Source organism: Oryctolagus cuniculus, chromosome 5 (genome assembly GCF_964237555.1).
Source record: "Oryctolagus cuniculus chromosome 5, mOryCun1.1, whole genome shotgun sequence".
Taxonomy (NCBI): Eukaryota; Metazoa; Chordata; class Mammalia; order Lagomorpha; family Leporidae; genus Oryctolagus; species Oryctolagus cuniculus.
Genome location: NC_091436.1, coordinates 54,050,983 through 54,123,071, shown reverse-complemented (window position 1 = coordinate 54,123,071; position 72,089 = coordinate 54,050,983). Strand labels below are relative to the sequence as shown.

Here is a 72,089-nt window from a genome sequence, read left to right as displayed (position 1 = left end):
TCATTTAGTGATCCAGGTAGTTAGACAATTAGCTATGGCCCACGAATCAGTAAAAAGGTGACACTCCCTTCCTTTCTCATGTTTTAGAGCCTGGTATATTGCTTGTAATTCAGCAAACTGACTGCTAAGGTTTTTTTTCCTTGGGACTCTAATACCACGGTGGTGTTTGCATTATATGGCACAGCTTTTTAATATTTTTGGTGCCCTATATATTTTATTGACCCATCTGTGAACCATGTATGCTCTTAATAAAAACTCAGCTGTTTTTAAACAATTAGAATTTAACGGAGACATCAAGAGAACATAATAGATTACTTTAACTCATTGCTTTAACAGAGGGTCAGATTTTGATTTTATGTTAAAGAAAATAGACCAATAGTTTTGTAACCAAAATTTTTTTCTTTCCATAATGTTTTGTGACTTTCTCACACGTTCTGTAACTTACTCAAACCTTTCTTTTTTTTTCATTCCAGTAAAGAGTAAACTAACCATTAAGATAAACAATTTTTACAAACTATGTCCTTCCTTTATTTAAAAACCTCTTTTCCTTTTAACTTTTCTTATCAAGAACCTGCTTTTATACTTGTGACCTTTTACCGTTTGTTGACTTTTTGATTTACAAGCTTATTAAGAATACATGGGCCTATGGTAAACTGGATGGTTTGAGAGGGCCTCTGTGTTTTTTTGTAAATTTACTTCCCATCCTTTAGACCTTAAAAAAAAAAGAAAGATCACTTCTAATTGTTGTACTTTTTCTTGGGTGGTTGCTTGTATTAAAATATCTATATAGTGAGTAATCAAAATGTCGGGGGAGACTTAAGTTCATCTAAATATTTAGCAAGTATTCTATGGCATATTGTGGGACTATGTTTGTATCCTTAAGGCAATCTTGTAAAGGTATATTGTCTCCCTTGCCAGGTAAAAGCAAATTGTTCCCACCTCTCCTCACATATAGGTATTGTGAAAAAAGTATTAGCCACATCAATAACTGCATACCAAGTACCAGAATGTTTTTGAATTTTTTTTATTAAAGTGATGGTATCTGGGACTGCAGTAGTCAATGGGGGAGTAACTTTGTTCAACTCCCTGTAATCCACAGTCATTCTCCATGTTTTATCTGATTTCTTAACATGCCAAATTGGATTATTCCTTTTAGTGATTATGGGGATCATCACTCCGGCATTAACATAATTTTTTACATGTCCACCTGAAATTCTGTATTGTTTACACTGAATAACCTTAGTTGGCTCTGGCAGCAGGTACAGGAGCTTGATACAATTTTCCTCCCCAAGAGTAGGGACTCAACCCGGGAATTTACCACTAGGCAATCTTCACACAGCACCGGAAAAGTATCCATACTGAGAACCAAACATCATCAGTAATCATCACAGGCAACAAACAGCACTAGAAAAGGATCCCTACTGAGAACTAAGCATCATCAGTAGTCATCACGGGCACATTCAATGTCCACCATGACTGCGTGTTCCCCCCGGGATGGAACAGCAGCAGCAGAGGCTTGCTGTGGCTCCCTCTTAAAGCCCCCAAGGACAAAGGGGGCTCATTGCCAAGATTTTAGGCAAGCATTGTGTCCTGTCTCAGATCTTGGCCAGAGAGCCTAGACAGGAAGCATGCCCACCTGTTTATCAGAAACATTCCTTTATCCTCCTCCCTGGGAACTGGCCAGGCTCCCAAGGAGCAGGAGAAAGTCATCTGGCAGATGAGTTACTTGTTTACCAGAGCCGAACCTAGATACAAACCTCTTTATCCTAAAAATTTGTCCTTACACCTAGCCCCAGCCTTGCCAGAACTTGTGTTTGAATCAGATGACAGTTCTCTTTCTTTTTCTCCATGTCCCAAATCCTCTCTTTTTCTGTCTGTCTTTCAAATGAAATAATAAGAATGAAATAACAAAGCACATCACATCACAAAATGTATAATTATACATCTGTTCTCTTATGATGAGTCTTTAGAATGAATAAATTAATCTTGCAACTGGTAAGTTTGATCATATTAAACTATTTAGTTATTTTGATAAAATTCTCTTATATTTTCTGATTTTATTTAGTGCCATAAAAGTAAAAAATGCAGAACTGTAGACACAATATGCAGTTAATTTTATTAGAGGATTAAATAAATACATCTATGTCAAATAGCAAAACTGGCTGTATATGCCTCAAAATTAGAATTTCCTTCCCTTCTCCTCTTAGACAGTTCTCCTCTCCTTCTTTTGAAACATCTGAGGCACTGGTCACACTAAGGCAACCTTAAGAAGGGACAGAATTCTTACCATTAGCTCCAGCTCACCCACTTGTCTTTCAGAAGCTGAGGGCCTTGTCAACTGCCATTACCTTTGCACCTGCCTTTTGTTTGTCTTATAAAAAAAATCACTTAATGTGTGCTGATAGCCCTTTAACAAAAAGTGGCTAATAAGAAAAATATGTATGATAAAACATAACCCAGGAAGTGAAGCACATTTCCTGGTGTTTGTTTTCCTGGTACATAAGCTCTTCTCTTGTTGATGCAACATATGGGAATGTCATTTGCATTGGCTTTACTGCCCCTACAATTGGTGTTTGTATTTCAGTTTGTTCAGGTTTGCTTTGGTGCTGAATGTGATACTAAAATCCTATTTTCTCTCTTGTGTCTTTCTATCAGGTGCTATTGCCAGTGACCAGTCATTTTTTTTTTCACTCCTGTAAGTTTTGTTTATGGCTGTTTCATCCCTTAGTAGGGAAAAGGTAGAGTAATTTCAGCTCTGTCATTATAAACTGCATGACTTTGGCCTTTTTAAAATATTTATTTATTTTTTATTTGAAAAGCAGAGTAACAGAGAGAGGAAGAAAAAGGTGAGATCATAATATGTGATCTATTTTTGAAGGCCCTTCTTATGCATGTATTTCAAAATATATTGCACCAAAAGAGACTTTTCTTTCACTTATGTTCTCCATGAATTTTTGAAGTAACCACACCTTTCAATAATTAATAAAATAGTTTTCTTTGAGTATAAGAATAACATCCAGATGAAATTAAGACATGATTTATATGCGAAGGGTATTCAAAAAGTTCTTGGAAAATGAAAGTTTGAAAATAATGCACAGATTGAGAATTTTTTAACCAAAATAAATTTATGTTTTTTAAAATATTTATTTATTTGAAAGCTAGAGTTACAGTGATTTTACATTTTAATTATATTTTCAGCCAGCTGAAGTGCCCTTATAGATAATAAATTGACCCAATATCCTTTATTCTAATAGTCCATCATTTTTCCATCTTATAATAGATATTATTGCAGTTCTAAGATGGTGGAGTAGGGACAGAGCTTACTGCTCTAGCCCATGAGAAGATAGTTTAAAAAAAGTGGAGAGAGTATAGTCTCAGGGAAGAGTTAGGGAGAAAATGGCAAAAGAAACTCTACTGAAACTAGAGGGTCATGGTGGACCTACATGGAGGGCATGGATGCCCACAACCCAGGACTCCAGCAACCTAGAGCTTATGCACCAGTGTTGGAAAGTGAGGTGCGACCAGACTGCAGCAGCGCAAGACACTGGTGATAGTTGCAGGAAGAGCCTAGAGGGAACCGGGCTTGGAGCCCCATGGGGGATAGTGTACCTGCCAAAGTAGAGGAGAAACAAACAAAAAGGATGGGTGGAATTTAAATAATGTTTTAGATATAAGAGTAATTTAACAACTGACATCATTTCAAGTTGACTTTTGCCATTCAGAAATACTTCTCTGGAATTCTTCCTATTTATTTCTGTTTTCATATATAGTCCTTATAAAACATTGCTTAATTCTTAAATTTGTTCCTAAGCATGTACAAAATTAGTAACTAATGTAAGAGGGTATTTTAAAATCTCTATTTATTTGAAAAGGAGAGAAAGTGAAAGAGAGAGAGGGAGAGAGAGAAAGAGAGACTAGATGCCTGCCAAAACAGGGACTGTGCTGGATCCAAAGTCAGGGACCAAACCTCAATCTAGATCTCCAAAGTGGGTGACAGAAACGTAGTAATTTGATCACCTTGATATCTCCCAAGATCTCAAGTGTAGGAATCTGGAATCAGGAGCTGGAGCAAACATGGAGTGCAGGGACTTGAATGAGGGACTTAGGTGTCTTAACCAGTAGGCCAAGTGCCTGACCTCAAGGAGGATTTCTTTTTTTTTTTTTTTTTTTTTTTTTTACTAACTGCTTACTGTTGTTGATTGTGCAGAACACCAGCTCATCAAAATCAGGCTTCTGGTACCAGGTCTAGTTGAGCGTGAAGCAATGCCCTAATTCTGAGGCCAGCAGTAGTGAAATGGTGATGCCAGCAGCCAGTGGACTCTGCGGTTTCACTGCTATGTCTGCTCATTTAGATCCAGCTAGGGCTGCTGCCTGCCAATCCTGCTTTTGCTCCAATGTGCACCACCATGCTATTCATTATTCTTCATAAATATACAGAATTTCTTCATAAGCTGCTTCTTTAAATAAGAATCTGGAGTGTCCTGAAACTTGCATTGTGAGAGGATTTCTCATTCCCACGTGCACTCCTTGGTAACCACCACCAGCACTTATGTGTGCCTTTGCTCCAGGGGCTCACACTTCCTCTTGTGTGAGATTGAAAGAGGACAACCATTTCCAGAGGGTTCTATTTCTCCTCCTAGATCACATTTTGTTACAAACAAGGGCTAAGTTGGGAGAGCAAAGGAAACCTTGTGCTTTACACAGTAAATATGAGCTCATTCTGAACCCTAAATATTGAGTTTAGAATTTTATCTGAGTTATCTGCTTTAATGTCAACAATAACATTATGAGGTAGGTGATATATTTTAGATGAGAAGACAGAGCGTTAGAAAAGTAAACTAAATTTCTCAAGGGTAAATATTTAATAAACATTAGTGGCATAATCAAAGTTTGCTCTGTTTAACTCTAGAACTAAAATATACTTTTCCTCTTCTCTTAGCTTTTAGTAACTGATTAGGGATTGTGTGGTTTGTGGTCCTCACGTTTGCCTTCTCCACATGGCTTTCCCTGAGCTGTGGCACAGGCTTCATTTTGACCAAGATGTACATTTACTGTGACTGCAATAACTTTTCTGTATATAAAAAACTTCTGCTATCTGTGTTAAAACTCAGATTTTAAGGCTTACTGGATGTGGATATGTGAATTTCACAAACTTTTAGTAAGGTTCACAAGTTTAAGATTTGCAATTATCCTTCAGACACTTTGAATGGTGTGAATCCTATTATAGCAGTTTTCTGAGATGTATGTGTATCAGTTTCTCTATCATGCTATAAAACCATTTTCAGAATTTCAGTTTTGAAATTTAATCTGTGATTTGAAAAAAGTTCTAAAATTAATTTTTTGAGAATTTTTGAGTAGTTTATAGCTATTGGAAACATTTTTTCAGGACTCCGGACAACAAATTTTAAATAATATCTTATTCACTTCATATGAAACTATTATGTATAAATACATGCTTCCCTTTTTAAAAGCTAGAGTGGATATATCAGTGTCACTCACAGCAAAGATTTTGAAATGAGGAAAGAAGTATATATTACTATGTAAGGTACAAAACTTGGTGAAGGCAGAATTTAAACATGCATGTAAAATAGTATGGCATACACACATATGCCATACATAAGAGATAAAACGTGGTATTTTTTCTCTGTCTGGCTTGTTTTACCTAGTGTAATGACTTCCAGTTCTATCCATTTCTTAAAAATTAATTTATTTTTAAGGAATACAAATTTCATATATACAACTTTAGGAATATAATTATTCTGCCCACCATACCCTCCCTCCCATCCACACTTCCACCCTTCTTCCTCCTCCCCCTCCCCTTCCCAGTACTATTCTCCATTAAGATTCATTTTCAATTAACTTTGTACAATTCCATCCATTTTGTTACCAATTTCAGGATTTCATTCATTTTTATGGCTGAATAATATTCCATCATGTATTTTCTTTATTCATTGATGGTCTTTTGGTTTATTCCATATCTTCAGTATTGTAAATAGTGCTGTAATAAACATGTGAGTGAAGGCACCCCTTTCATATACGGACTTTAGTTCCTGTGAATATATTCCCCGAAGTGGGATAGTTGGTTTTATTGTAACATACTTTTCTTTCTTTTTCTTTTTTTCTTTTTTCTTTTTTTATTTATTTATTTTTTTTTTTTGACAGGCAGAGTGGACAGTGAGAGAGAGAGACAGAGAGAAAGGTCTTCCTTTGCCATTGGTTCACCCTCCAATGGCTGGCACGGCCGGCTCGCTGTGGCCGGCACACCGCACTGATCCGAAGGCAGGAACCAGGTACTTCTCCTGGTCTCCCATGGGGTGCAGGGCCCAAGCACCTGGGCCATCCTCCACTGCACTCCCTGGCCACAGCAGAGAGCTGGCCTGGAAGAGGGGCAACCGGGACAGAATCCGGCACCCCGACTGGGACTAGAACCTGGGGTGCCGGCGCCGCAAGGCAGAGGATTAGCCTATTGAGCCACGGTGCCGGCCTGTAACATACTTTTGTTGAGGATCTTCATACTCTTTGGTAATGGCTGTACTAACTTTCAGTCCCATCAACAGTATTAATCTAATAGAGTTTCATGTGCTCTACAACTTCACCAGCTTTGTCCTTTTTTGACTTTTAGATAATGTCCATTCTAACTGGAATGTGATGGTACCTCCTTGTGTTTTTGAATTGTATTTCCCAGATGGCTAGTGATGCTGAGCATTTTTATGTGTTTCTTGGCCACTTCCATTTCTTATTTTATAAAAAATGGCTATTTTGATCCTTTGCCATTTCTAAACTGGATCATTGCTGTTGAATTTCTTGAGTTCCTTATATATATTTTGAATATGAATCCTTTATCAGATGTATAGCTTGAAAGTAATTTCTCCCACTCTGTCAGTTGTTGCTTTATTTGGCTGGTTGTTTCCCTTGCTGTGCTGAAGTTTCTAGTCTTATGTAGTCCCATTTGCCTGTTTTGTTTTTGTGGCATGTGCTTCAGAGGTCTTATCCAAAATATTGTTATATATGTCAAAGTCTTGGAGTATTTCCCTTGTATTTTTCCATGGTAGTTTAAAAGTGTCATGACTTACACTTAAATCTTTAATCAGTGTTGAGTTGTTTTGTATAGGATATAAGGTAAGGGTCTGGTTTCAAACGTCTAGATAATGGTGAGAGTGAAAATCCTTTCTGGTTCTACATGTTAGCGAAATGTTTCCAACATTTCCCCATTCACTTTGATGATGGCTTTGTGCTTGTTATAGATAGCCTTTTAGTTCTGAGTTATGTTCTTTCCATACCTAATTTGTTCACATGTTTTCCTAAGAAGGGTTGTTGCATTTTATCCAGCACATTCTCTGTATATATTGAGATGATCATGATTTCTATGCTTTGTTATGCTTGCGTTTTGTGTTTATTCATTGACTTACATATGTTAAATCATCCCTGAATGTCTCAGGTAACTCATATTTGATCATAGTGAATGATCTTTTAGATCTGCTGTTGGATTGGAATTGCTAGTATTTTGTTGAGAATTTTCGTACCCATGTTCATTAGTGATATTGGTTTATAGGGATTTTTTTTCTCCTTTTTTGGGTTTTGGAGTTAAAGCAATGATGACCCCCTAGAATAAGCTTGGAAGAGTTTTTCCATTTTTTTAAAGATTTATTTATTTTACTTATTCTGGATCTGCTACATGGGTGCAGGGGCCCAAGGGCTTGAGCAGCCTTCCACTGCTTTCCCAGGCCATAGCAGAGAGCTGGATCAGAAGTGGATCAACTGGAACTTGAACTGATGTCCATTTGGGATTCAAGCACTGCTGGTGGAGGCTTAACCCTCCATGCCAAAGCACTGGTTCCATATTTTTCATAATAAGAATTTGTCATGAATTATTTGAAGATACATATTCATGTATGTATGCATATATTAGGCAATGTTTGGGAACTACACAAGTATAACTGAGTTAAGTTACTTGGTGTTACATTGATTTAAAGGTAAGAAATTGAAAATTTTAATATTCATGAATAGGTGTTAGGGCTATACATATAAAGGAATATATGTAATATCAATCATGTTACATTGATTAAATGAAGATATATATGTGACATAGATATATGTAAAATTGAGAAAATGATGAATGGTTAAGCACAAAAAGAGTGAATTGTAGAGCAGTAAGTTGTAGTATGATACCATTTGTTTCATGAAATCTATATTCATATAACATACAATTCTTTCTGGATTAATGAAAAAGATATGAGTTAGGGAGAGGACTTGGTCTTGTTTGGATAATCTCTGAATATATATATATAGGTGGTTTTACGTAACTATTATCATACACAAACACATCAACTGTATAATATTTTATATGCATTACATAGTAAAAATTTGAGAGTTAGAAGCCTCTAAAACTGGGCAGGAGCCATGGTCTCATGACCGTCCCCCTTTATGTATTCCAGAATGGCTGTAGATAGTGGCTGGCCACACCTACTTTCCCCATCCAAGGTTGAAGGAATGATGTAGGGAGTAAATGTGGCTCATATCCTGAATGCTGAAGCCCAAACGGCACAGTTTAGTGAAATAGTGTAGGCAGTATTATTTTTTAAAAATTTTTATTCATTTACCTAGTGTGGGAGGTAGTGGTAATAATGAAAGTAGGAAACTGGAAGCAAAGGATTAAAAAATAAATAAGGAAGGGTGTCGAATAAGTATTATCCATTTGGAAGATCTTTACAGAAAAATTGACAACATAGCAGCATACCAGCCCCTTAATCAAAAAGAGATTAAAAAGTAGGCAAAGAAATGTGAGAATGGATATGGATAGGAGGGGAAAAAGAAGACAAAAAAAAAAAGAAGTGAAGAAGAAGAAGAAATATAGGCAATTTTGCATGGGGAAAGCACTTTTCCAGTTCTCATATTTTTTAATCTCTGAGGTCTCTTGATCTCTTGAAGTCATGAATGGTAACCTCTCAGGGACCAAAGTTGGTGGTTCTGAGTGTGCAGTAAATACCTCCTGTAGAAACAGTAAGTATTTGTTATCTGGAAAATAGGGTAAGTTATGAAAGAGCTTCCTAGAGTTTCATAACAATGAGCTTGACTGAAACTTTATCCCAGTTGTGATAACAGAAGCATGAAGTCAGTCTCCTCCAGGCAGTGCTAGAAAATTGTATCGACAAATTTTAATGTATTGAGTGGACCTGATCATGGTAAATCATTGTCAATTGTCACAAGGCATGTATGCTCAACAATGACCTTGCTCACCAGGTGGAACTGCCCAGCATGAGTGACTGGAAGAAATTTGGAACCTAGGCTAGGACTGGGGTTGATGAAGGACTTAGATTTGTTTCTTTCTAATGCAGTGGAGGCATCCATAAGGGAATTGGAAACCCTAACAAACACTCTACATCCATCTATGTACCTTTTACATTGAAGGTTTGCTCCAAGGAGGCTACAAGTGTGAAAAGGATTCTCTGCTGCACTTAACTTGGATGTTTCCCAAGGGAGTTAACCAGAGAAAAACACATCATTTCACAAGAAACATGCAGGAACTTGTATATTTTTAAAAGATAGCTTGACATTTTTTTCCATTTTTTTAAGAAAGATATTTAATTATTTGAAAGTCAAAGTTACCCAGAGAGAGGGAAAGACAAAGAGAAAGATCTTCCATCCACTGGTTCCCACTCCCCAGGTGCCCACAAATAGCCAGGCCAAAGCCAGGAGCCAGGACCTTCGTTTGGGTTTCCCACACAGATAGCAGGGCCCAAGTTCTTGGGTCATCTTTTGTTGCTTTCCCAAATTCTTACCAGAGAGCTTCATCAGAAGAGGAGCAGCTGGGATATGAACTGGTGTCCATATGGGATGCAGACATCTCAGGTGGTGGCCTTACTAGCTATGCCACAATACTGGCCCCCAGAAAATTGTATTTTATCCAGAGCTATTCAGCATCTGTGAAGACACTGAATGAATTACAAAAAAATGAATTGGGATGAGGCCTCCATTGTGTCATAATGGGTCAAATTGCTGCCTCCAGTTGCCAGCATCCCATATTGGTGCTGGTCTGAGTCTCAGGTACTCCACTTCTGATCCAGTTTCCTGCTAATGCACTTGGGAAATCAGCAGAAGATGGCCCAAGTCTTTGGGTCTCTTCACTCACAGGGCAAACCTGGAAGAAACTTCTGGCTCCAAACTCTGGCCTGAACAGGCTGGGTAGTTGCAATCATTTGGGGGTGAACCAGAGGATAGAAGATCTCTGTTTTTCTATTTCTCCCTTTCTCTATTCTCTCTCTCTCTGTACCTCTGTCTTTCAAATAAATAAAATACAGCTTTAAAAATGAGTTGGAATAAATATTGATCATCTTTTTTATTAAAAATTTACTTATATATTTTTAAAGATTTATTTATTTACTTAAAAGAGTTACACAGAGAGAGGAGGAGAGGCAGAGAGAGATGTCTTCCATTCACTGGTTCACTCCCCAACTGGCCACATAGGCTGGAGCTGTGCCAGTCTGAAGCCAGGAACTGGGAGCCTCCTCTGGGTCTCTAACATGGGTGCAGGGGCCCAAAGTCTGGACCATCAACCACTGCTCTCCCAGGCCACAGCAGAGAGATGGATCAGAAGTGGAGCAGCTGGGACTCAAACTGGCACCCACATGGGATGCTGCACTGCAGGCAGCAGCCTTACCCTTATGCCACAGCACTGATCCCTGATCATATTTTATATTCCAGTATGATTGGATTGTTTAATTGGTACTATTTAATTACTTATTTTGTTTGGCTCCAATAAAAAATTCTATATTTCTTGTTGACTTTAAAGCAGAAATACTGAAGACGTAACTTCTTTGTGTCAAGCCCTTGTGCTTTTCCAAATGCGAATATATAAAAAGAAAGAATATTTAGGGGCTGATGGTGTGGTGTAGCAGGTGAAGTTGCCATCTGCAATGCTGGCATCCCACATGGGTACCATTTTGCTCTCCAGCTGCTCTATTTCCGATAAAGCTCCCTGTAAATGTATCTGCGAAAGCAGTGGAGGATGGTGGTAGTGCTTGGTGGGAGTAATTTTTGCAATAGATAATTTATTCCTTGTGAAGTACTCTATTAGTTACCACATAAGGGAAAATATATAATATTTATATATTTTTAAAGATTTATTTTAATTATTGGAAATATAGTTACAGAGAGAGGAGGAGCCAAATAGAGAGAGGGAGAGAGAGAGAGATAGAGAGAGAGAGAAAGAGAGAGAGGTCTTCCATCTGATGTTTCACTCCCCAGATGACCGCAAGGGCCAGAGCTGAGCTGATTTGAAGCTAGGAACCAGGAGCTTCCTCCAGTTCTCCCACACAGGTGCAGGGGTCAAGGACTTGGGACATTTTCTACTGCTTTCCTAAGCCATAGCAGAGATCTGGATCAGAAGTGGAGCAGCCGGGACTAGAACCGGTGCCCATATGAGTGCTGAAGCTGCAGGCTAGGGCTTTAACACACTGTACCACAGCACACACCTCCAGTAATTATATTTTTGGGACTGGCTTATTCCACTAAGTATAACGGTATCCAGTTGCATCCATTTTGTTGCAAAAGACAGGATTTCCTTTTTTTAAAATGTTGAATAGTAGTCCATAATATCAATATACCATGATGTCTTTATCCTGTAGTCAGTTGATGGACACCTGGGTTGATTCTATATCTTAGTTATTATTAATTGAGCTGCTATAAACATGGGAGTTCAGGTTACTCTTTCATATGCAGATTTTATTACCTTTTTGATAAATTCCTAAGAGTGGGATGGCTGGGTCATATCATAGATCTATATTCAAGTTTCTTTTGTATCTCCATACATTCCCACCAGAGTGGATTAGGGTACCTTTGTCCCAACTTCCCCCCTAGAGTTTGTTGTTTATTGATTTCTGTATGAGAACAATTCTAACCCTAGTGAGGGGAAAGCCTCATTGTGGTTCTGATTTGCACTTCCCTGATGGGGAGTGATCCTGAGCATTTTTTCATGGGTCTATTTATCCTTTGAGTTTTCTCTCTTAAAGAAATGCCTATTCAAATCCTTTGCCCATTTTTTAACTGGATTATTTTGCTGTTGTGGAGTTTCTTGAGCTCTTTGTAGATTCTGGATGTTAAACCTTTATCAATTTCATAGTTTGAAAATATTTTCTACCATTCTGTTGGCTGCTTCTTCACTTTGCTGAGTGTTTCTTTTGCAGTGCAGAAGTTTTTCAACTTGCTGCAATCCCATTTGTTGATTTTGGCTTGGATTGCCTATGCTTCTGGGGTCTTCTTGAAGAGTCTTTGTGCATATGCAATGTCTTGCAGAGTTTCCCCAATGTTCTCTAGTGATTTGATGGTATCATATCCTAGATTTAGGTCCTTGATTCATTTTGTGTGAATTATTGTGTAATGTGTAAGGCGGGGTCTTGTAAAATACTTTTGCAGGAGCCAGTGCCATGGCTCACTTGCTCAATCCTCTGCCTGCGGAGCTGGCATCCCATATGGGCACCGGGTTCTAGTCCCAGTTGCTCCTCTTCAAGTCCAGCTCTCTGCTGTGGCCCGGGAGGGCAGTGGAGAATGACCCAAGTGCTTGGGCCCTGCACCCGCATGGGAGACCAGGAGGAAGCACCTGGCTCCTGACTTCAGACTGGTGCAGCGCCTGCTGTAGCTGCCATTTAGGGGGTGAACCAACGGAAGGAAGACCTTTCTCTCTGTCTCTCTCTCTCACTGTCTATAACTCTACCTATCAAATAAAAAAAATTAAAAAAATACTTTTGCATGCAGAGATCCAGTTTTCTTAGCACCGTTTGTTGAAGAAACTATCCTTGCAACAAGAATTGATTTTAGCTCCTTTGTCAACGATTAGTTGGCTTTAGATGCATGGAATATTTCTAGTTTCTATTCTGTTCCTTTGGTCTACATGGTTTTTTTTTTTTTTTTTTTTTTTTTTTTTTCCGGCATCAGACAGTTTTGACTATAACTGTCCTGTAGTATGTCTTCAAATCTGGTATTGTGATGGCTCTGTCTTTGTTTTTGTTGTATTATATTGCTTTAGCTATCTGGAGGTCTATTGTATTTCAATATGTATTTCAACATCTTTTGTTCTGCACGTGATCTTAGCCAAAAAGTTGAGAAGTGATAGTGTCTTTGTTTCTAGATCTGAAAAGAATTTCATTGGTATTGATCGGAATCACATTTTTTTTATGATTTCAGGAGCCAAGGTATTCAAACTTACACTCAGATGTACATTTATAAAAGTCAAGCAAGTACATGGAACATGGTAATCTAAAACAAATAAAAGATATCAAACCCGAAATCAAAAACCCCATAAATCCTGCAATGATAGGGAACAAAGTGTGGAGCTACCAATAACTTACACAGATAGACTGTTTCTTTCAATCGAAAGATGTAATTTGATTTGTTCTGCTTTGTAAACTAAGACATAGAATTCTGTCTTTGTTAGGTATTTGAAATCATATAAGTATGGGCTTGACTCAGGAACAAAGAAATCCATCAGAGATAAATGGAATAAACATTTGTAAATTTTAAAGCATTAATTATTTCTTATAATATGTTTTTAAAGGTTTTCAAACTCTTGGATAACTACATTCAGTTCATTATATTAAATTGTTATATGTTAAATATTCATGAAATATTCATATTTATTCTAAATAAGACTTAATATTCAATATTAAGTATTATCCATAAATTCAAATATGTTTAATTTTGGCCTCTTAAATTTTGCAAATAGACAAAATATAGTCTCCATTGGGAAATAATGAATTACTTTGTTTAATTCTCAGATAATTAAAAATTTGTTTCAAATTGTTTTTTTCAGCCGGCGCCGTGGCTCAATAGGCTAATCCTCCACCTTGTGGCGCCGGCACACCGGGTTCTAGTCCCGGTCGGGGCGCCGGATTCTGTCCCGGTTGCCCCTCTTCCAGGCCAGCTCTCTGCTATGGCCAGGGAGTGCAGTGGAGGATGGCCCAGGTGCTTGGGCCCTGCACCCCATGGGAGACCAGGAAAAGCACCTGGATCCTGGCTCCTGCCATCGGATCAGCGCGGTGCGCCGGCTGCAGCGGCGGCCATTGGAGGGTGAACCAACGGCAAGGGAAGACCTTTCTCTCTCTGTCTCTCTCTCTCACTGTCCACTCTGCCTATCAAAAAAATAAATAAATAAATTGTTTTTTTCAAATTGTTTTAGTAAATTTTTAAAAGATTAAATCATATTATTTATCTTTTCAGGACACAGAGAAAGAAATCCTAAGATCAACAACAAGAAAAACATTAGAAAATTTATGAATTCATGGAAATTGAACAACATGTTCTCAGACAACCAATGGATTGGATTTAAATAAAGAAAATAAAAATTTCCTTGAAAAATAAGAACACAATGTATCAAAATCTGGAGACTACAACAAAAGCAGTATTAAGGGGAAAACTTATAGCACTTAAGTGTTCACATGAAAAAAATGGCAACTCAAAAACTTAGAAAAACACGAAAAAACTAAACCCTAAATTAGAAGGAGCTGAGAAATAATAAGAATCAGAGCACAATAAATAATTAAAACAAAAAATTCCAAAATTATACTAGGGTTATTTTTTGAAATTATAAGCAAAATAAATGAATCTTTACACAAATAACAAAGAAAAAATGGGGGGGCGGTGAGTAGAAACTAAAAAAAAAATGAAGATGAAGAGAAAATACTACAATTGATAAAATAATAGAGATACAAAGGCTTATAATAAGAAATATATAAACTTCTGCAAATATATAACCAAGAAGATTCAATCATACTAAACATACTAAGCATACTTATAAGAAGCATTTAGATTGAAACAATAATTGAATATCTCCCTTTAAAGAACAGAAGAGGCAGCTCCCATATCTAAAAGGAAATTCACAGTCCTACCTGCAATGTTAACAGTGACCCTTAGCTCTATCTACTCAACAGTGATGGTTGTCTTGGAAGCCAGGCAGAATTAATAGCTTCATCAGCTTAGGGGCCAACATAGTCTGCAGTTTTGACCCAGGAGCCTTTTGACCTTTGAGGCAGTTTCCTTTTTTACCATTCAAGTTTTTAGCAGAGCAGGAAGGCTTTTGTGGAAGCTGACTTTTGTCAGGATAACCGCCTGTGCCATGCTCTGGTTTTCCACATCAATAGCAGGTGGTATTCAGGCATGGACTGGCCTGGACAGGTTTTTTCTGATGGCTGATCTCTTCATAAAGCAGCTATCAGCTGGGCCTGCCACCTATCCTTTCATTGCTCCTTCTGCCTAACTATTTCTTCTTCTTCTTAATTTCTACTAAAATAGACCATGGAGGCAGCTTTTAGGACATCAGCCAAGGGGGTGCTGGTCCCACTCACAGTTTGTGAAGCTTCCTTTTAATATTAGGGTTAGCCTGACCTAGAAATCTACCCTTTGGCACTAGGTTCTCCATCGTGAGTGAGGATCTATGTCCCTTCTTTTTGATGTTTTTCCTCTTATTTGCCTGGACTCCCACTTTTGATTTATGTTCTGACCAGGCAAAATATAGCTATTCAATGTTTGCCTCTCCTGAATATCTGTCTATTCCATTTAACCACATAAAAAAACGTGGCCTGCTTGGGCCTAGAGGGCAGATATACCCTCTTCTCCTTTTCCCCATTTCTTGCAAGCTGGTGTGCGTGCTGCAGCATGTGCAAATTTGCTTCCAGGGACACCTTTCTGGGCCTATTGCAATACCCCCAGCCCAGGGATTTTTAAATCTCTGAGCTGGGAAACACTAGGGACCTGGAGGGGCCAGGGAGCACTGTCATGGAATCTGCCATTCTCATTTCTCAATAAAGATCCACTAGTCAGGCACCAGAGATGAGGAAAAGAGACCCCCAGTACGTACAGCAACACAAAACACAAGCTCTTTAGAGTTGCCTTTTTCCTTTATTTTTTTTTTTTTTGTTCTTGACAAGATTCAAGCTATGTCTATCACAAAACCAAGGAGGAGGGGCTGATTCGAAGCCAGGAGCCAGGATCTTCATCAGGGTCTCCCATATGGGTGCAGGGGTCCAAGCACTTGGGCCATCTTCTACTGTTTTCTCAGGCCATAGCAGAGAGCTGAATGGGAAGTGGAGCAGCTCGGACTTGTACTGGAACCCATATGAGATGCCGGCACTGCAGGCTGGGGCTTTAACCCAATCTGTCACAATACCCGTGCCCAGTAAGGCTTTTAATTTACTAATTGTGGCATCAATCTGTTCAATCCCTCTCTGTATGCATTACTGCTGTTGAGTTAATATTTTTCCAGGAAATAGCAGCTCTAAAGGCTTTCAGTTGACTTTTATCATCATTGTATCCTCCTTTTACAGTCCAAGGAATAAATGTGGGGATTTTGTCAGTTGCTACATATGTGTATTCCAATTATGTACTCAGGAACTTGAGAAATTATCACAGTAAGGATTGCAGGGCATGCCAGACCTTTGGGATAGGAATCTGAACTAAACCACGATTGATCACCTGGCATCCGTAAGTCCCTGTGTTAACTGGAGGAACACTAAACTATTGTTTACTAAATCGATAGAAGTTCAGTAGTTCCTACAGGTCTAATTATTTCTTTCCTTAATGCAAAGTTATCCTGACAAAAAACAGTATTTGCATTTAGGAAGGCTGGAAAAAGATTATCACTATAAATTTTTGGTAGTGATTCAAGATACTTCCCAAAGGGGATTCAGATCCCCTGTCCTTCAAGGGATAAGAATCCTAAAGTGGCTCAAGATAGGAAATTTGTTGTCTAAACAATTAATATCCATAAAAATACCTCACACGTTATACTATACTTTTTCTGGCATTAATTTTTTAAAAAATTCAAATACTAGCCGGCGCCGCGGCTCACTAAGCTAATCCTCCACCTTGTGGCGCCAGCACACCAGGTTCTAGTCCCGGTCGGGGCACCAGATTCTGTCCTGGTTGCCCCTCTTCCAGGCCAGCTCTCTGCTGTGGTCAGGGAGTGCAGTGGATGATGGCCCAAATCCTTGGGCCCTGCACCCCATGGGAGACCAGGATAAGTACCTGGCTCCTGCCATTGGATCAGCGCGGTGCGCCGGCCGCAGCACGCTGGCCACGGCACGCTGGCCACGGCGGCCATTGGAGGGTGAACCAACGGCAAAGGAAGACCTTTCTCTCTGTCTCTCTCTCTCACTGTCCACTCTGCCTGTCAAAAAAAAAAAATCCAAATACTATGGTGCATTTCCTTATGCTTCACACTTTTAGAAGTGAAAGGCAGAGAAACAGAGAGAGGCAGAGGAAGAGAGAAAGAGATCATCCATCTGTTTGTTCTCTCCCCAAATGGCTGTGATTGTAGGGGCTGGGCCAGGCCAAAGGCAAGAGCCAGAAATTCTATCCAGTTCTCCCACATATTCTATCCAGTTCTCCCCTTAGGAGCAGGAATCTTATTACTTGAGAAATCTTCATCTGCTTTCCCAGGCGAATGAGCAGCAAGTTGGGTCAGAAGCAGAGCAATAGGACTCAAACTTGTGCTTCAGTAGGGATTTGGCATCACAGGAGGCAGCCTAATCCCCTGCACCACAATGCCCACCTGCTTAACTCAGCATCAGAGGCCTAATGGTACTTCAGTGAATTGCTATGTCTAGAAGCAGAGAGGACTGATGGGTTGGGTCTTCAGGAGAATCAGAATTGCCTTGAATGGTGAATCACACAGTAGAGTCGTCAATGTCTCCTCAGGTTATACAAGATCAATCTTCTTGGATAAAATGGAAAGACTGATACTACTGATACTGGGTTTGTAGATACTGATACCACTGGGAGTAAGGAAGTGATATCTGCTGGGGTGTTGGAGGTCACCATTGGTTGAAGTAGGAAAACAGCTTCCAATGGCAAAGAGAATCATCAGAATTTAGAACCTTCATGGTTTCCCTTTTATCAAGGTCTTTATATACCTCCCTACCCAACTTACTGAGTCCCATTCTTTCCCACTAAGTGTCTTCCACTCCACATGAGGCTTGGGATTCAGTTTGTGCTATAATTCAGCCAATTGCAGAATAATGTGTTGGACATAATATTCACTCATTTCTTTCCTGCAGCTACAGGAAATAAACATATACTTTGGGCATATATAAGGTCATAGGATATTTATGCAATGTTGTAAGCTGGGAATTTGAATCCATGAGTTAACTAATCCTTTACTTTCACATCTTTTTTTTTAAATATATATTTTATTTATCTGAAAGACAGAGTTACAGAAAGAGAGAGAGAGAAGAGAGAAAGAGAGAGAGAGAGAGAGAGAGAAAGTCTTCCATTCCGTTGTTTCACTCCCCAAATAACCACAATGGTAAGAGCTGAGCTGATCTGAAGCCAGGAGCCAGGAGCTTTTTCAGGGTTTCCCATGAGGGCACAGGGACCCAAGGACTTGGGATGTCCAGGAGGGATGTGGCAGCAAGTTTGGAAGACAGAGAGTGACTCGGCTTGTCTCTTGTAAGATATTCCTGATGAGACAGGTCATAAAGATTGGATAGTTATATGCTTGCGCCAAGTCAATGGCACTGACTAGATCATTCCATACCTGCATGAGTACCCTGAGAGTATACTGTGATGCTGTTGAGACAATGCATGAGAAAGGATAAAAGACAGCTAGACATAGAACATTCCTCAATGCTACAGGTACAGTTGCTTGGCTTTACTGTTGCTCTTGATGTCTCCTAGCTGGCTCTGCCAAAAAGATGTTATGGGAGATGGCTAGAACAGAAGTTCCTATTTGTCAGTAAGATAATAATTTCATATTTGAGATAGAGATTGTCAATAAGCCAGCTACCAAAATTAAATGAAACAGTACATTTGACGGGCCAAGCAGAAAACCAGCAAAGAACTGAGAGTCCAGCCTTCACTTGGAATGGGGTTCATAGGGTATGGGGTGCAATTCTTCCTACCATTCATCCTGAGATTTTGTTTGTTGAAGGGTGTGAAATTCATAAAATTCTTCCCAGGTATTTATCACACAGCACTATTGGAATGAGTAGCCACCCCCTTGGTGCTGGGCCAGGAATATTCCCTTGGAATATTCCCAGGGAGGAAGTCTGGGAACCCCCTATAAAATTATCAGTTATGAGCAGGAATTTTGATGTATAAACACTAGAATACTTCCAAAGCTTTCTTCTAAGGGCTTTTCCAGTCCTTTCTGCACAAATTTCCCATTTTTTTTCTTCATCCTCTCACACATAGGCCTATGTCTACTTTCCTTCATAACTTAGGGCTGCCCAGGTGGAGAATAACTGGGTCATACCCAGATGTCAGAGTCACAAGATAGTTTCAGAGTGTATGCCAGGTGTCTATGGGGATTGTGGTGATATAGGCCAAAATGAGTGTGTCCTATTGAGATAAAACCCTTGCCTGATGGTGGAACATATCTAGAGGCTCTGTCTGGGAACATGGGGCTGGAGGTAGAGGCATTTGGGGCTTACATGTTGCTGCATCTGCTGACTGGTGGGTCAGTCACAGAGATCTAAGGCAAAGCTTTGACCCTCCCCCCCCTTTTGCTTCACTACTTCCTAACAACTGGCATGTTGCTCAAAGGTTTTCAAGAGTTTGGAGTAGTGGTGGTGGGGAAAGGCCCTTAGATACCTGACTATGGAGGCTATAGAGGTACAGTCTTTGATATTGGCCTGCTGGCAGGGAACATGTGTCCTGTCTGCCCCTGAGTTTCCCCACACTAGGATTCAAATCTAAGGATTGTAATTCATTTCCTCTCCCTTCTGCAAGTAGAAGACATGGGTCACTCTCCAAGATGCACTGCCTAGAGCTGGGGAAATGGGCATATTTTTCCTTCCTGCATGAGTTAATGTGTCTTTTATTATTAGGATACAAAACCAGCATTGTGGTATCTCAGCTGGCTCCTCAGATTTTGTGAAGGTGGATTTGTGCATGAACAGCCATGAAAATTGGTGTTAGATCATTGGAGAAACTTACTCATCTATTACGTTACTCTGCTTCCTCATCAGTATTACTAGAATGCTCCTATGTTAAGCTGATTTTTGGTGCACATTCATGTTGATCACAAGTCTCTTTTGTTGTCCATCCATTGAGATCTATCCACTTACGTCTCCCCTAAATATCTTTGCCACCAGTTTTTTAATTGTGGTATCTCCTAAGTCCTTAGGCATCCAACAAAATCATGGCCATATCCAGAATCAGTACAAAAACTGCATTTGGATGTTAATTGTTAACTTACGATTCAAGTGTACAACCAGGTAGATTGCCTGAAGTTACGTGTGCTAGAAAATGTTCCCTTTACTGCTACCCTTTCATCATGTCTTGTAGGGGTTACTGTAGTCCTGAATCTATCTGTTTTAAATTGGTACCTGCATATTATACAGAATTATCTATAAACCTGATCAGAGCCTTGTTCTGTGAAAAAAATTTAGAGAAATTCCCAAGAGGTCATTGTTGTGGTTCGGAGAGTTACTGAGTATAGTAAGAGTATGGATCCTGGATATTTGGATTATCTATCCATATTACATCATATAACATATCTCTTCATATAATTTCAGACGCTGCTTGGATACAGTAGTGTATAACATCACTTCCATTTGAAGATGGCGCATTGTTATGCCTGCTCACTTTTAGGTGTTGCTTGCTCAGAAAGCATCAAGGTCAAAATGCACCACTTAATGTTGTGTGATAATTTGATTGCCCAAGGTCAAGCATGAAGTTTCCAATAAGGCCCATCAGCAGGCCAACAGAAATCTCCCAAGAGGGTATATTTATCTGAGACTGAAGTCATGGACTTTCTACATAATCCCAAAGGCCTTCAATATGATTTCCCCATTGGAACATTGAAAATTCTCTAAAGAGCATCTTACTCTCCCACTGAAATCTTAAACTCTTTGGATCAGCCAGATAGTATGGCCCACTGACAGAGAAGCTAGTACTGAATCCTAAGACCCATTAAAAAGAATTATTGGAAACTTCAGTTGTTCTGGGCCCAAGTAAAATATGTCAGTTTTTTGGTTCATTCAGTAAATGGGCCATGGGAACATAGCCAATAAAGAATATGTTGCCTTAAAAATCCAAATAGTTCTGGCTGGCCCTGTGGCTCAATAGGCTAGTCCTCCACCTGCAGCACTGCCACACTGGGTTCTAGTCCAGTCGGGGTGCCAGATTCTGTCCTGGTGCTGGCCCCTATCATTGCTCTTTTTAAAATTAAAAAAATGATCATGAGCATTTTAAAACTAATCCTCTAGAGAACTAATTTCAGAACCCCAATCTAATTCGGAATCTTCATCAGCAAAGTCCGGTTTTGCTAGAACCATTCTCACTACCAAAATCTTTCTTAGAATTCTCCATAAACATAATCATTCAAATTTCTCTCTCTTTCTCTCTCTCTCACTCTCTCACACACATATGTTCATGTAACTATAGTGAAGTTTATTATGGCAATTAACCAATTGACTCACACAACTGTGGAGTTCAAGTCCTACAATGTGCATTTGCAAGCTAGAGACCCAGGAATGACAGTGCACTCCATTGCAAGTCTGAAGGCCTAGTCACAAAGACAACCCACTGTAACTCCGGGACTAAATCAGTAAGGAATGTGAACTAGAGTGCCTGCTCCTGTAAGTTCCAGAGTCCAAAATCTCTAGAACCATGATCTAAATAGACCACATTCAAGGGAACATGAATATCTTAGTTCAAAGAGAGAAAAATTCTCCCTTCCCATCATGTTTGTGCTCTATTCAGACCCTCAACAGATTGGATAATGCTCACCCACACTGATGAGGGCTGTCTTCTTTACTCAAACAACTACATTAAGTACTAATGCCTTCTAATGTCCTGACAGATATACTCAGAACGAACATTTTCTGGCTATCTTGGTCTCCCATAGTCCATTGAGGTTGCCAGATGAAATTAATGATAACATAGACTGACGAGTTAGAAACATAATAACATGAAATACTGGAAGGGAGTGCACATATATCTGTATTTATTAGTGGGACAGTCATCCTCTGGAGAGCAACATAATAGCAATATAGTACTACCTGGAAAAATTGAGCACAGACATATCAATTAATTCTTCTCCTGAATAATTGTCCCAAAGAAAGTATTTTTTAAAAATGATTTTTATGTATTTGAAATAATGAGAGAGAGAGAGAGATTGATTTATGTTCCATCCTTTGTTTCACTTGCTAAGTACCTATAATAGCTGGGGCTTGACCAGGCTAATGCCAAGAGCCAGGACCTCCATCTTTGTCTCCAAGGTGTGTGGCAGGAACCCAAGTACTTGTGCCTATTATCTAGTGCCTCCCAGGTTCATTAGCAGAAAGATAGATTGTAAGCACAAAGTAGCTGAGATCTGAATCAGGCACTCAGATATGAAATACAGGGGTTCCAAATGATGGCTTAACCTACTGTTGTACAACATCTGACTCCAAAAGAAATTTTTATACATGAAATGGGACATGTATAAAGTGGTAAGAAAGTGGATAGGTAAATCTATGGGTACACATTGAGAAGTAACATGCAGCAGCTGCTCAAAACACTGGATCAGAGATAGTACATGAGAGGAGTCTTCAAAAAATTTATGAAAAGGATTGCAAAAACTGTGAAAGGATTTTAAAATATTTGCACCAAAATAAGGTGACTTCTAATTCCATTTTTCACAATTTTTTTGGAATATACCCATAGTTTTTGAAATCATCATTCTCAGTGAAAAAGCGAATAGGACAGAAAAAGATACACATATTGAAAACATAAGCACACACAACAACCACATACATTTTGAAATCTTGTTCACTATTTAAATGCTCACATCATCTGGGGCCTTGGCCTGACTGAAGCAAGGAGCCAGGAATTCAACTCAGGTCTCCCAGGAGGGTTGGGAAGTACCCAACACCTTGAATCATCACATCGTCCCTCAGGATGTGCATTAGCAGGAAGATGGAATTAGGAGCAGGACCGGGACAAAAAGTCAGACAATGATATATGGTTTGAAAATCCTAAGCCAAGATCTTAAATTCTGTCCAAATGCCTACCTCAAAAGATCAAGACTGGTACCCATGATTGGACATTGAGGTAATTTTGTAAGTAAGGAATTTGAATAAAAATGATAAAAAAAAATAGAAAATGAAGAACCTGGGATGAATACATGATGCTAATATGACAGATCTGAAGGGGAAACCTATCAACATTAACACCAACATCTATTTCAAAAAACAGGACAATAGATCTGCTGGGAGAGGGGAGGAGGAGGAGAAACATAAGAGGAAAGACGAAAAGAAGGAGGACAGAAAGTATACAGCTTATTTTGTATGTGGAAAACATTTTTGCAGTTCTCCAGTTCTTGAATCAGTGAGGATCTGTGATCACATCAGGTTATGAGTGGCAACCTCAAGCTGTTGGCCTTGTGTAACACCTGTTGCATAAACAGCAAGTATCTGTTATCTGAGAAAGGGGCTAGAATGGAAGAAATCTCTTTACAATTTGATATTGTTGAGTAGTCACTGAAATTTTACTCTAGTGCTAATAACAGAAAGATGAGGTCATAGTCTTCCCCTAAAAACACTGGAAGACTACATCCACTCAGTATGAATGTACAGAGAGGAATCAATAATGTATACAGCACTTGTACCTGTCATAAGGTATGCATGCTCAGTAATGACCTAACTGACTAAGTGGAGCTGCTCGCCATGAATGATGGGATGGACTTTGGAAAATGGCTATAATTAGAATTGATGAAGGGTTTACATTTTCTCTCTTTTTTAAAAAATATTTTTTGATAGGCAGAGTTAGACAGTGAGAGAGAGAGAGACAGAGAGAGTTATAGATAGTGAGAGAGAGACAGAGAGATAGGTCTTCCTTCCGTTGGTTCACTCCCCTAGTGGCTGTCATGGCCGGTGCTGCACGAATCCGAAGCCAGGAGCCGGCTGCTTCCTCCTGGTCTCCCATGCGAGTGCAGGCGCCCAAGCACTTGGGCCATTCTCCACTGCCTTCCCGGGCCACAGCAGAGAGCTGGACTGGAAGAGGAGCGACTGGGACTAGTACCCAGAGCCCCAACTGGGACTAGAACCCAGAGTGCCGGTGCCACAGGAGGAGAATTAGCCTAGTGAGGCACAGCGCTGGCCCATTTTCTCTCTTTTTAAAAAGACACATTTTGGTGCCCCATGTAAAGAGGCACTGATCTGCAACTCTTTTCCTAGCAATTATGATTAAGTTACTTGTTACACAATTAATTATTTTCTTGGCTATTATAACAAAAACCTTTTAAAAAATCTTACATTCTTTGATGACTTCTAAAAAATACATAAGAAATGACTTCTATGTGACAAAGCATAAAGCTTTATATGAAGATATAAAATGATAGAAAACTGAAACTTTACTCTGAAAGATGTGGAAACATACCTTAAAATTCATGTTACTAACATTGGGAAACATTTCTTAAGAAACTTGATTTTTGTCTGTGTTAGGTTTCCTTAAGTAAAGCAACTAAATCAAATGAAAATATGTTTATTACTTGGGGTAATCCAACTCTTAGGAACAGCCAACAGGAAATAGATCAAGAGATTTAATGGATTAAAACATAAGGACATCTCATGCTTATCCATAAAATTCAGAGCAGGTTATCCTGAAGCTGAAAATGGCAACTCAAACACATTTTTAATGTCCAAGTATTTTCTATTTTTTAACATCATATTTGGTGGCTCAATCGCTACTCCTCACATCACACAGTTATTGGGTATTTGTTATGACTCCAAACTAATCTCTTCCTATAGAAACAACTAAATCAGAATGACAGGAACTGGGACAAAGAGGACTTTTCCATATTCTGTCCCTGCAATTCATTCATGAAGAAAAAAAAATCAGAGTCCTCTGTGTTTCCATGTCCAAAAGTGGGTCATGTTCAAATTTTCAACCCTCTTCATAGTCCTATTCCACAATTCTCATCTGTCATGTGTCCTATTTTTCTTATCACAAGCTCATTGTCATCAAGTTCCAGGGATACCCGACTTGTAACATTTCTGTGATCCAATATATCATTCATTTTATGTAGCCGTAGTGGAGAAATGTGTATACAGTTTCCTGTGTCTGGACTGTAAATCTTCATCTCTGTCTTGTATTGCTCAGATTTTCATCTCTTTAATAAGATACCTGAGACAGGATTGGTTTATAAAGAAAAGTCACTCATTTTGAGAAAAGGTGGCTCCCACTGTTTTGGCCTCTGCAATGGGGACCATTCATTGGATGATAATATTGGGAGCATGGGCAGGAAGAGACCACATGGCAAGTAAGAAAACAAGCAGGGATTCAGAAGTGAGTGTTGTCCTTTTAACAGCAAGTCTCATGAGAATTACCTTACTACCTTCCTAAAGTCCCTTTCTGAGGGCACATCTTCAGTGGCTTAAGTATCTCTCACTCTGTGCCACATCTTACAGTTCCCACCAGCTCAACAGTGCCACTTAGTGCCACGCATCCAACACAAGGACCCTTAGGGAATAAACAACATTAAATCTATTTAGCAAATCCCCGTTAGATGGAGAACCCCCTTGGAAAAACATAAAAGAAGTCCAAGTTACCCTGAATGAATTATTAATGAACTATGCATTCTATTTCTCTGATTCACAAGGAACTATAAAGAATGATTTACTGCTAAAAGGAAAGATTGTATATTTAAGCCAATATTATAGTGCAATTAGTAATCATAGAACAGTAAAAACCATGGTATCCGTTTTCTTGGCAGCTATTGGATAGAAGTGCACAAAGAGTTAATTGAAGTAACATGGTTTATATGGCTGATAAGTCTCAGAACTGGCTCCTACCAATCTCACATGCCCCTCATGCCCATGACATGGTCTGCACTTGTGAGGAGTTTTTAACATTATGTGCAGCACATAACGAGACTGTAATGAGGCTGTTTGTCAGGACTGTAAGAAGAGACCAGAGCAGAAAAAGAAGCACATGCATGAAAGACAAAACACAATTATGTACGTAACAATAACAAAAGCAGCTCTTGGATTAAGCCACCATCTGAAGTGCAGGCATCCCATAGGGGTGCCAATTCCCTGTCCTGGCTGCTCCAATTCTGATTCAGCTCCCTGCTAATGTACCTAGGAAAGCAGTGGATGATGGCCAATTCTATGGGCTCCTTCACCCATATGGGTGACCTGGAAGAAGCTCATGGTTCCTGGCTTTGACCTCGTCTAGCTCTGGCCATTGTGGCCATTTGGGAAGTGAATCTGTGAATGGAAGACCGATCTCTGTCTCTCCTCTCCCTCTGTAACTCTGACCTTCAAATAAGTAAATACATTTTCCAAAAAACAGTAAAGGAGATCTAATTCCTGTAATACTTTGATCAGTACATTATCATGTTTAATATCTTGCTATATATAGATAAAATAGTTTATACATGAAAACATTTTACATGAAATTTAAAATCTTTATCTCAGTTTAATAAAAAGTACAGATCTATTTTCTCTTGTCTCTGTGCCATAATACGGAATCATTTTGATCTTTCAAAAAATTTCTCATCAGCAGCCAGCATTGTGGAACAGTGAATTTTGCCACCAGCAAAACCAGCATCCCATTTGAGCACAGGTTTGGGTCTCGCTGCTCTGCTTCTGATCCAGGTCCCTCCCTGACAGTACACCTGAGAGAGGATCAGAGGATGGTCCAAGGGCTTGGATTCCTGCACCCAAGTGGGAGTCCTGGATGGAATTTCAGGCTCTTGCCTTTTGCCTGACCCAGCTCTGTGTTTTTACAGTCATTTGGGGAGTGAACCAGCAGAAAGATCTCTCTGTCTCCCCATTTCTCTCTCACTGTAACTTTGCCTTTCAAAAAAAAATAAATCTTAAAAAATGTTTCTGGTCAAATGTATTTACTGAGGTAGTTGGCCATACATCTTTGAGAATATATCTACTTTTTAAACAAAAATTGATGAAACTCTTACTGATATATACATGTGGAACAGTTAAATCAAATGAATTCACAAATGCAATACTTCATATAGTCATCATTATACGGTGTGAATACTTAACATCCACTCAGCATTTTTCGGGAACACATTATACAGTAATTTACTATACTAAACATACCTGCCCAATATACTTCTTAAACTTACTGCTCTTATCTAACTGTGAATATGTATTCTCTGACCAGTACCTCTGTCATGCCTCTTCCTTAACTAATTTATCCTCCAGTAACATAAGATAAACTTTAAAGATTCCATGTCAGTGAGATCATGTGGCATTTATGTTTTATGTCTGGCTTATTTCACTAAACAAATGTCACCCAGATTCATCCTTGTTGTTGCAAATGATGATGAGATTTCATTATTTTTAATGGCTGAATAGTATTACATTTTACATTTTTGCCACTTTTTCACTATCCATTCAACTATTGATGGGTAGTTACATTGTTTTTATAACTTAATTACTAATATGGTCAATAATGCTGTATTAAATATATGAAGGCAGAGGTGCCGATGCTGTGGCACAGTGGGTTAAAGCCCTGGCCTGAAATGCTGACATCCCATATGGGTGCTGGTTCTAGACCTGGCTACTCCTCTTCTGATCCAGCTTTCTGCTGTTGCCTGGGATAGCAGTAGAAGATGGCCCAAGTCATTGGACCACTGCACCCATGCGGGAGACCCAGAAGAAGCTCCTGGCTACTGGCTTTGGATCAGCACAGCTCCAGCTGTTCTGGCTATCTGGAGAGTGAACCAGCAGATGGAAGACCTCTCTCTCTCTGTCTCTCCCTTTCGTTGTAACTCTGTCTTTCAAAGAAAAAGAATAAATCTTAAGAAAATATATAGGAAGGCAGAAACATATGATATTATTTTCTTTGCATATATTATAGGTAGCAGGATTGCTGGGTCATATGGTAGCTCTGTTTTCAATATCCTGGGTAAACTCTATACTGTTTTCCATAGTAGCTGTATTAATTTGTAGTCCTACCAGAAGTGTGCAAGGGTACCATTTGTTCTCAAACTTGCCAACACTTATCTCATCTTTCAGATAGTAGCCTAATAGGAGCTAGGTGATTTTTATTTGCACTTTCCTGAGTTTGACCATTTTTTATAATATCTATTGTCATTTTTATGTCTTTATTGAGAAACATCTATTCAAATATTTACCCATTTTAAAATCAGGATATTTGAATTTTTTGATATAGATTTATTTGAATTCCTTTTCCATTTCATATTAACCCTTATCAGATGCACAGTTCTAAATATTTTTTCATGTTCTGTAGATTGTCTTTTTTATTTGTTGAATGTTTCTTGGCTGTACACAAAGTTTTTCAGTTTAGTGTCATTTCATTTGTCTATTTTTGTATTTGCATTCTTGTTCAGCAAATCATTGCCCAGACCAATCTCATAAGATATTCCTTATTGTTTCTACAAGGTTGTTTCATAACTTCAGGTAGCAATGTATTAGGAGTCCCCTTTCTCAGGAGAATGTAATTTTTGGTCTTTTTAATACTACCTATTCTAACCAGAGTGGATGGTAGCTCATTGTGATTTGCACTTGCATTTCCCTATTGTGAGTAATAGTGAACATTTTTACATGTGTTTGTTGATGATTTGTATTGCTTCTTTAGAAAAATGTATTTTAATATCTTTTGTCAATTTCTTAACTGGGTTATTATGTCATTATTATTATTTTATGTCTTCTGGTTGTTGAATTTCTCAATTCCTCATATATTGTGTATATTTCTGCTTTATCAGAGGCAATTTTTCTTTTTCCATCAACTGCTTCACTCTTCAAAGGCTGCAACACTGAGGTCTGGGCCAGGCCAAAGTCCAGAGACAGGAACTCCATCTTCATATCAACCATGGGTAACAGGGGCCCAATTACTTCTGCCATTTTCCACTGCCTTCCCAGGAGCATTAGCAGGAACTGTATTGGAAGTAGGACTGGGACTGGGAAGCTGGGACTCCAGTGGCCACTCTGATATGGGAGGCTAGCACCACAAGCAGTGGGTTAGTCTCCTGCACCATAACGTGAGTCCCAGATTTAGTGTTACAATAAAAGAAACAATCTGAATGAGATGAAGGGTGAATAAGAAGATGGGATGGTGCGAATAAAGATCTGGGAATGTGGAAAAAAAAAAAAAGAAATTATCAATTCCCAACTTGACTCTCACTGGGATTAAACATGACAATAGGTCTGATCTGATTTCATCATCATTTAAAAAAAATCATCTATTATTTTTCACTTTATGTTTCTGTGTGGGAGCAAACTGTTGAAATCCTTACTTAATGTATACTAAGCTGATCTTCTGTATATTAAGATAATCGAAAATGAATCTTGATGTGAATGGAAGGGGAGAGGGAGTGGGAAAGGGGAGGGTTGTGGGTGGGAGGGACGGTATGGAGGGGGGAAGCCATTGTAATCCATAAGTCGTACTTTGGAAATTTATATTCATTAAATAAAAGTTAAAAAAAAAAGATCTGGGAATGTACACCAGTCTCCTGAGATAGAGCTATCACATTATACTGACCATTACTCATGTCCAAAGAAGTTGTTGCAATAGCATTCAACAAACCATGCTTATTTCATAACTGCTAAAACTTAATAAACAACTAATATCCTGAGTTGTATCTAAATCATTTTATTTACCATCACTCATGTCCAAGGAAGTTGTGTTTCACAACTGATAAAATTTAGTAAATGCAACTTCTGTTTACCTGTGGTCTTCTTGAGTGTCTCCAAACATTTTGATTCCTTTGAGGTTTCTAGAACATTTCTTAATGTCAACAAAATCTTGAGAACTTATCCAAACTAAGCTACCTGTCCATTTATTAGAACACTACTCATTGGCCAAAATAAACTCTGCATAGGATATTTATTTATCAGCCACACATAAATTTCCGTAGTCCCAAGGTGATCTTCCTTCTTCAGCTGACCTACAACAGTGAGTGGGAAAGGAGAACTCTAAGCCTCTCTGAAGCCTTATTCTCTTTCTGTGTAACATGTCTGTTTTCTTTTTTCTATCTCTTTTCCTCTTTCTTTTGACGTAAAAGAAAGAATAAGAGGGAAACACAGAGATGCATTATTGATATGCTTGGAATGTTGAGATCCCTTGTGACTCCGTCTCATCTACACTCTATTTTTTGGCTTTTATCTCTGCAGCATGATAATTCATAAAATTCTCTTTCCTGAGACTATAAAGGACTATAAAAGACAGATGAATGGAGTGAACAACCCCAGTAATTGGCTGACAAATAACTATGTTCATTCAGAATGTTTGTGGAGATCATGTGACATTCATTCTTTATTCCTCAGTATCCAGAGTTTCTGGAATCTGGGATGGCTTTTTGGAGACCATATAAGTGGCATTGTGGATTGTTAGGGAGAGTGTGATAGTGACTCATTTTTCATCTTTGCATTTCCCTGCTTTTGCACTTCCTCATTTGTCTGTGTTATATAGTATGAATCAACCCTCATGACACTCCAAAGACTGAGTTCTTCAACTTTTTTTCCCGAGAAATTTGTGATGTTATTGTTAAAGTAGCTGTAATCTGAGCCGGCGCCGTGGCTCAATAGGCTAATCCTCCACCTTGCGGCGCCGGCACACCGGGTTCTAGTCCCGGTCGGGGCACCGGATTCTGTCCCGGTTGCCCCTCTTCCAGGCCAGCTCTCTGCTATGGCCAGGGAGTGCAGTGGAGGATGGCCCAGGTGCTTGGGCCCTGCACCCCATGGGAGACCAGGAAAAGCACCTGGCTCCTGGCTCCTGCCATCGGATCAGCGCGGTGCGCCGGCTGCAGCGGCGGCCATTGGAGGGTGAACCAACGGCAAAGGAAGACCTTTCTCTCTCTGTCTCTCTCTCTCACTGTCCACTCTGCCTGTCAAAAAAAAAAAAAAAAAAAAAAAAAAAAAAAAAAAGTAGCTGTAATCTACTCTATTGAAACCAATCTGTGATTTGGCATCCTTATTGTTCTAATTCCAATTTGAATAGTTCAAATTCCTTTTATTCCAACTTTAGGGAGGTCATTTTAAAATACCCTCATATGTAACAAATAGACCCAACATAATTTATTTGTATAGTTCATTGATTTCTGCTTGTCTAAAACAGGTATTATCATATTTTAAATAACTGTAGATACATAAGTTGATTATGCAGCTGTGATTCTATTAATGTATTTAACATTTATTTTTCCAAAATAATGAGATTTTAATTTATAAGAGACATTCAAGAAGTATTATAAAGGATCTTGTTGGAATTTTGTTTGTTAAGTATTGTTTTACATTTCTTTCTTTCTTTTTTTTTTTTTTCTTTTTTTGAGAGAGAGAGAGAGAGAGAGAGAGAGAGAGAGAGAGAGAGGATCTTCCACCTGCTTGTGGCCAAACATCTGGGGCTGGGCCAGGCCAAATTCAGATGCCAGGAACATCTCTGGGTCTACCACCTAAGTAAAGGGGCCCAAGGACTTGGGATATTTTCCCAGGCACATTAACAGAGAGCTGGATAGAAAGTGGAGCAGCTGGGGCATGAACCAGTGCACATACTGGAATGCAGGCATTGCAATTGGAGACTTAACAATGCTGGCCCCATTGTTTTACATGTAAAAAGTACTTTATATTTTTTTTCATTTATATAAAGCGAACAAATTTCATGTATTTCACATATACAATTTTAAAGGCATAATGATACTTTCCACCTTACTCCTTTATTCCTCCCTCCTGCCTCTTTCCTTTCTTATTTTTCTTTTAATTTTCTTCCTTTTTTTAAAAAAAATTATCTATTCATTTGGGAGGTACAGTTACAGACAGAGAGATGGAGAGACAGAGAGAAAGATTTTCTTTTAATTTTCATAATGATATACTTTCAGTTTACTTTATAATAACAAGCTGAAACCTCTACTAAATAAAGAATTCAGTAAGTAGTAAGTAGGAAAACCACTGTTCCTCAGAGTACAGATAAGGGCTATAAACAATAATCAAATTTCACAATTGGTATCATTACCAATTGACTCCTGCTGTTCAGAAGCACTTGTATGGAATGTTTATTTGTGTCTTCTTTCAGGTTATCTGGGCAGGAAACATGATCATTAATTAAGTCTTGCTCATTTCTTAAGTTTATTACTTAGCATGTGCAAGATTAGTAATTAATGTGTTTTTAAAACAAATCTATTTATGTATTTATTTTAGAGGGGGGGGGAGAGACAGAGAGAGAGAGAGAGAGAGAGCGAGCCATAGGCACAGAGAACTATTTCATACACTGATTGATTCACAAAATATTGTGAAGGCAGGGACCAGAAGGACTAAACCAGGAGCAGGGAATTCAACCCATGTGGGTGGCAGGGAGCCAACGCTTGAACGATTACATGTTGTATCTCAGGTTGTACAACAGCAGGAAACTGAAATTGCAAGCAGAGCTGGAACTTGAACCAAAGTACTTCAACATGAGATTCTAGCATCTGCACTCCTGGGCCTAATTGCATCAGATTTGGAATTAGAAACTTCTGTTAGAGCAAGGTCTTCATATTCTAGGAAAAAAAGTGAAAATAAAAGTACAGTCATAAAAAAATTCCTATTTCTATAACTATGTAAGTGATAAAAACATAAAATTCTAACAAACTCTATATTAAAAGCATAGACTATGTGAATCAATTGTCTGGCATCATACCTTTTCAGCCATACTTATACAAGCTGTGAAAGCTTCAGTAATGTGGCTAACCTCTGGGTGCATTAATTTCCTCTTCCATATATATGGATTCATATTAATTTTCCATCATAGGATTTTAAGAAAAGTTAGTTATCCTCTCAGTTTATTAGCTTCCTCGTCTTTGATATAGTGATATTAATGATACAGCATTAAATTACTGTGATGTTGAAAGACTTTTGAAATTGTGGCATGTTTGGAATAGTAAAGGAGTTGGTATACATATAATAGGATTTGATATAATATTTAAACTTATTGAGCACTTAACAAGTGTTAGTTACTGTTATAAAATACTAAGAAATTAAAAAGACTTATATGTGTTTTTTACTTGTGGGTGAAAATTATGGACAATACTGACATGTATTTATGGAATTTTAAAGGCTATAATTTTCATCGTATAGCAGTCAATATGGACTTCATAAAAAAATCTAGATGATTTTGCAATTAGAGATGATGATGTCTTCATAATAACATATCCAAAATCTGGTAAGTTTATAAGAGGCAGTTGATCAGATATCTGTCTTTATTGGTTTTGTAAAGCATGTGTACTAAGGTTCTCTTCCAGACACCAACAGCAACCCATCCCCATTTAAGATCAAAAAAAAGTTAAACTCAAATAGCTGTAATTAAGGCCTTAGGCAATGCATATATTTTAATTTCTGATTGCAAATATGAAGAAATCAAATATTGAGCCAAGGGCAGTTACTCTTTAAATGCGGACCTCTTCACTTGGTCTGAAACAAAATGAAAGAAATATATACTCAAAACACCATCTTAATTTTGTTTCCTAGAATGCTTTTCAATTAACTCTAATTATTTTGTGCTTCTCCATAATATTAAAATAAATTTCAACTAATATAATTATACTCAAATCTTACATTTTGAAAAAAGTTATTTTCAAATTGTGCCTTTTACAATAGGAGTTGATTGTTGCCAAAGAAGGTATGTTGTACAGAGTAATTAATGTTTCTCTCAAAGACTCACTAGAGTTTAAGGCAATATGACATTCCTAATATTCATGAAAATTTTTGTCTCCCTCTTTTTTATTCTTGACTTTGGAATTGATGACCTTGTTAACCTTTTTCAAATTGGTAACTCAATACCTTATTTGTGAATTCATCCATCATGTAAAACTTTGCCTAGTAGAAGATACAGTAAGAATGGAAATAGCTTTTTCTTACATAGATATTGATAATACCAGTTTGCTAAGTTTTAGTTCAAGCACCTCAGTCCATTTAAAAGGTCTTTCTCTTACCTTTACCCACTTTGAAGTCTTTGGTACATCACATACCAGTGCTCTGTTCAACCTGCAGGGTACCTTCCTATTTTAGAAGGGATTTCAGTGAATCTCCCCAGGATTAACTATAAATTGTATAAAATTTATCACACATTTAAATTGGTTAGGCAGTAACATATATAAGATTTTTGACACTTCACATGCTTTTAGAACATTCGAGAACATTGATGCAAAAATCCTAAAGCAGGGGCCAGTGCTGTGGCATAATGGGCAAGGCCACTGGCATTCCATATTGGCACCAGCATCCCATATGGGTGCCACTTCATGTCCTGGCTGCTCCACTTCTGATCCAATTCCCTGCTAATGTGCCTGAGAAAGCAGTGGAAGACAGCCAAAGTCCGTGGACCTCTGCACCCACATGGGATGCCTAGAAGATGCTCCTGGCTCCTGGCTATGGGTTGGCCCAGCTCTTGCCACTGGGGCCATTTAGGGAGTGAACCAGTTTAGAAGACCCTTCTATCTCTCCATCTCTCTCTCTCTCTCTCTCTCTCTCTCCCTCTGCCTCTCTAACTCTGTCTTTAAAATAAATAAATCTTTTTAAAAATTGTAAATATAAGCAAACCTAATCTAGTTTTTTAAACTTTTGTTTAATAAATATTAATTTCCGAAGTACAACTATTGGATTATAGCGGTTTTTCCCCCATAACCACCCTCCCACCCTCAACTATACCATCTCCTGCTCCCTCTCCCATCCCATTAACATCAAGATTCATTTTCAATTATCTTTATATACAGAAGATCAACTTAGTGTTTACTACGTAAAGATTTCAACAGTGTGCACTCACACAGAAACACAAAGTGTAAAGTACTGTTTGAGTACTAGTTATACTGTTAATTCACATAGTACAACACATTAAGGACAGAGATCCTACATGGGGAGTAAGTGCACAGTGACTCCTGTTGTTGATTTACCAATTGACACTCTTATTTATGAAGTCAGTAATCACCTGAGGCTCTTGTCATGAGTTGCCAAGGCTATGGAAGCCTCTTAGGTTCATAAACTCCAGTCTTATTTAGACAGGGCCATAGTCAAAGTGGAAGTTCTCTTCTCCTTTCAGAGAAAGGTACCTCCTTCTTTAATGGCCCATGCTTTCCACTGGGATCTCACTTGCAGAGAGCTTTCATTTAGGTCACTTTTTTTTTTTTTCCTCAGTGTTTTGGCTTTCCATGCCTATAATACTCTCATGGGCTTTTTAGCTGGATTCAAGTGCCTTAAGTCCTGATTCTGAGGGCAAAGTACTGTTTAGGACATCTGCCATTCTATGAATCCTCTGTGTATCCTGCTTCCCATGTTGGATTGTTCTCTCCTTTTTAATTCCATCAGTTATTATTAGTAGACGCTAATCTTATTTAGGTGATCCCTTTGACACTTAATGCTATCATTATGATCAATTATGAACTGAAACTGATCACTTTGACTAGTGAGATGGCCTTGGTACATGCCACCTTGATGGGATTAAATTGGAATCCCCTAGCATTTTTCTAACTCTACCATTAGAGGTATGTCTGATGGAGCACGTGCAGAACTGTACATCTCCTCCCTCTCTTATTACCACTCTTATATTTAACATGGATCACTTTTCAGTTAAATTTAAACAACTAAGAATAATTGCATGTTAATTAAAGAGTTCAACCAATGGTATTAAGTTGAACAAAAAAAATACAAAAAAGGAATAAAGTATTAAGTTGTCCATCAACAGTCAGGGCAAGGGCTGATCAAGTCACTGTTTCTCATAGTGTCCATTTCACTTCAACAGGTTTCCTTTTTGGTGCACAGTTGGTTGCCACTGATCAGGGAGAACATATGATAGCTGTTCCTGTGGGAAAGGCTTTTTTCACTCAGCTTGATTCCTCCATTTTGATGCAAATGACCAGTTCTAGGTCTTAGTCTCCTGTTATTACTCCCAACCGAAGTCAAATTTTTCTGTTTGGCTGAGAGCTTGCGCAGCTCCGAGCTGGCACAGCTGTTATTTATGTCCAAAATGGCACCTGCTCTATTGTCTCACATGCCTTTTAAGGTGTGTGGAGAGGGAGAATCATGTCTGTATCATCCCTTTTTTTTTCCCTCCTCTAGTTAGGATGGTGTACTTTCATCCATGGGGCTTCAAGCCTTGTTCTCTCTAGGCTCTTCCTGCCACTTTTCCTGTATCGCCTCACCTCCCTTTCCAGTGCTGGAGCAGAGACTCTCTGCATCTGGGCTCCCAAGCCGTGGGTACCCCTGCCCTCCATGCAGATATACTGTGTCCCTCTAATTCCAGAAGTGTTTCCTGTGCAGTTTTTTCCCTAACTCTTCCCTGAGACTACAGTATCTCCGCTTTTATTAAACTATCATTTCTTGGACTATCAGTGAGCTCCCTCCCTATTTTGCCATCTTGGAACCCTCCCATAGTGTAGTTTAGTGCTGTTGTTTCTTTGTTGATTTCTGTCTAGCTGATTCGTTTAATGATGGAAGTCCACTGTTACTATTGTTCTGGAGTCTATATCTCACTTTAGGTTCATTCACACTGGTTTTAATTGGCCAGATGCCCTGGCTTTGGGCGCATATATATTTATTTACTATAGCACCATCTTCCTATAGAATTGATCCCTAATCATTACGTAATGCCTTTCACTTCCTATATGCTCAGAATGGTAGTTTGAGCTGGACCTGGATCAAGAGCTGGGAATAAAATCCAGAATTCCCACATACCAGTAATTTAATAACATGTGCCATCACCATTTCCTCTCAGGGTTTGCCTTAGCAGCAAGCTGGAGTCAGGTGCCAGAGCCAGAAATGAAAGACACTAAGCTACCTGAATATGGATGTGGACATCTAAATAGACAGGCTAAACACTCACTCCTGAAAAGTCTTTTAGAATGGTGACCCCTACTTCAATAAAGGATGAAATGTGGAGGGCTTGGTTTGAGTTTTTATAGTAAGTGCAGAATGAGAGTTAAAACTTGGTTTTTAGGATGTTTAATTTGTTTTTGCTTGTTTATGATGTGTCTGTCTCAGAACATCCCAAGCAAGTTGGTCATACATGGTTTGGTTACAAGAATAAGTAAATATGTTCACCAAACATATACTATCTGTTCACTTGAAATCTGGCTTTGTTCTTATGTCTTTGAATGCTTCAATATATTATAGAAGTTCAAGGATGTTGTGAGGAATGCAATATGTGCTATTGTAGATCTAAAACTGAAGGCTTTGGTGGTCAGAATCAGGAAGGGTCTAAGATTTTGCAAGCTAGCAGGTTATCCTGCAACAGTTTCACTGATGATGGCTGAGATGAGACTCTTGGATCAAACACAAAGGATTTTAGAGTTCATGATACAGCAGTCAGCAAACTTCATGCTTCTTGGAGCTTCCTGTGGAGAATTACCACCAGACTAGGATTACAGTCTTTAAGGATCGTACTGCTCTGAAACCTCCATTGGGGCTATTTTAGTGAGACAGGGGAGTTAGTCTGAATTTAATTATAGTTTGCCTACCGTGTGACAAAGAAAGATGCAGATAATTGCAACGATGTTTTTCGTAACTATTTTATGGAGATGAAGAACAATTCAGTTTCTTAATGATGTATGTTCACAGTCTTTCTAACACTAGCTCTGGTGGCCAGCCCAAAGTCCTTGTGTTCAAGAAATAACAAGATTAGACAATAAAATCAGAACATAAAGTGAATATCTTCATGCAATTCCCCAACTAGTTTGGCTATACAGACCCAGATCACTCAATAGCAAATTCCCACATGCTCTTGCAGATACTGGGACAAGGTTGGAATGCATAACAAGGACTCATGATGCTTTAAATATATTGGAAACTCAGCCGGCACCGCAGCTCAATAGGCTAATTCTCTGCCTGCAGCGCCGGCACACCGGGTTCTAGTCCCTGTTGGGGCGCCACATTCTGTCCCAGTAGCCCCTCTTCCAGTCCAGCTCTCTACTACGGCCCGCGTGTGCAGTGGAGGATGGCCCAGGTCTTTGGGCCCTGCACCCACATGGGAGACCAGGATAAGCACCTGGCTCCTGGCTTTGGATCAGTTTGGTGTGCCGGCCGCAGTGCGCCGGCCGCAGTGCGCCGGCTGCAGCGGCCATTGGAGGGTGAACCAACGGTAAAGGAAGACTTTTCTCTCTGTCTCTCTCACTATCCACTCTGCCTGTCAAAAATATACATATATATATATAGGAGACTCATGGTTCTCAGCTCAGAAGACTGTGAATTCTTTCTTTCTTTTGAAGATATATAAACTTATTTATTTGAAAAGCAGAATCAGAGAAAGAGAGAAAGTCACAGAGAAAGATTTGAGATCTATCACCTACTGGTTCACAACCCAAATGGCTGTAATGGTTGGGGCTGGGCCAGGCCAAAGCCAGGAGCCTAGAAATCCATCTGGGCATCTTACTTGAATGCAGGGACCAATGAACTTGGAACATCTTATGCTGCTTTCACAGGCACATTAGCAGAAAGCTGGTTTGGAAGTGGAGCAATCAGGACATGACCCAACACCCATATGGGAGGCTTGCATTTTAGACTGTAGCTTAACCCACTATGCCACAGAAGCCACTCCCTGGAGCCTGCAATTTCTTGACATGTGGAATTCTTTCAAAATGTCAGGCTTGGGGCCAGTGTTGTGGCTCAGTGGGTTAAGCCACCGCCTGTGCTGCCAGCATCCAATATGGACAGTGGTTCATGCTTGAGCTTCCCCACTTCTGATCCAGCTCCCTGCTGATAGGCCAGCTGGGGAAAGCAGCAGAAGATAACCCAAGCACTTGGGACCCTGCCATCCACATCAGAGATGTAGAAAGAAGTTCCTGGGGAGTAAACCAATTTTTAAAAGATCCCCCCCATTCTCTCTCTCTTTCTCTCTCCCTCTCTCCCTCCCCTCTTCCATAACTCTACATTTCAAATAAACCAACAACTCTTAAAAAAGTGTCAGATTAACCTCCATAAAAACCATCACTGAATCTTTCTTGAAATCATGGGAGTGGAGTGCTCAAGTCCATATTGCCACTCATAAATCATTTGAGTATCCATTAGAAAAGAAGGTCAAATCTTCATATAATTATATTTGATTACAGTCAGATATGTTCTGAATTGAAATGGAATTATTTAATATATTTACATGAGTTTCTGTATTGTTCCATAGACAGTGACCAAATTTTACTAATTAAGAAACCAAGAATCAATAACAACTCTTAAATTGTGGATCTTCTATTTCCTCATAATTTGTACTATGGGATAACTCTGAAAATGGGGCATAAAAATATTTCATGATGTGGAGATCTAATTCATGGAAAGTAGGAAGAGGGTGGTAACTGAACATATTCTTACTTTGCTTTGAATGGACATCTGGGCCTTACGGTATTAATTTGTACATAATTCTGTAAGCTAAACTTCTAATAAAGGAATCTATGGAGGAAGAAACAGAGGAACTCACAAAAGCTAGTAGTAAGGAAACTTAGACAAAGGGTAGGGAACAGGGAGGAGGATCTGCTGAAATGACCTGACTCACTTTTATCATGAAATCAGAGCAGCCATAAGTCTTTTTTTTGAATTTTTTCTTTTCAACTTTTATTAATAAGTATAAATTTCCAAAGTGCAACTTTTAAATTATAGCAGCTTTCCCCCCATAACCTCCCTGCCATCCGCAACCATCCCATCTCCTACTCCGTCTCCTGTCCCATTCTTCATAAAGATTCATTTTCAATTATCTTTAAATACAGAAGATCAACTTATTATATACTAAGTAAAGATTTCAACATACTGTACCCACAAAGACACACAAAGTATAGAGTACTGTTTGAGTAGTAGTTTTACCATTAATTCTCATAGTACAACACATTAAGGGCAGAGGTCCTACATGGAGAGTAGGTGCACAGAGACTCCCATGTTGATTTAACAATTGACACTCTTATTTATGATGTCAGTAATCACCTGAGGCTCTTGTCACGAGCTGCCAAGCCTATGGAATCCTCTTGAGTTCACCAACTCGGATCTCATTTTGACAAGGCCAGTTTCAAAGTGGAAGTTCTCTCCTTCCTTCAGAAAATGGTACCTACTTCTTTGATGGCCCGTTCTTTCCACTGGGATCTCAATCATAGAGATCTTTCATTTAGGTCATTTTTTTTTGCCAAATTTCTTGGCTTTCCACACCTGCAAAACTCTCATGGGCTTTTTAGCCAGATCTGAATGCCTTAAGGGCTGATTCTGAGGCCAGAATGCTGTTTAGGACATCTGCCATTCTGAGTCACCTGTGTATCCCGCTTCGCATGTTGGATCATTCTTTCCTTTTTAATTCTATCAATTATTTGCAGACACTGGTCCCATCCATGCAATCTCCTTGACACTCAATCCCATCCCCCTGATCAACCATGAACTTAAACTGATTACTCCTACAAGCAAGATGGCATTAGCACATGCCAACTTTATGGGATTGAATTGTAATCCCCTGGCAAGTCTGTAGCTCTCCCATTAGAGGTAAGTCTGAGTGAGCATGTGCTGAACTGTATATCTCCTCTCTCTCTTATTCCCACTCTTATATTTAACAGGGGTCACTTTTCAGTCAAATTTAAACAACTAAGAATAATTGTGTGTTAATCAAAGAGTTCAACCAATGGTATTAAGCAGAATAAAAAAAAACACTAAAAGGAATAAAATAGTAAGTTGTTCCTTGACAGTTAGGACAAGGGCTGATCAAGTCACTGTTTCTCATAGTGTCTATTTCACTTCAACAGGTTTCCTTTTAATTGCTCAGTTAGTTGTCACTGATCAGGGAGAACTTACGATATTTCTGTCTTTGTGACTGGCTTATTTCACTCAGCATGATGTTTTCCAGATTCCTCCATTTTGTTGCAAATGACCAGATTTCATTTTTTTTACTGCTGTATAGTATTCTATAGAGTACATATCCCATAATTTCTTTATCCAGTCCACTGTTGATGGGCATTTAATTGATTCCAGGTCTTAGTTATTGTGAATTGAGCTGCAATAAACATCAAGATGCAAACAGCTCTTTTATTTGCCAGTTTAATTTCCCTTGGGTAAATTCCAAGGAGTGGGATGGCATGGTCATGTGGTAGGGCTATATTCAGGTTTCTGAGGAATCTCCAACTTTACATTCATAGTGGCTTTGCCAGTTTGCATTCCCACCAACAGTGGGATAGAGTCCCTTTTTCCCCACATCCTCACCAGCATCTGTTGTTGGTAGATTTCTGAATGTGAGCCATTCTAACCAGGGTGAGGTGAAACCTCACTGTGGTTTTGATTTGCATTTCCCTAATTGCTAGTGATCTTGAACATTTTTTCATGTATCTGTTGGCCCTTTGGATGTCCTCTTTTGAGAAATGTCTATTGAGATCCTTGGCCCATCTCTTAAGTGGGTTGTTTGTTTCATTGTTGTGGAGTTTCTTGATCTCTTTGTGGATTCTGGTTATTAATTCTTTAATGGTTGCATAGTTTGCAAATATTTTTTCCCATTTGTCAATGCTTCTTCGCTTTCCTGACTGTTTCTTTTGCAGTACAGTAACTTCTTAATTTGATGTAATTCCAGCAAAAATTCTTAAAGTGAAAAAGTAACTAAGAGTCCTTGATTATAACTTTGTTAATATTAATGTAAAATAAGGACAGAGCAACCAAATAAAAAATGGAAAATAAGCATATTTAGTGCATTTAAAAGAAAAGACTCTCCAAGTGATTTTCAGATATTACTTGAAATTTATTATTCAGCACTATGTCATGGAAGAAAATGAGATTACCTATTTTTACAGGTACCATCTGGACTCAGCAAATACTAAGCTTGATTTATTATGTGAAGCATCTCAATAGAACTGAAAATATAAACACAATTGAAAGAGCCCCCAATCTTGAATACAACATTTTCAATGTGGACTTTGAGAAAAGACAGTCCCTCGCCTCTTTGCTTCCCACCTCCCATATTATTTAGTTCCCAAAGGGCTGAAGAACAAGAAAGCTAAAGTAAGTCCTGGCAATAGCTTAAAGAGTTTTTTTTCACAGGCAACACACCCTCTTACCTATTGTTCATTAGTCCCACTCACCCATGCTCTTTCATATGTTGTATTTTATTGTCTTTCATATTAAGATATATATGGAATTATAATTATGTGAATATATTGGACCACCACACAAATTATTTCTCCATATGGACAACTATTTTTATTTTAAATAGTTTGTTTCTTCACTTATCTCCAATACTGCTTTGACAATGCATAAAATACCACATAATGCTTACATAACATAGATTGATAAAGTCCTCTCAAAAACCAATTAGCAATATTTATGAACCCTACTAATAATAAATTTTACTTTATACTTATATTTTATGTACTTGCATAAAATATTCTTGATTCTTGATATTCTGGTTTATATGCTGATTCATATGTGCAATGTCATGTGAATAAAATTATTTTTTGTAACAGATTTTGTAATAGCATTAAATGGTTGAAAACAAAATTTCCATGACTAGTAGACTGACTGAAATTTGTAATGATACATTCATATAATGAAATATATTGTCATTAACAATCCATAAAATAATCAAAATTTGTAAAACTCATTTTATACTTCATCTTGCAGATTATTTATGTCTACAGAAATCCTAAGGGTATTTTGGTCTCATATTATCATTTTGCAAATTGGATGAACACACTTGACCTTACAGATACCATAGCCAGGACTCGATCTGCCAACTGTATGGGATGTTGTTGACACGGGTGGTGGCTTTACCTCTTGTACCACAATGCCGGGCTCAGCTGTGGAATTTTTCATTTCACTACTGATGAGTATTGATTGATGCAGGGGGCTAGTGGAGTGTGGAATCAGGTATTCACTCATTTAGAAGATTATATTTAGGTTCTACTCCTTGGTAGATAACAAATAATGAAATTTGAGAGTTTAGAGAATAAGAGAAGAAATAGAGATGCGTGTTTTCAGCTGGAGGAAGTAGGAAAACGAAGGGATTTACCCTACAGGAATCTTCAAACTCCAATCCTGGGACTTATTTCTTCAGTGCTCTTTTCTTGCATACACAGGGAAGGCTTACATTGGCAAATTTCTATATTATAAATGTAAGTTTTCTCTCACAGCACTAATCAGTTGGAAATGGTGAAAGAAATGTGCAGTAGTGGAGCTTTGTATTTATCTCTGAACATTTTAAAATAGAAAAGAAAGAATACAGTTGGTTGTCAATGAGTGCAGCATCTTGACCTTGTTACTTAATTGTTTCCACAGTGCTGGGAAGCCTTTGGTTTGATCACATCAGAGGCTGGTATGAGCACAAACATGACTTCAATACTCTGTTCATCATGTATGAAGATATAAGAAGGTAAGATGAGAAAGTTATTTGGAAAAAAAACACTTCTTTGGGATTAAACAAAACACATTCACTTATATCTTTATGTCTAACCAACTCTTTCTCAGGCTTGCTTTTAGGTTTCAAATTTAATGGTAGCCCCATCATTACTGGTGTAGCTAAGGGCTCACTTCTCCTTACATATAGTGATTTTTTTTTGTGATTCTTTCTATGTAATCAATTGTAACACTGGAGGCAATTGTTAGAGTATACATAGTTACCAAAGTGCAAGAAGGAGGACAGGGGCAAGAAGCCACTACTAATATATGGTTGATAATTGCTACAGGTGAGTTAAAGTTCACTGTTTTATACTGTCTGACTGATATGCTGATTCTTTAATATATACTCTATTCATTCATTAAGAAATCAGCGACTGTAAACAATGCCACCACGCTTAAACATTTGTGTTCCATCTTCAATATGCCAGCAGCAGATAATGCTTTTCTCCAGTTTATATATTTTTGATTGAGGCGTATTATAAGCTTTGTAAAATACAGTTTACCATATAACAGGGTGAGAATCTTATTTCAACTGAGTATAAGATACAGAACTTGACTAGCTCAAGTGTTTTGGCTTTTAAATCTTTCTAAAAAAATGCTCCAAATTTCTCAAGTAATTGGGTAGTCATCCAATTTGGAGTAAATGGAAGGTTCTTCCCTCTTCTGCTGCTTCTCCCTGGGAATTTCTCAGTAAATTTAGCCAATACTTCCTCTTCCTTCTTCTCCTATGATAATCTCATCAGAGCACCCAAAGGCAAAGCAGTTTATCTCAGAGGATTTGCACATTTACCAGTGACTTGGAGGTGGTATTTTGACAACTACATTGACTTGTAAAGAAACATTTTGAGGTTTCCTGTCTCAGGTATCCACCAGTATAGATCAGAATGGAGTTAGTGGTAACTTCGGTGTTTAAATATTCACACATAGTTGTTTACACTATAAACAATGCAAGGGCATCCTTAACACAAAATGAAAATATTGGTTATCTTTTAGGGGAAGGGCAAAAAGTTTATGATTCAAAAAGGTTTATGGCTGGCGCCCCAGCTCACTAGGCTAATCCTCCGCTTGCAGTGCTGGTACTCCGGGTTCTAGTCCCAGTTGGGGCGCCGGTTTCTGTCCAGGTTGCTCCTCTTCCAGTCCAGCTCTCTGCTGTGTCCCGGGAAGGCAGTGGAGGTTGGCCCAAGTGCTTGGGCCCTATACCAGCATGGGAGACCGGGAGGAAACACCTGGCTCCTGGCTTCAGTTTGGCGCAGTGCGCCTGCTACAGCACCCTGGCCGTAGCGGCCATTTGGGGGGTGAACCAATGGAAGGAAGACCTTTCTCTCTGTCTCTTTCTCTCTGTTTATCTCTGCCTGTCCAAAAAAAAAAAAAAAAAGGTTGACTCTGGTAGGATTCTAGAATACTTGTTGAGTTTCTTGGCATTTATGCTGAAATTATGAATGCTTGTGTGTTTTATTCTAAAATGTAACAAAAGTCTTCCCAGGTTTTCAGTAGTCTTAAGAACAATGAAGAGTGGACATTGTGGCAAAGTGGGTTAACTGTTGGTTGGGAAGTCCACATCACATATCTGGATGCAGGTTTGAGTCCCAGCACTTCCACTTCTGATTCAGCTTCCTGCTACTGGCATCCTGGGAGGCAGCAGATGATGGCTCAAGTGTTTGGGAGACCCAGATGGAATTCTGGGCTCCTGGCTTTAGCCTGACTCATTCCCTGGATGATGAGAGCATTTGGGGCACGGGCAAGTGGGGGCAATCTCTCTCTCTCTCTGTTCCCCTTACCTCCCTCTCTTTTCTCTCTCCCCCTGTTTTTCTGTTGTTCAATAGTTCAAGTAGATGAAACTAACTAAATATTTTAAGAAGAATAATGGGAACCTAGTAACTGTAATAGCAGTAATCTGTAATATCTGTAATAACTGTAATATCAGTAATCTGATATAGCGAGGGATTCAATTCTTCTTTTCCTATAATCTTTCCCTTTGTATGTTATAAATAGCTGAAACCTTCAATGAATAAACTCATGTATGCTTGCATGCCTCAGTGTTGCAGACATTGGAGAGTAATGTAATAAGGAGGTAATGAAGAGAAGTACGCATTGGCCTGCATGAAAAACACTTTATTGTTTTGTGGAATGTAGGTAAAATTTATAGACAGTGGTAGGCAGTAGAATTAGGGAGGGGCTCATATGCTGAATCACTATTCTAAATGTAAAAATTTAGAGACATAGAAAAGATTCTTATGGCCTCTTACAAGCAGAAATTCTATTTAGATTTAGCCGATCTTGTTTTGTCTCAGGACAATGTATCATTCTTAATGTTTCCTTCTGTCCCTCCCTTCTAATGTAGTCTTGCTCTATTCATCTGAGTTTAATCAGCATTTAAAATTATTCACAAAATTCTTCATTTCTTTCTATGAGTTGGGTTCTATTTAAATCTTCCATGTTGTTTATTATCAAGATTTGTCCAAATTTATATTTTATTTTTATCACTTAATATAATGGGTATTGTTTTTTTAAAATATAATTCTGATAATTCTGGGATATGTAATATTTATTCTTCTAAAAAGTTTTGTGTTTTTAAACATTTTATTGGAAAATAAAAAGTGCATGTATTATGGGTGTTAATTATGTTTCCATAGAAGTATACACTGTGTAACATCTCAGGGTGTATATTTTTATGTTTATCTGTTCAGATATTTAACATTTCTTTATAATCGAAAACATCCAAAATCATCCCTTCCAGTTTTTTTTTCTATAGAGCGTGTGAACATTGTCTACAGTCAACCTTCTATGCAATAGAACCTCTGATGTTTTACTTCCATGTATACCCATTAATTAAGCATAGCCCATTCTTTCCTTTCTGCTTCCTTCTCTGGCCTCTAGTAACATCATTATATTTTTAACTTTTGTGAGATCATCCTTTTTTAGAGACTCCACATTCGAATCAGATCGTTTAATACTTCTCTTTCAATGTTTTCTTTATTTCACTTAATATAATGCCTCCAACTTCATGTATGTTATTGCAAATCACAGGATATCCTCTTTTTATGATTAAGAAATATTCCATTGTGTGTATTTATAGTATTTTCTTTATATATTCAGTAGTGAGTAGAACTTAGTTTGTTTCCTTTTCCTGGCTCTTGTGATTAGTGCTATAGTAAACCTGGAAGTTCAGATTTATCTTAAATAGGCAGATTTAATTTCCGTTGGATATATACCCGGGAGTAAAATTTCTGGACCGTATAGCAGGTCTATTTTTAGTTTTAAGAGGAACATATATAGTTTTATCTATAATAGCTGTATTGATTAACTTTATTTCTAACAAATACAAGGAGTCCCCTTTCTCCTAATCATCACCAAATTTGTTATCTTTGTCTTTTTGGTCATATCCAATTTTCCTGGAGTAAGGTAGTATCTCATCAGTCGTTTGGATTTGCATTTCCCTGATGATTAATGATGTTGTACATTTCCTCATGTACCTTTTGGTCATGTGTGTGTCTTCATTGAGAAATGTTCATTTATATCTATTGTCCATTTTAACTGCATTATTTATTATTTATTGAATTGTTTGAGTCCCTTAAGTATTGTGAATTAAAGCCCTTTATTAAATATAGAGTTGCAAATATCTTCTCACTTTTTCTAAGTTGTCCCTTGATGTGTTGTTTCCTTTGCTATGGTCAAGCCCTTTAATTTGGTAAAATTCTATTTCTGTTTTTTTTTCTTGTGCTTTCAGGGTCTGATCCAGAAATTCCTTGCCCATTTCAGTATACAGGGGATTTTTCCATCTTTTCTTCTAATAGTTTCAAAGTTAGGTCTTTATTTCATTTTGAGTTGATTTTTGTATAAGTAGGGATATATGGGTCTAGTTCCATTATTTTGCCTGTAGATATCCAAGTTTCACAGCACCATTTATTGAAAAGCCTCCTTTTCCCAATGCAAGTTTTTAGCACCTGTGTTAAAAATAGTTGGATGCTGATGCATAAATTTACCTCCAGAGACTCTATTCTGCTCCATTTGTCTATGGATCTGTTTTTATGTCAAAACATGCCATTTTGATTACTGTAGCTTTATGATGTACTTTAAAGTCAGGTAATAGTATGTACATTTTAGGCATATTGATTCTTCCAATATAAAAACATGGGAATTTTTTTCAATTTCTTTTTGTCTTCTTCAATTTTTTCAGCCATGATTTATGGTTTTCATTATAGAGATCATTCACCTCTGTGGTTAAATTTATTCCCACACTTTCCCCATTCACTGTGTTGACTTGTTATATATTGCCTTCATTATGTTGAATTATGTTCCATCTGTTTTGAAAGTCCTTTTATTATAATAATATAATATTAGTGTTATGTTTTATCAAATGCCTTTTCTTCATCTATCTATATAATCATGACTATGCTCTTCATTACAATGTTAAGCTTGTATTACATCTTTTGATTTGTATATGCCAGACCATTCTTGCATTCCATTAATTAATTAATTAATTAATTAATTCCATTTGATCATGGTGAAAAATTCTTTTTAATATCTATTGGATTCAATTCGCTAGTATATTTTTTTATTTTTCTTTCTTTATTTATTTATTTTGACAGGCAGAGTGGACAGTGAGAGAGACAGACAGAAAGAAAGGTCTTCCCTTGCCGTTGGTTCACCCTCCAATGGCCGCGGTGGTCAGCGTGCTGCTGCCGGTGCACCGCGCTGATCCGATGGCAGGAGCCAGGTACTTATCCTGGTCTCCCATGGGGTGCAGGGCCCAAGTACTCGGGCCATCCTCCACTGCACTCCATGGCCACAGCAGAGAGCTGGCCTGGAAGAGGGGCAACCGGGACAGAATCCGGTGCCCTAACCGGAACTAGAACCCGGTGTGCCGGCGCTGCAAGGCAGAGGATTAGCCCAGTGAGCCGCGGCACCGGCCAATTTGCTAGTATATTATTGAGAAATTTTTACATACATTTTCAGGGATATTTGTCCATAGCTTTCTTTATTTCTTTATTTTTTGCTTTTGGATCAAGTTAATGTTACCAGTGTAGAATAAGTTGGAGGGATTACTTTCCTTTCTTTCCCTTCTATTTTTCAGAGAAATTGAAGGAGAATTGTACTTTACTCTTTTTAAAACAATTCATAGAATCTAGCAGTGAAGACATCCAGTCCTGAGCCTTTCTTTAATGAGAGACATTTTAACACTGATTCAGTCTCACAAGGTATTTTTGATTTGTATAGCTGTTCTAATTCCTCATGATCTCAGTATTGGTGAGGTGTATATGTGCATGAATTTGTCTACTTTTCCAGGTTGTTGAATATGTTATAATATAGTTGGTTAGAGTAATCAATGAAAATCCTTTACCTTTCTGTGATGTCAATCATAATTTCTCTGTTTTCAACTCTAATTCTATATGCTTGAGTCCCTTATTTTTTCATAGTTAGATTAGTTAGGTTCTTTATCAACTTTCTTTTTTTCAAAGATCCACTTGTCCTTTTCATTGACATTTTTACTTATAGTCTCTGTTTCATTGACTTGTGCTCTGAGTTTTATTATTTCTTTCTTCTAACTTTGAATTTAATTTTTCTTGTTTTCTCTACTTTCCTGAGATTTAGCAATGAGCTGTTAATTTCATTTTTCTGTTTTTTTTATACAAGTCCTGATTATTATAAACTTTCCTCTTAGGACTGCTTTTGTTTTATCCCACAATTTTGTGTTCCCTCTTTCACTTGTTTTAAGAAATTCTTAAATTTTTTCCATTAAAACTCATAAAAGTGTATGTTATTTAATTTTCCAAGTTTTTATGTAGCTTTCAAATTTTCTCTTGTTATTAGTTTCTAGTTTTATTGCACTGTGGTCAGGAAAGACACTCAATATGATTTCTACTCTTTTAAATTTGTTGACAATTACTTGTAGAATTTCGTGTATTCTGCAGCTGTTGGATGCAAAGTTCTATAGATATCTTTCAGGCCCAATTGTTCTAGGATGAAATTTAACCCTGCTGTTTCTTAATTTATTTTCTGTCGGGTTGATCTGTCCATTTCTGCAAGTGAAATATTAAATCTCCCACTGTTATTATATTATAATCTTTCCCTTTAGGTTTACTCATATTTGATTTATGTATTTGGGTGCTCAAATTGTGTTCATATATATTTATTAGTGTTATTTCCGTTTGCTGTGTTTCATACTTTCTCATTATATGATTACCTTTCTAATTTCTTTCATGTTCTGTTTACATGGGATATCTGATTTCATCTTTTCACTTGCAGTCTATAAGTGTTCCTTTGGGTGAAATGAGTTTTTGTCAGCAGCATACAGATCTTATTTTACACATCCATTTCGTTGCTCTAAATCTTTTATTGGAGATTTTTTCCATTTACATTTAAGACAATCATTGGTGAGCAAGTTCTTACCACTGGTGTTTCAATACTTGTTTTGTATTTTAATTGTTGCTCCTTTTTCCCTTTCTTCATCTATTGCAGTACTAATTTTTTGTTATTTTCTCAAGAATTGTATTTTTTTTGATTCCTTGCTTATTATGTTGGTAAGTCTAGTATATTTTTTTCTTCCTGGTTACCATGAATACTTTGTTTTTTTTTTTTTTTTATCTTTTTAAAAACATTTATGTATTTATTTGAAAGGCAGAGTTACAAAGAGAGGAAAAGACACAGAGAGAGATCATTCATCTGCTGTTTCTTTTTCATTTTTTTTTTTTGCGGTATAGTATTCTTTTTTTTTTAACTTTTATTTAATGAATATAAATTTCCAAAGTACAGAATGTTGATTGCAATGGCTTCCCCCCATAACGTCCCTCCAACCCGCAACCCTCCCCTTATCCACTCCCTCTCCCCTTCCATTCACATCAAGATTCATTTTCGTTTCTCTTTATATACAGAAGATCAGTTTAGCATACATTAAGTAAAGATTTCAACAGTTTGCTCCCACACAGAAACATAAAGTGAAAAATACTGTTTGAGTACTAGTTATAGCATTAAATCTCAATGTACAGCACACTAAGGACAAAGATCCTACATGAGGAGTAAGTGCACAGTGACTCCTGTTGTTGACTTAACAAATTGACACTCTTGTTTATGGCATCAGTAATCACCCTAGGCTCTATGTCATGAGTTGCCAAGGCTATGGAAGCCCCCTGAATTCACTGACTCTGAACATTTTTAGACAAGGCCATGGTCAAAGTGGAAGTTCTCTCCTCCCTTCAGAGAAAGGTACCTCCTTCTTTAATGACCCATTCTTTCCACTGGGATCTCACTCGTGGAGATCTTTCATTTATTTTTTTTTCCCCCAGAGTGTCTTGGCTTTCCATGCCTGAAATACTCTCATGGGCATTTCAGCCGGATCCGCATGCCTTAAGGGCTGATTATGAGGCCAGAGTGCTGTTAGGACATTTGCCATTCTATGGGTCTACTGTGTATCTCACTTCCCATGTTGGATCATTCTCTCCCTTTTTGATTCTATCAGCTAGTATTTGCAGACACTATTCTTGTTTATGTGATCCCTTTGGTTCTTAGTCCTATCATTACGATCAATTGTGAACAGAAATTGATCACTGGGACTAGTGAGATGGCATTGGTACATGCCACCTCAATGGGATTGAATTGGAATCCCCTGGTATGTTTCTAACTCTACTGTTTGAGGTAAGTCAGCTTGAGCATGTCCCGAATTGCACATCTCTTCCCTCTCTTATACCATGAATACTTTGGATTTGTCCTCCATTCCTTCGCACATTTTTACTTACTATGTTGCATTTCATTTCCATATTGCCTGTCTTAACAATTTTAATGTAGTTATAAATTTTTATCTTCACATTAAAGATATAATTGTTTACACACATGTTTACAATATTAGGGAAATACACATTTCTTTGTATAGTTAGCCTTATCAACGAGTTTTCTACTTCCTGATATTGTCTCATTGGCATTTCTTTATTTAAGTTTAAAGAACACCCTTCAGCATTTTTTTGAGACAGATATCTTTTCACCTGCAAGATTGAAACACTATACTCATTAAACAATAACTCTTAGGCCTTCCTTCCTCTCATCTCCTGGAACCACAATTCCACTTTCTTTGATTTCAAAATTGAGTATTCTTAGTATTGCATATGAATGGGATCATACAGTACTTGTCTCTTTGAATTGATTGTTTCACTGACCATAATGTTTTGAAAATTCATCTATGTGTATAGGATGTATCAGAATTTCCTTCCTTTTATTTTTTTTTAAGACTTATTCTTATTTATTTGAAAGGCAGGGTTACAGCAAAAGATGGAGATAGAGATAGAGACAGAGACAGAGATAGAGAAAGAAAGAGAGTTAGAGACAGAAATATTTCATAGGCTGGTTCACACCGTAAATGGCTCCAATTGCCAGGGTTGGTCCATGCCGAATCCAGGAGCTATGAGCTTCATCCAAGTCTCCCACGTGGATTCAAGGACCCAAAGACTTGGGTCATGCTCCACTGCTTTCTCTGGCAAATTAGCAGGGAGCTGGATAGGAAGTGGAACAGCCAGGACAGGAACTGGTGATACCGACATCTCATGGAGCAGCATAACACATTACAAGACAATCCCAGACCCTCCTTTCTTTAAAAGCTAAATGATATTCCGTTGTGTTCAAATTCTATTGTTTGTGTATCTATTCATCTACTTGCACTTTGCTTAGATTTTAGTGAATAATGAATGATATGAGTAAGAGTGTAAAAATGTAGGGTGCCACCTTGATGGGATTGAATTGGAATCCCCTGAGAGTGATCCAACATGGGAAGTGAGATACTCAGCAGACTCATAGAATGGCAGATGTCCTAAATAGGACTCTGGCCTCAGAATCAGCCCTAAAGGCATTCGGATCTGGCTGAAAAGCCCATGAGAGTATTTCAGGCATGGAAAGCCAAGACACTCTGGCAAAAGATCTCTGTGAGTGAGATCTCAGTGGAAAGAACAGGTCTTCAAAGAAGGAGGTACCTTTCTCTGAAGGGAGGAGAGAACCTCCACTTTGAATATGACCTTGTCTAAACAAGATAAGAGTCGGAGAACTCAGAGGGCTTCCATAGCCTTGGAAACTCATGACTGGAGCATAGGGAAATTACTGATGCCATAGACAGGAGTGTCAATTGGTAAAGTCAACAACAGGAGTCACTGTGCACTTACTCCTCATGTAGGATCTCTGTCCTTAATGTGCTGTGCATTGAGATTTAATGCTATAACGAGTACTCAAACAATATATTTCACTTTGTGTTTCTATGGGGGTGCAAACTGTTGAAATCTTTACTTAATGCATACTAAACTGATCTTCTGTAAAAAAAAAAAAAAAAGAAATTATCAATTCCCAACTTGACTCTCACTGGGATTAAACATGACAATAGGTCTGATCTGATTTCATTATCATTTAAAAAAATAATCTATTATTTTTCACTTTATGTTTCTGTGTGGGAGCAAACTGTTGAAATCCTTACTTAATGTATACTAAGCTGATCTTCTGTATATTAAGATAATCGAAAATGAATCTTGATGTGAATGGAAGGGGAGAGGGAGTGGGAAAGGGGAGGGTTGTGGGTGGGAGGGACGGTATGGGGGGGGAAGCCATTATAATCCATAAGTCATACTTTGGAAATTTATATTCATTAAATAAAAGTTAAAAAAAATGTAGGGTGGGGGATACTCCAAAATGTTTGGGGAAAATAGAATGAAAACATATGTAACTGGGTATACAAGATTTTTGAAATCTGTGTATAGTTTTTTTTCATTGAATGCATTTTCAAGGAATTTCTAAAGACATTCCATGCCTCTTTGAGATGTTGCTTCAAATATTTCCTATGAGTACCCAGGAGTAGAATAACTGGATCATACAGTTTCTCTATCTTTAGTATTTTGAGGACTCATCATTCTGTTTTCCATTACAATTGTACAATTTTCATTTCCTTCATCCGTATACAAGCATTCAAATTTCTTCATATCCTTGCTGCTTATTCTCATTTCCTGGTCTTTTTTTAAAAAATCAATAGAAATTAAAAAAAAATGTGTGAAGTGGTATTTCATTGTGCATTTCCTTAGTGATTAGTAATACTGAACATCTTTTCATGTGCCTATTGCAATTTATCTTCTTAGGAGAAATATAATGAATGTTATTTTACAAATTTTAATTGGATACTTTTTTGGTAGTTGAGTAGCATGAGTCAATTATGTATTTTGGATATAAATCCTTCATCAAATAATGGTTTGCAAATATTTTTTTTCAACTTTTATTTAACAAATAAAAATTTCCAAAGTACAGCTTTTCTATTATAGTGGCTCCCCCCCCCATAACCTCCCTCCCATCCGCAACCATCCCATCTTCTATTCCCTCTTCCATCCCATTCTTCATCAAGATTCATTTCCAATTGTCTTTGTATACAGAAGATCAACTTAGTATATACTGAGATATATACTGAGATATATATCAACAGACTGCTCCCACACAGACACACAAAGTATAGAGTACTGTTTGAGTAGTAGTTTTACCATTAATTCTCATAGTACAATATATTAAGGACAGAGATCCTACATGGGGAGTAGGTGCACAGTGACTCCCATTGTTAATTTAACAATTGACACTCTTATTTATGATGTCAGTAATCACCTGAGGCTCTTGTCATGAGCAGCCAAGCCTTTGGAAGCATCTTGAGTTCACAAACTATGATCTTATTTAGAAAAGGCTGTATTCAAAGTGGAAGTTCTCTCCTCCCTTCAGAGAAAGGTACTTCCTTCCTTGATAGTCTGTTCTTTCTAATGGGATCTCACTCAAAAAGATCTTTCATTTAGGTCATTTATTTGGCAATGTCTTGGATTTCCATGCCTGCAAAACTTTCATGGGCTTTTTAGCTGGATCCGAATACCTTAAGGGCTGATTCTGAGGCCAGAGTGCTGTTTAGGACATCTGCCATTCTATGAGTCTGCTGTGTATCCTGCTTCCCTTGTTGGATCATTCTCTGGTTTTTAATTCTATAAGTTATTATTAGCAGACACTAGTCTTGTTTATGTGATGCCTTTGACGTTAATCTTATCATTATGATCAATTATAAACTGAAACTGATTACATTGACTAGTGAGATGGCATTGGCACATGCCACCTTGAAGGGACAGAATTGGAATCCCCTGACACGTTTCTAGCTCTACCATTAGGGGTAAGTCCAATTGAGCATGTGCCGAACTGTACATCTCCTCCCTCTCTTATTCCCACTCTTACATTTAACCAGGATCACTTTCCAGTTAAATTTAAACATCTAAGAATAATTGTGTGTTAGTTAAAGAGTTCAACCAATAGTATTAAGTAGAACAAAAATAATAAAAGGAATAGAATAGTAAGTTGTTCCTCAGCAGTCAGGACAAGGGCTGATCAAGTTATTGTTTCTCATAGTGTCTATTTCACTTCAACAGGTTTCCTTTTAGGTGCTCAGTTGATGTCACCAATCAGGGAGAACATATGACATTTGTCCCTTTGGGACTGGCTTATTTCACTCAGCATGATGTTTTCCAGATTCCTCCATCTTGTTGCAAATGACCGAATTTCATTTTTTTTACTGCTGTATAGTATTCTATAGAGTACATATCCCATAATTTCTTTATCCAGTCTACTGTTGAGGGCACTTAGGTTGATTCTATGATTAGCTATTCTGAATTGAGCTGCAATAAATATTGAGGTGCAGATAGCTCATTTATGCCAGTTTAATTTCCCTTGGATAAATTGCAAGGTGTGGAAAGGTTGGGTCATGTGGTAGGGCTATATTCAGGTTTCTGAGCAATTTCCAAACTGTCTTCCTTAGTGGCCTTACCAGTTTGCATTCCCACCAACAGTTGGTTAGTGTCCATTTTTACCCACATCCTTGACAGCATCTGTTGTTAGTTCATTTCTGTATATAAACGATTCTAACCGGAGTGAGGTGAAAACTCATTGTGGTTTTTGATTTGCATTTCCCTGATTGCTAGTGATCTTGAACATTTTTTCATGTGTCTGTTGGCCATTTGGATTTCCTCTTTTGAAAAATATCTATTGAGCTGCTTGGCCCATCTCTTAAATTGGTTGTTTGTTTTGATGTTGTGGATTTATTTTATCTCTTTTTAGATTAATGTTATTAATCCTTTATCTGTTGCATAGTTTGAAAATATTATTTCCCATTTTCAGTGCCTCTTCACTTTCCTCACTGTTTCTATGCAGTACAGAAACTTCTTAATTTGATGTAATTCCAATTGCTAATTTTGGCTTTGACTGCCTGTGCCTCTGGGGTCTTTTTGAGAAGTCTTTGCCTGTGCCTCTATCTTGCAGGGTTTCTCCAATGTTCTCTAATAATTTGTTGGTGTCGGGTCGTAGATTTAGATCCTTAATCCATGTTGTGTGGATTTTTGTGTAAGGTGTAAGGTAGGGGTCTTGATTCATACTTCTGCATATAGAAATCCAGCTTTCCCAGAACCATTTGTTGATGAGACTGTCCTTACTCCAGGGATTGGTTTTGGATCCTTGAACAAATATAAGTTTCCTATAGATGTTTGAATTGATTTCTGCTGTTTCTATTCTGTTCCATTGGTCTATCCGTTTGTTTCTGTACCAGTACCATGCTGTTTTGATTACAACTGCCCTGTAGTATGTCCTGAAATCTGGTATTGTGATGCCTCCAGCTTTGTTTTTGTTGTACAGGATTGCTTTAGCTATTCGAGGTCTCCTGTGCCTCCATATGAATTTCAGCATCATTTTTTCCAGATGTGACAAGAATGTCTTTGGTATCTTGATTGGTCTCACATTGAATCTATAAATTGCTTTTGGGAGAATGGACATTTTGATGATATTGATTCTTCCAATCCATGAGCATGGAAGATTTTTTCATTTTTTGGTATCCTCTTCTATTTTTTCTTTAACATTTTGTAATTCTCATTGTAGAGATTTTTGACATGCTTGGTTAAGTTTATTCCAAAGTATTTGATTGTTTTTTGGCTATTGTGAATGGGATTGATCTTAGAAGTTCTTTCTCAGCCGTGGCATTGCCTGTGTATACAAAGGCTGTTGATTTTCGTGCATTTGTTTTATACCTTGCTACTTTGCCAAACTCTTCTATGAGTTCCAATAGTCTCTTAGTATAGTTCTTTGGATTCCCTAAATAGAATAATATTATCTGCAAAGAGGGATAGTTTGACTTCTTCCTTCTCAGTTTGTATCCCTTTAATTTCTTTTCTTGCCTAATGGCTCTGGCTAAAACTTCCAGAACTATATTGAATAGCAGTGGTGAGAGTACGCATCCCTGTCTGGTACCAGATGTCAGTGGAATGCTTCCAACTTTTCCTCCATTCAATAGGATGTTGGCCGTAGGTTTTTCATAAATTGCTTTGATTGTATTGAGGAATGTTCCTTCCATACCCAATTTGCTTTGGGTTTTCATCATGAAAGGGAGCTATATTTTATCAAATGTTTTCTCTGCATCTATTAAGTAATTGTTTGGTTTTTCTTCTGCAGTTTGTTAATGTGGTGTATCACATTGATTAATTTGTGAACGTTGAACCATCCCTGCATACCAGGGATAAATCCCACTTGGTCTGGGTGGATGATCTTTCTGATGTGTTGTTGCATTCTATTGGCGAGAATTTTATTGAGGATTTTTGCATCTATGTTCCTCAGGGAATTTGGTCTGTAATTCTCTTTCTCTGCTACATCTTTTTCAGGTTTAGGAATTAAGGTGATGTTGGCTTCATAGAAAGAATTTGGGAGGATGCCCTATCTTTTGATTGTTCTGAATAATTTGAGAAGAATTGGAGTAGTTCTTCTATAAATATCTGGTAGAATTCAGTAGTGAATCCATCTGGTCCTGGGCTTTTCTTTGTTGGGAGGGCCTTTATTACTGATTCAATTTCTATCTCAGTTATGGGTCTGTTTAGGTTTTCTATGCCTTCCTGGCTCAATTTAGGTAGGTTGCATGTGTCCAGGAATCTATCAATTTCTGATAAGTTTCCCTGTTTTCTGGCATACAACTCTTTGTAGTAATTTCTGATGACGCTTTTTATTCTGTTGTTGCATTCCCTTTTTCATCTCTTTATTTTATTTATTTGGGTCTTTTTTCTTCTTTTGTAGTTAGTTGGGCCAATGGTGTGTCAATTTGGTTTATTTTTTTCAAAAAACCAGCTATTTGTTTTGCGGATTTTTTTTTAATGTTTTTGGATTCAATCCTATTGATTTCTTCTCTGATTTTAATTATTTATCTTCTTGTACTAGTTTTGTGTCTGGTTTGCTGCAGTTTCTCTAGATCCTTGAGATGCATTGGTAGCTCATTTATTTGGTGACTTTCTAATTTCTTGATGTACGCACCTATTGCTGTAAACTTTCCCCTTAACACTGCTTGTGCTGCATCCCTTAAGTTTTGGTATATTGTGTTGTTATCTTCATTTACTTCTAGGAAGTTTTTGATTTCTCTTTTGATTTCTTCTATGACCCAGTGTCCATTCAGGAGCATGTTGTTCAATCCCCATGCTTTTTCAAATGCTTTAGATATTCCTGAGTTGCTAATTTCCAGCTCCATCCCATTGTTTGAGAAAATGCATGGTATGATTCCAATTCTTCTGAATTTGCTGAGACTTGCTTTATGGCCTAGTATGTGGTCATTCCTAGAGTAGGTTCCATGTACTGCTGAGAAGAATGTGTATTCTTCAAGTGTATGATGAAACGTTCTGTCCCTCCTAGCCTGTAGGGTTTCTGATGAGAAGTCTGCTGTGAGTCTAATTTGAGATCTTCTGAGAGTAATCTGACGTTTCCCTCTTGCACATTTTAGAATCTTTTCTTTATGTTTCCCTGTGGTGAGTTTGATTACAATGTTTCATGGTGAGGATCTCTTTTGGTCATGTTTATTGGGAGTTCTATGTGCTTCCTGTCCTTGGATATCTCTTTCCTTTTTCAAACCCTGGTAGTTTTCTGCTATTATCTTACTAAAAAGTTTTTATATAATATTTTATATATATATTTATATTATATTTATATTTTAGCTTACACTTATGTCTGATAAATATGAAATAAATTTTTATATATGATGTATTAGAAGAACCCAGTTTTATTATTTTGTATGTGGACATTCAGAAGAAGTACTATTTCATGAAGACTGGTTTTTTTTAAAGTTTTTTTATTTATTTATTTGACAGGTAGAGTTACAGACAGTGAGAGAGAGAGACAGAGAGAAAGGTCTTTCTTCTGTTGAGTCACTCCTCAAATGGCCACAACGGCCAGAGCTACGCCAATTTGAAGCCAGGAGCTAGGAGCTTCTTCCTGGTCTCCCATGTGGGTGCAGGGTCCCGAGCACTTGGGTCATCTTCCACTGCCCTCCCGAGCCACAGTAGAGAGCTGGACTGGAAGAGGAGCAACCGGGTCTAGAACCCAATGCCCATATGAGTTGCCAGTGCCTCAGGCGGAGGATTAACCTACTGCGCCACTGCCCCATCCCCGACTCTTATTTTTGTATTGAATGGACTTGTCACTTGAATGAAAAATCCTTTAACCATATATGTGAGAGTTTATTTCTGTGAACTCTATTTTATGACATTGTTCCATGTTTCTATTCCTTTGGGTCTGTATGTCATTATCAGAATGCCTTCTAATTTTTTTTTAAATATTTTTATTTGAAAGGTAGAGACAGGGAACAGACACAGAGAGATCTTCTGTCTACTGGTGTTTTCTCCAAACAACTACTACTGCTGTAGTTGGGGCAGGCCAATGCCAGCACCTAGGAATTCAGTCCAGGCTTCTATTGTGCATGGAAAGTACTCAACTACTACTAGAACCATTATTGTTGCCTGAGAGGGTGTGCACTAAGTGGAAGGTGAATGTGGAGGTGGTTCTTGAATCCCTTGAATCCAGGCATTCTGATATGGGATATAATAATCTAAACTAACATGCCAAACACGTATATTGTTTTGAGTACTGTGCCTTTTTATTCTGTTTTGAAATCTGGAATTGTGAGAACTCCAAATTCATTCTTATTTGTCAGGATCGTTGGTTATTGAGGTCCTTTGAAATCCCACATGAATTCTATCATGAATTTTTCTTTGCTGCTAAAAAATGTCAAATGTGATTTTCATAGAGATTTGATTGAATCTGTGTTACTTTGGGTGGTACAGGAATCTGGAAATTATTGTCTTCTAATTTGTTAAAAGGAATATCTTTCCATTTATTTTTGCTAATCTTCATTTCTTTTGACAACATTTTATAGACCTGCACAGTTAAGATTATCCCTAAGGATTTTAATCATTTTGAAGTGATTTTAAATGTAGTAGGTTTTTCCATTTTTATTTAATGCTTGATCACTGTTAGTGTGTAGAAACTTATTAAATTTTTTTGAGCTGACTTTGCATACATCCTGCAACTTTGCCAAATTTATTTTTTAGTCCTTATAGGTTTATTTTTTTGGTGGGGGGGGCAGCAGGGAGGGGCACGGATAATACCATTATCATTTTCTTCAAATGTTGTCTGCTGACAGAGATAATTTTTGTTTTCTTTTTCCAGTTTAGATACCTGCTTCTAATTCTGTTGCTTACTTGGTCCAATTGGTATTTCCAGTATAGTTTTAAATAGAGGTGATAAAATTTGGCTTGTTACTGATCTTTGATGAAAATCTTGCACTGCATATGTATTGATTATGATGTAGGTATTTAATACTTCAGGTTTTTTTATGTTTATATAGTTTCCTGATTTTCCTAATTGATTGAGTTTTTAAAATGTGAACAGCTATTGGGTATCATTAATTGTGTTTTCTTCATAAATTGAGACAATCACATCAATTTTTCCCTTCATTCTGTTCTTGTGGTATGTTGCATTAGTTTTCATATGTTGAACAATTTGAGCATTCCAAGAATAACTACTACTTGATCACTGTGTATGTATCAGGCTGTAACTCATGCATTCCCAGTGAGCTAAATAATTTCTCACACTTATGACTCTTTCAGGATCTTCGAAGTTCAGTGATTAAAATCAGCCAGTTTCTTGAGAGAGAGCTGAGTGAAGAGGATGTGGATGTTGTTGTGAGACAGGCTACCTTTGAGAACATGAAGTTCATTCCAGAAGCAAATTATACAAATGTTATAGACATCGAAACTTCGACAAGAAATAAAGAGGGATGTTACATGCGGAAAGGTGCTGTTCTGTGGTTTACAGTAGCAAAATTATTGACAGTTCCTTTGAGTCCTTGTCCTCTAGGAGAAATCAGCAGGGCTTCCATTGTCCCTCCAAGTTATACTGACATTTGGAATCTAGCAGGCCACAAACTCCTAACTGAAATTACCCTGAAAAGTTTCTCAGAAAACTTGATAGTGTCTTAGTACACAAATGGAGTTTCCTAATAAATAATACATTACTACCTTCTAGGAAATATACTCCTTCTGTTTAAAATACTTCAAATCCTGTCTGAAAATAACAGATATTTCAAACAAGATATATTTATATGTATTTCTGAATCCTTTTATCTATATTTCTCCTAGATGAAATATAATCCTATTCTTTTATCTATAATATCTTTTATCTGTCCCAATACCAATAATAATAATGTTTACTTAAGAATTAAAAAAATGTTTTCATTGCAAAAAGTTTTGCACTCCATGAACAATTTTTTAGAATATCTATCTAGCATGAATTTTTTTAGGATCCCTTGTATTTACTATCTTACTACATTCTTATGTTCCTGATTTAGAACTTCCCACTTAAAGGGGTAGAGAGGCATCAAATCCCATGGAGAATGAGCACATATTTTTCTTTGTTTAGAAAGAGATTTAATGCAACCTTTGTCCTGACAATGTTACTTCTTCACTTGGGTGCCATTTATGTGCTTATCCTATTAGGTATTGTTGGAGACTGGAAACATCACTTGACTGTAGAGCAGAGTGAAAAATTTGATATCATTTTCCAGAGGAAAATGAAAGACTTTCCATTGAAGATCATCTGGGACAGTAATGAGCAATAGAATTCAAATCACAGTGCAAAATAATCTAATAGAAATCTACCAATTGGCAGATATATTTTAATATAAAATACTAACTTAAAGCTATCATTCAAATGTTAATTATAAAACTTTATTAATGAGTACACTTTGCTTACATTAGTTGCCATGAGTTTGTTGAACACTGAAATTTCAAAAATTAAACTGATTTGAGATACTGTCAACATTGCCACTCTGTATATTAACTAGAACAATAGAGAAAGTAGCATAAGAATTGCAAATATACACAGAAAGTATTCTGTGGTGCACAATTTTTTTTCTTCATCTATATTTAAATTTAGGATCAGGGCTGGTGCTGTGGTGAAGTAGGCTAATCCTCCGCCTGCGGCACTGGCATCCCATATGAGCACCGGTTCAAGTCCTGGCTGCTGCTCTTCCAATCCAGCTCTCTGCTGTGGACTGGGAAAGCAGTGGAAGATGGCCCAAGTCCTTGGGTTCCTGCACCCGCAAGGGAGACTGAGAAGAAGCACCTGGCTCCTGGCTCCTGGCTCCTGGCTTCGGATCGACATAGCTCTGCCCATTGCGGCCATTTGGGGAGTGAACCAATCGAAGGAAGACTTTTCTCTCTGTCTCACCCTCTCACTGTCTGTAACTCTACCTAATAAAATAAATCTTTAAAAAAATAAATTAGGATCAACAAAATAAAAGATTCATTTTATTATTATTAATTTATTAATTTAAATTTAAAATTTACTTCTTTGTTTTCAGAATAAATGTGAATGAATGAATGTGATAACAGGTTCAATAGACAATTCCAAGATGGTGGAATAGGGAAGAATATACTGCATTATGCTAAGGATAAATAGGAAAAAATATATATAGGAAGTGCACTCTTAAGGGAGAATTAGAAAGAAAGTGGCAGTGGAAATTCTGCAGAAGGAAGAGGGAAACTGTGGACCTGTGTAGAACAACACACTAAGCAGCCAAGAGAGGAGCAAATGGCAGCTTGGTGATGGAGGTGAGACCAAGCTGAAGCAGCCCAGAGGGAGAGCATGGCATGATTCAGCCTGGAGCCCTAGGGCTAGCAGTATCTGAGGGCTCAGGGAAGTAAAAGGGGTACATTTCTCTCACCCTGTCCTCCACACAATGGCACCTGCTGCCTGGTTGAAAGAGAGCAGGCGCCATTTAGAGCTTAGGCAGCAACTGTGGACACCCTTGTACACAGGCAGAGCAACTGGCTGAGACACCATCTTCTTGGCAGTAATGGCAGCAGTGGTGGGGAGAGGGCAACATTTGACCAGTGGCTCTTGTTTATGCATGTGACCCAGAGATTTTAGCAGAGGGAATAATCCACAATCCCCATTGACTTTGAGTCTGGTTGTGAGGAGAAACAGTGGGCTGGGCATCCATGTGGGGTTGTGAGGCACCCCCAGCCTCCCAGCATACCACAGGCTCTGGGGTTCAAGTCCATGGATAGCTGGCTTGGGGAACATCTGCCTCTCTGTAGACTGAACAGGCTGGCACGGCACAGTGGAACCTCTGTAATCAGCAACCATTGGATCCTTGTGTGCTGGGACTGTGGAGATTTGGTGGCTGCACAACAGGGTACAAGGTGTAGCTAGGCCTCTGGAAAAACTTTGTGTGCAGTTCCATAGGCTCAGAGCTCGCTGGTTGCCTGTGGTGGGTCATTGCAGGGGGATCCTTGCTCAGAGCGAGGACTGTGCACTTCCCTGGTTTTGGAATGCTTTATATTTTCCATAGAAGAAAACATAAAATAAACTATTACACAATTAGTCACAAATACTGTCCTTGAATGTTTTTTTATTGCCCTATATATGACTATTGTCTAAAATATGTCTCCTTGTGGTAGCTAGACATGCCCACTGCTGTGCTTGGCTGAGCTCACAAATATGGTGTAAGCCACAGTTTCCCAGTCACTTATTTTTTTCTTTTTTCAAAAATTCTTATTAGTATATGTACTCATGTATTCATAGGTACCATTCTAAGAAGATAACCATACTCCCAAGTCACTCACTTCTCTGACTTTCCTCTCCTGCTAAGCTCTGTTTCCTGGCACTTATTAAAACTGCCACTGTCATAGCCACTGCTGCTGCTAGAACCACCATAACTACCTTGCTTTTGAAGTTTGGCCAAATATTAGCTGTCATCACCTTATGGGCCAAAATTTCTGCCTCTAAACTTTTCTCCTTTCATGGGTCCAAAATTTGAAGATCAGTTGTTGTAATTGTCAAAATCACTGTGGCTTTTCCAACCTATGAAATTGCTTCCATCATTACCAAATCCATTGTAACCATCCCCAGTGCCACTACATCCATTACCACTTTGGGTGCCACCAAAGCAACTTCTTGGAGTGGATGAAGCACTAACTGTCTCTTGCTTGGACAGGGCCTTCCTTACTTAATGGTCATGACCCAATCTTATAACAGAGTCATGGCCATCAGAAGTCACAAAGCAAAGTCCCTCTACTTGCCACTGCCTGGTTCAGTCATTATCTGAACCACTCTTATTTTCCCACATTGCTAAAAATAATGAGAAGTGATGTTCTTCAGTGTCTTCTTCAATTCCACAAACAAACATTTTTTTTCAAAGTCACCGGCACCTGGTCTCTGCAAATTTTGAGACAGTGCTTTTGGTTTCCCAACTCTGACATCCACCTGTGTGGCCTTGCATCATGTCTGCATTCACCTCCTTCATGGTGGTGTGTGGGACAGACCCAAAGCCCCTGGGACACTTGCTGTTCCAATCTGTTATCCCCACAGAGTCTGAGCATTCTGCTTTGCTCTAAACGGCTCTGCAGACTTACATCCGTTGCTTCAGTGTTCACTCTTCTGCAGCTGTTCGGGCTCTTTGGGAGATTTGACTAGGACACGACAGCAGTGGGCAGAGACTTTGGTGAGGCTTCTTCAGTGACATCCTTGGGCAGCATTAATATATTCTTTTATCATGTCTGTCAGTCTTTTCTGGAGATGGCTACAGAGAGAAGTAGGAAGAAAGTGCTCTTCTTAATCTCCACTTTTCTTTCATTCTGTAAGAAGAAATGTGAAGGAACTCAGGAGTGTGAAGCACATAGACAAGCTGCAGTAATAATGGTGAAGAGATTATTAGGCCATCTTTTATTGTTTTATTAAGAAATACAAAGATGATCGGGGCTGGCACTGTGCCGCAATGGGTTAAAGCCGTGGCCTGCATTCCATAAGGGTGACAGTTCATGTCCTGGTTGTTCAGCTTCCTATCCAGCTCTCTGCTATGGCATGGGAAAACAGTGGAGGATGGCCCAAGTCCTTGGACCCCTGAACCCACATGGGAAACAAGGAAGAAGCTCATGGCTCCTGGCTTCGGATCAGCTCAGCTCTGGCCATTGCAGTCATTTGGGGAGTGAACCAGCTTATGAAGACCTCTCTCTCTCTCTCTCTGTCTCTTTCTCTCTCTCTCTGGTTCTACCTCTCTCTGTAACTCTGACTTTCAAATAAATAAAATAAATCTAAAAAAGGAAAAAGAAATACAAAGAGGAATAAATAATACTAAGATGAACTCCTTTGTATCCACAAATCAGGTTTAGAAAAATTCTCTTTAATGTATTCACCCCAAGCACCACAAAGAAGGAAAAGTAATGGCTTTACTAATATGAGTTCAAACATGTTTCTTCAACTTGGTCATATATAGACAAATTGCTTGCCAAGGGATGCATACACATTTTTTTTTTTTTATTTTGTAAAGGCTTAACAGTTCCTATTACTGCGTCTCCTCTTATACACATAGCATCACCACTTCCATTCTGCCAATTATAGTTTAAATTTTTTATATGGTGACTATCAGGTAGAGTATTTAAAATGTAATTTAAAACTCTATTCAAATCTATTTTTGTATGACTACTTATGCATAACTTTAATCTTTATCTTACTGGATTATTTGTATTTTTCATACTTATAAAGGAATGCTTAAACATAAAGAATCTCACTCTGATATTAAATGCATTGCAAATAGCTTCAGTGTTATGGACTTGGAAAAATTTTTTAATTTTTATATAATTTTAAACATAAATAAAATCACTTTAATAAAGATTACTTGTGTACTCTTACTCAAATAATCAGTGTTTATGTTTTTTCTAATTATTCTGTTTATCATTCTCTCTTTTTCTTCCTTCATAAATATTAATGAATTATTTAAGAATAGTGCCTCTTTAATACTAATTAACTGAATGAATATTTTCTAAGAATACTTATATTCTATGTTATACACACAGAACAGTTGTCAAAATCAGGAAATGACTATTGATATATGAAGAGTTTATGATCTATAAATATATCTTGGTAATTTTTCAATTATCACAAATTAAACACAGAGAAGAAGAAAAAGATCCAACACATCTCAAAAAACTTTAAAGAATTTAGTCCAATGAAAATTTGTTATGTATTCAGAAATTACTGGTTATCCTATTCATTTTAACAAATACTCTACTCAACTTGAGTTCTACCACTCACAGAAAGCTATGTTTAAACACACGGAATATTTTGTGAATATTATCTTAATTTATAAACATTTTGAGAAATAAGACATATGCTCAGTATGTATAACCTTGTATTAACCTTATATTAAATTTTAATTCTTGACTAATGAAGAATTGAAGAGTAAAAATCTTTCATAGAATGAAATGCTGTATTTATTGGAAATATGAAAATCATTATCAAAAGCCACATTTGAGAAGCAGAGGACTAAACAGTAGGTTAACAGTCCAGGGAAGATGTTAGGACAGCAATGAGACAAATTTTAATTATTGCTGAAGACAAAAATGCAGGTTTAATTGTCTGTAATACCTACCTTTAAAGAATTCACAGTATTGTAAGTGCATAACTTAGAAAGAAAACAATGTAAAATGAATTGATATACTCTATGGATTTATAAAACTTTGAAGCCTGTAGAGGTGAAATGGACACTATGAGAAACAATAACTTGATCAGCCCTTGTCCTGACTGTTGAGGAACAACTTATTATTTTATTCCTTTTTGTATTTTTTTGTTCTACTTAATACCATTAGTTGAACTTTTTAACTAACACACAACTATTCTTAGTTGTTTAAACTTAACTGAAAAGTGATTCCTGCTAAATATAAGAGTGGGAATAAGAGAGGGAGGAGATGTAAAGTTCGGCACATGCTCAGTTGGACTTATCCCTAATGGTAGAGCTAGAAACGTGCCAGGGGATTCCAATTCTGTCCCTTCAAGGTGGCATGGCAATGCCATCTTAGTAGTCAAAGTGATCAGTTTCAGGTCATAATTGATCATAATGATAGGATTAAGCGTCAAAGGGATCACATAAACAAGACTAGTGTCTGCTAATAATAACTGATAAAAACCAGAGAATGATCCAACATGGGAAGCAGGATACACAGCAGACTCATAGGATGGCAGATGTCCTAAACAGCACTCTAGCCTCAGAATCAGCCCTTAAGGCATTTGGATCTGGCTAAAAAGCCCATGAGAGTTTTGAAGGCATGGAAAGACAAGACACTAGCCCGTGCTGTGGCTCAACAGGCTAATCCTCCACCTAGCGGTGCCGGCACACCAGGTTCTAGTCCCGGTCGGGGCACCGGATTCTGCCCCGGTTGCCCCTCTTCCAGGCCAGCTCTCTGCTATGGCCCGGGAGTGCAGTGGAGGATGGCCCAAGTGCTTGGGCCCTGCACCCGCTTGGGAGACCAGGAGAAGCACCTGGCTCCGGCCTTCAGATCAGCACGGTGCGCCAACAGCAGCGCAGTGGCCGCGGCGGCCATTGGAGGGTGAACCAATGGTAAAGGAAGACCTTTCTCTCTGTCTCTCTCTCTCTCACTGTCCACTCTGCCTGTCAAAAAAAAAAAAAAAAAGCCAAGACACTGTGTCAAAAAAAATGACCTAAATGAAAGATCTCTGCGAGTGAGATGCCAGTGGAAAGAACGGGCTATCAAACAGGAGGTACCTTTCTATGAAGAGAGGCGAGAACTTCCACTTTGACTATGGCCTTTGCTAAATAAGATCGGAGTTTGTGAACTCAAGATGCTTCCATAGCCTTGGCAACTCATGACAATAGCCTCAGGTGATTACTGATGTCATAAATAAGAGTATCAATTGTTAAATCAACAACAGGAGTCACTGTGCACCTACTCCCCATGTAGGACCTCTGTCCTTAATGTGTTTTACTATGTGAATATAGTACTTTATACTTTGTGTAATTGTGTGGGTACAAACTGTTGAAATCTTTATTTAGTAAATACTAAGTTGATCTGTATATAAAGAGAATTGAAAATGAATCTTGATAAAGAATGGGATAGGAGAGTGAGTTTGAGATGGGAGGGTTGCAGGTGGGTTGGAGGTTATGGGGGGGAAAGCCGCTATAATCAAAAAATTGTACTTTGGAAATTTATATTTATTAAATAAAAGTTAAAAAAAAACTTTGAAACCTTCTGTTGGCACAGTAAATCTTTCTTTAGAAGAAACAATCCAGATAAGTGTAGAAATCAGGATTGTACAAGTAAATACCTGATATGGGCACAATCTTCCCAACTTATATCTACAGGCTCTCCTTACCATGAACCATGTGCAAGAAGTTACTTTTTATAGAATAAAATACATCCTATTTATTTCCTAATTGCCAAAATTTAGTAACTGTGATTGTTTATGTTTGGCATCTTAAATTTTTTTACATTTCTCCAACAATAAGATGTAGCTTTCCTAATGTCAACAAAATTTTACTCAATTCATTTTTTACAGGCAGAGTGGACAGTGAGAGAGAGAGAGACAGAGAGAAAGGTCTTCCTTTGCCGTTGGTTCACCCTCCAATGGCCGCCGTGGCCAGCGCGCTGCTGTTGGCACACCGTGCTGATCTGAAGGCAGGAGCCAGGTGCTTCTCCTGATCTCCCATGGGGTGCAGGGCCCAAGCACTTGGGCCATCCTCCACTGCACTCCCAGGCCATAGCAGAGAGCTGGCCTGGAAGAGGGGCAACCGGGACAGAATCCGGCACCCTGACTGGGACTAGAACCTGGTGTGCCGGCGCCGCAAGGTGGAGGATTAGCTTATTGAGCTGCGGTGCTGGCCTCAAATTTTCAAAGCTGAGAAGCCTGCTCACGTTCTAAAACCTTATCCATTGGCCAAAACAAACTCTTCAAAGAGTATTTATTTCCCAGCAATAAGTTCTAGCATCTCCGAAATTGTGTCAGAGGTGACTTACTTCATAGGTGATCTACAACAGTGAGTCGGAAATGATAGAAAAAAAGTCTCTTTTTCAAACCCCACCTTTTATACTCTGAGGAACAGTGGTTTTTCTACTTACTACTTGTTGAATTCTTTATTTAGTGCAGGGTTAAGCTTGTGATTATAAAGCGAGTTGAACTTATGTCATTGTAGAAACTAAAGGAAAAATAAGAAAAAAAAAGAAGAGGGAATGTGGGAGGGCAGGATGAGTTGTAGCATTATGTTCTTATACTGTTTTTTTGAAATATATGAACTACATTCCCTTTATATAAATAAAAATTATTTTTAAAAATGAGAATAAAGAAATATCCTTCTTTCTGCATACCATATGTATTTCCTTTTTTCTTCCTAATTTTCTATTTTTTCTTGCTTCCTTTCAGACCTCAGTTAAATAATACGAGGAAGAATCAGACATTCTTTCCATTCCTACAATTGCTTTCTCCATATTTATTGAAGAAATGCAAACAATGGATAAAGATCCCACATGAATTCCCCTCAAACTCTGTCCCTACTCCATTATCTTTGTGACATAACAGCTCTTATAATTTTCTCTACTGAGACTATAAAAGACACATCAGCTAAGTCACTAACCCTATTAAATGACATAAACAAATGATGTTCATTAAGAAAGTATGTGTTGTTTTTCAGACACCCTTTCCTCTTTACTCAGCATCTGGTTTTTGTTTGTTTTTTGTTTTTTGTTTTTTGTTTTTTGTTTTTTTCCTGGAGTTTGGCTGGTTTTTGGAGTGAGTGTGAGGGGTTTCTAGGCTGCTAAGAGGGATGTGATAGTGACTCTCACTGCATTTTTACATTACATTTCAACTATGGTTTCTACATATATATTTCTCCACTAATCCATCTCCTGCATTATAAATTGCCCCTTGCCACATTCCAAAGGCTGAGTTCTCAAAGGATTTTCCTTGGAAGTCTGGTATGTTAATGTTAAAATAGCTCAACTACCTCTATGGAAACTATTCTTGTAACCCTGATATTCTAACCCCACTTTTCAAGAGTTCAAGTTGCATAGAATTCAGCTTGTAGGGAGATAATTTGAAAGTATCTTAATAGATAATGGTCTATATTCTTACTCATTAAGTAGGTATTATCATATTTTTAAATAAGTATATATTTGATTCTAAAACCACAATTCTGTTAATATACTTACTGTTTATTTTGTCCAGACCATGACATTTCAATTTCTTTTTTTTAACAGGCATAGTTAGACAGTGAGAGAGAGAGAGACAGAGAGAAAGGTCTTCCTTTTTCCCTTGGTTCACCCCTCCAAGTGGCCGCTATGGCTGGCGTGCTGCAGCTGGTGCCGATCTGAAGCCAGGAGCCAGGTGCTTCCTCCTGGTCTCCCACGCGGGTGCAGGGCCCAAGCACTTGCGCCATCCTCCACTGCCTTCCCGGGCCACAGCAGAGAGCTGGACTGGAAGAGGAGCAACCCGGACAGAATCTGGCTCCCCAACTAGGACTAGAGCCCAGGGTGCTGGTGCTGCAGGTGGAGGATTAGTCTAGTGAGCCGCGGTGCCAGCCCACCATTTTAATTTCTAAAAGATATCCTGAACTCTCATAAATGAACTGGTTAGAATTTTATGTAGTATTATTTTATAATTAATAATAATTTATTAATATTAATATTATTAATATTTATTAATATTTTGACAACTGACTTCATTATGAATATATTCTTGCATTTCAGAAATAACTTTATGCCTAGTTTCTCATTTACTTGTGATTTCTTTGAGATAATTTAACAAAGACGCATGGTTTTTATGAAAGCTCTATTCACTTCCTAAATTTATTCCTAAATATTTATAGATTTAGTAACTAAAGTGAGATGATATTTTAAAATATTTGCTTTCTTATTTATTTTATAGGCAGAAAGATGGGAGAAAGAGCGAGAAAGACACACACACACCCAGACACACACACAGATGAGACTCAAACCGGTGTCCATATGGAATGTTGGCACTGCAGGTGGCAATTTTACCTGCTATGCCATGGTGTCAGCTGCATATATTTGTTTTTTATTACCAGACTTGCTATGTTCTAACTTATAGGGTATTGTGAGGAAGACATTCTGTTTTATTATAGATACGGCATCCAATGTTTTGGTTGTCAAATTCTAGAAGTCTGAATTTGTCCATAATGCAACTAATAAGTTAGCCTAAGAGAGTTTCCAAGATGGTGATACTTCAGGGACTTCCAGGTTCAGAATTCATGGATTTTATTACTCATGACATATGACATAATAATTTATTCTTAGGTGTTTAAATTTAACTGAAAAGTGATCCCTGTTAAATATAAGAGTGGGAATAAGAGAGGGAGGACATGTACAGTTTGGGACATTCTCAATCAGACTTGCCTCAAATGATGGAGTTAGAAATGTGCCAGGAGATTCCAATGCAATCCCATCAAGGTTGCATGTACCGATGCCATCTCACTAGTCCAAGTGATCAATTTCAGTTCACAATTGATCACACTGATAGCTCTAAGAGTCAAAGGGATCATGCAAACAAGACTAGTGTCTGCTAATAATAACTGATAGAATCAAAAAGGGAGAGAACGATCCAACATGGGAAGCGGGATACACAGCAGACTCACAGAATGTCAGATGTCCTAAACAGCACTCTGGCCTCAGAATCAGCTCTTAAGGCATTTGGATCTGGCTGAAGGGCCTATGAGAGTATTTTAGGCATGGAAAGCCAAGACACTCTGGCAAAAACAAACAAACAAAAAAACTACCTAATTGAAAGATCTCTGGGAGTGAGATCTCAGTAGAAAGAATGGGCCATCAAAAAAGGAGGTACCTTTATCTGAAGGTAAGAAAGAACTTCCACTTTGACTATGACCTTGTCTGAATAAGATCGAAGTCAGTGAACTCAAGAGGCTTCCATAGCCTGGGCAACTCATGACAAGAGCCTAGGGAGATTACTGACGCCATAAACAAGAGTGTCAAATTGTTAAGTCAACAACAGGAGTCACTGTGTACTTACTCCTCATGTAGGATCTCTGTCCTTAATGTGTTGTTCAATGTGAATTAATGCTATAACTAGTACTGAAACAATATATTACACTTTATGTTCTGTGTGGTGCAAACTGATGAAATCTTTACTTAATATATACTAAATAGATCTTCTGCATATAAAGATAATTGAAAATGAATCTTGATGTGAATGGAATGGGAGAGGGAGGGGAAGATGGGAGGGTTGCAGGTGGGAGGGAAGTTATGGGGGGGGGAATCCATTGTAATCTATAAACTGTACTTTGGGAATTTATATTTACTAAATAAAAGTTTAAAAAAATAGAGAAAGAGCTATATGTTTTCAGGGGTTTCTCTTGAAGAACAGTTATCCAACAATGATAACCATCTTTATGGATCTTCATGCTTTAAAAACACCTCGTGTTATTTTCATATACCACAGTTTTTTTCATGCGTTTATCTATTGAATGGATGATGAACAACTTAGCTGCTTCTGAAGTTTGTAAATTATGTATAAAATTGCATAGACCTCAAAAAAATTAGTCCAAGAAGACCTATAGTTTGCTTGGTGTGTGACCATACTAAGATTCCAATAATTACAGCGATATGTGTGGTCACTGCTTATTTTCTGGAGGTAAGGAATCAATTGTGTTTCTTGATGTATGTTCACAGACTCTGATTGCATAGC

The 72,089-nt window shown here is 38.0% G+C and overlaps 1 long non-coding RNA gene and 1 pseudogene across 2 annotated transcripts in view; one reads left to right on the top strand and one right to left on the bottom strand.

Moving 5' to 3' along the window:
• Positions 1-1,549, bottom strand: part of LOC127493157 (uncharacterized) — a 4,394-nt gene extending 2,845 nt beyond the window's left edge. The window contains exon 1 of one of the 2 annotated variants that reach the window (XR_007923201.2): positions 1,319-1,549. This is a non-coding gene — a long non-coding RNA (uncharacterized lncRNA). The remainder of the gene's footprint in view (positions 1-1,318) is intronic. The other variant, XR_011388562.1, reaches the window with a different exon arrangement.
• Positions 1,550-32,950: 31,401 nt separating this feature from the next.
• On the top strand, positions 32,951-61,197 carry LOC100339487 (amine sulfotransferase-like; annotated as a pseudogene).
• The last annotated feature ends 10,892 nt before the right edge of the window (positions 61,198-72,089 follow it).